The sequence below is a fragment of the Mus musculus genome, chromosome X (assembly GCF_000001635.26).
Source record: "Mus musculus strain C57BL/6J chromosome X, GRCm38.p6 C57BL/6J".
In the NCBI taxonomy this organism is placed as follows: Eukaryota; Metazoa; Chordata; class Mammalia; order Rodentia; family Muridae; genus Mus; species Mus musculus.
In genome coordinates, this window is record NC_000086.7 from 57,075,073 (window position 1) to 57,147,161 (window position 72,089).

A 72,089-nucleotide genomic window follows, 5' to 3' on the forward strand; every position below is an offset into this window, starting at 1 on the left:
AGGGGAGGGGAGGAGAGGGGAGGGAGAGAAGAGGGGAGGAGAGGGGGAGAGAAGAGGAGAGGAGAGGAGAGGAGAGGAGAGGAGAGGAGAGGAGAGGAGAGGAGAGGAGAGGAGAGGAGAGGAGAGGAGAGGAGAGGAGAGGAGAGGAGAAGAGAAGAGAAGAGAAGAGAAGAGAAGAGAAGAGAAGAGAAGAGAAGAGAAGAGAAGAGAAGAGAGGTCAACGATGGACAAATGTGGGAGAACATGAGCTTCAGGAATGCTGGGGCCCAGGGACTTGAGAGTCTTGGAAATTCAGATTTATAATATTATATTATATATATTATATATAATATTATATTCAGAGAGTTGATATTTTTAAACAACTATTGACACTTTGTGATTCATGTTTAAAGGCAATTTTGGAGCCATGTAGTTAGATTTTTTTTCAGAATTATGCTTTAATTAACATACAAAGCAATGAGCTTTATTATGGGATTTTTCACACAAATATCATTGTACCTTGTAGTAATCATCCCCCACCCTATGGTCCTCCATCATGCCTCTTCTCTCTCCTCAAATGCTCCCCTTCTGTTTTCATGTCACTGTCTTCTTTTTTTTTTTTTTAAATTTATTTATTTATTTATTTATTTATTTATTTATTTATTATATGCGAGTACACTGTAGCTGTCTTCAGAAGCTCCAGAAGAGGGCATCAGATCTTGTTACGGATGGTTGTGAGCCACCATGTGGTTGCTGGGATTTGAACTCAGGACCTCTGGAAGAGCAGTCAGTGCTTTTAACCGCTAAGCCATCTCTCCAGCCCCGTCACTGTCTTCTTGTTCCCCACCAAGTGGATTGTTTTTACTTGACTCTGAAGAAAGAACTAGAAGGTTAGAAAAGATGTTGCCTCAGCAGCCCAAGCAAGCTTTGGGTTAGAGTAGAAGCTACAGGTTGGGATTGGATTCAGGAAATATTTTGGTAATAGATAAAAATGAGAGGGGCAATGAGAAATTTGGGTTTTAAAAGTACTGGTGGTCCCATTTTAATGAATCTTAAGACAAACTTCATAGGCTGCTAAAAGTAATCTCTAATGGGAAAAACAGGGTTAGGGCAAAGCACTCAAAATCCATTGAACTTTGCAATTAGAGAATTCAGACAGTACCAGTACCAGTGATTTTTTTTTTTAACCTCCAATGACATGTCTACCCTGTGGCACAGCCAGTTAATCTTTTGGAACTCTTTAAACCCAGAGTCATGAGTCCTCACTCACATCTAACTGAGGCAGTTTTCAATAAACTTGTCAAAAGTGATCTGGAACTGAGACTTTCGGTCTATTTGATGCTAAACGGTGACATTATTTAACACTTATACTTTGGTATTATTTTCACCTGTGCCCTAGCTTTGACAGATGGCTTAACATTGTTGGGGCAGGGGAGGGTGAGTACATAGCAGATATTTAAACCACTCAACTGGCCAAAACAGTGTCTGTGTATAAATTTCTTGATTTTATGCTTGGGGTCTTCATACATTCCTAAAAGCTTCTGGTGTGAACGTTTGTTATTGGTTACTTCAAACTGTTATCCTACAAGACTAGCATGTGAACCAGAAGCATTTGTTTATTATACCAAGCATTCCCCATTGCTTAAGTAATTACCCACAGACAGAAACTATAGCAAACGGGATACATAAAAGGAAGATGTTGGAGTTTTTAAAGTATAGGAGTGACATGGTCTGATTTGTGCTTCAGGGAGATGATTCTGATTGCAGAGAGAAGGACAAACAGAGGAAAGGTTAGTGGGAACAACTGGTCATGAGGGATCACGGGAATCGTTCAAGTAAGAGCTTACAGTGAGCGAACAGTTCAGCTCACACTGAGCTGAGACCGTGTAAAACGACTGGATTCACTTTGGATGCATTTTTGTACGTAGAGATGATAGCATTTCCTGAGGGATTGGATATGGAGATTAGGGGAAAGAGATGGAGGCAAAAGATTAAGAGACAGTGACAGAAAATGACCCTCTAGGATTTTGACCTGAGCGACCAAATGACTCACAAGCATTCACAAGGAAGGAAGATCAATCTCTCTGGATCTTGAGCATTTGAAGGTGAGACAGAGGAGGAAATGGCAATGAAAATTAGTCAGTGATATAGGAGATAAAGGAGAAGACTCTGGGTTTCTGGAAACTAGAGGAAAAAATAGTTTCTGAAGAAAGGAGTAATAAACTGTATCCACCAGTGATTGTCTTACTTAGGATTTCCATTGCTGAGAAGACACATGACCAAAGCAACTCTTATAAAGGACAACATTTAATTGGGGCTGGCTTACAGGTTCAGAGATTTAGTCCATTATCATCAAGGTGGGAGCATGGCAATGTTCAGGCAGGCATGGCCCAGGAGGAGCTGTCAGTACTGCATGTTGTTCTGAAGGCAAACCGGAGAAGATTGGCACCCACTTGGCAAGGAGGAGGGTCTCAAAGCCCACTTCCACAGTGATACACTACCTCCTAAAAGGCCACACCTACTCCAACAAGGCCATACCTCCTAATAGTGTCACTCCCTGCCTGGGCCAAGCATAGTCACACCGTCACAGTGATGGAAGATGAGATAAAGGCAGAAGGTTGGCTGCTGCATGTATCAAGTTGGAAGTTTTTCATGGTCTTTTGCTAGAGTGCTGGAGAAGAAACCCAAAAGAGATGTTGAGAAGAAAGTTTGAGAAAAGAATATGGAGAAAGTAACTATAGGCAACTTCTTTAAGAAGGATTTTGTTGTGGAGGACATGTAGACTGACATCAATTCTTAGAAGAGAATGTGAGATTTTATTAAACTAGGATGTGTAATAATGGGATACAGTAGACTGGAGAAATGGGTATGCACAAGAAGAGAGGACAGTGGTCTAGGGGAGATGACTTAGTTTGTAATGTGCCTGTCGTGAAAGCATGAAGGCTTCAATTAGGATCCCTAGAGAACAAAGGAAAAAGCTAAGTGTGGTAGCATGCACTTAAACCCCATCCCCATCACAGGAAGACAGAGCCTGACAAGTCTAGCCAGTTGGAGAGCCTAAGCTTCAGCGAGACATTGTGCCTCAAAAATGATAAGGTAGAGAGCAACTATAAAAGACACTCAATGCCAACCTCTGGCCTCCACATGTATACACACACACACCAAATACACACCACAAACACATGACACACACACATTAAAAAGGACAACCATATGACAATCTATCTCAATTGGAGAGATGTAACCAAATAGCCTTTGGCTGAGCAATTAAGCTTATCAGGATATCTTGCAGGACAGCTAACATAATTTAGCCTTGCACCGTTCCCAGTGTTTTCAACATCTCTCTCACATCACTGCACATTGTTCTTTTGTTCATTTGGGAGAACCGAACTCAAGTTTTAACTGGTTTCTCAAAGTCAACTGTTGAATAGCCGTAGACATCATGTACAGAAGAAATTAAGACCATCTCTCCTCAATTCTGGGCCTTACAGACTTCTGGAAATACTTTGCGGTAAGAGATATGCATTTGAAAGGATTTGGAGTCCTGCAAATATAGGTGATCAAAGGAGTTAGTGTATCTAGGCACAGATGTAATGATGAACTTATTGGTATACCCAGAAGTTGATGAAGCTTGGGCAAACTGCCCTTAAGTCAGTGATTCTTGTGCTTTATCATTCAAACCTCAAAAGATACCTGCCCTTAGAGGATATTGTGAATTTGGAGAATTCCTCATTTCTCATCCCCTCTGACCACTGATGATACTAGGCCAGAGACCACACTTTGCAAAACACTCACAAAAGGAAGGAACCAATCCTTTTATGATAGGAAAACTTCATAGGAAATGTATGTGACTGCAGGCCATCATTGGGAAGAACCACAAGGGCTTTTTTTCTGTTTCTTTAGATGGCATCTGAAGGGAAATTGATCATATGATGATCTACACTGATTGCTAACAAAATGATAAGGAACACATCAATTCTGTTACCAACCATCCCAAAGAAATGTTGAATTTTAGTAATAATATAGTCTTAACGAATGCCCAAGTTTTGCCAAATAAACATAAGGAAAGTTTAAATGACAGTAGGTTACTTTTGTACTATGAATTTAGAGTCTATGGCTCCTACATCATTTATGAAGGAGAAAAGAGGAGCACAGGTGGTTTTCATTTCCTATCATAGAATATGATAGATTATTAATCAACATTCCAGAAATATAGCCACTCTTTATCCTCTGGGAAAGAAACCATCACTGCATTAATAGCATCAGGCTCTACCCATCTGAGGAAGAGGCTTTTACTGTGCCTCCCTGTTGGCTGACATTCTTTGGTTTAATTTTTAGATTCAGCCAGGCCCAGCGGTGGTATTAGTCTCCCTGGAGGTTTGCACAGATGAACAGTTTTCATGCAGATACTTTGTAGTTGCTTGGAGTTATCTTGTTATAAATCGGAAATGTGTTTTGGTTAAAAGCATATCTCTTTTTAAATGCCTATAATATATTTAGAGAAGTAGAATGTCTAGACTTCAGAGTGCTTTGCTGCATCCTATATCATACATTTTAAACTTTGCTACATTCTGCCAAGTTACCATGGGACATGTTGAGCTGATTTACATCCACAGTCATGAGAATAATCAGGTCCCATCTTTCTCCTAATACTAGCTGTTTCTGTTTGTTCAAACTTAGGTCAAGCTAAATGTTGAAAATATTTTAATTTGTACTACACCAACAACCAGCAAACTTAGGTTAAATGAGATGTTTTGTTGACTCAACATTTATTCCTCTGATTTGCCTTTTCTCATTGCATGCTGTTTTCCATTGTTTTGTTTGCCCGTTCTTCTTGATTTGTAGTTCTTTTTACACAAGTGCATTCGTGCACATGAGCACGCATGCGCGCGCGCACACACACACACACACAGAGACGCATGCATGCACAGCTGCATGCTCACATGTGTACACATTAGCAACCATTATGAACAGGTGATCAAGTACTGCCTTTCAGTTGACATTTTCAGTTGGTATTGAATTCTTTCAGCTGGACATTTATCTTGTGACTTGTGGCTTAGGGCACACATATTCCCTGTGTTTCACTTGGGAAAATGTTTTCTTTATTACTTCTGAGCATCAGGTCAGGCTTAGAGAGATCATTCCCATCTCAATGTACGTATTGAAATATATTTCCCATATACACATCTCTATATAGTCTTTGATTAGTTTAATAGCATATTTTATGATTACATCTTTAGCTTTATATTTCATTTTATTTAAAGTATGACAAATTAGTGTGGGGAAATTAGGAACGTTTTAGACGTTAGCATGTCTGTTACAGGAGAGATGTCTATCTGAACTGAAGATGAAAACTTGTGAGTTGAAGTTATATTAAAAGATTTTTTTAAAACTCTGAGCTAGGATCATAGAAGAAAGAGCCCATAGAACCAAAGGAGAATACCGAACCACTGAGTTTCCAAAGAGATGTAGAGATCTGGAGATTATTGGGAAGAACGAACTAGCAAAGTCATAGAAAACCCAGATGGGTTGGTACTATGGAGGCCAAGAGGAGAATGCTTAAAGAGTTAAATGAAGTGGCCACCTGTACTTTGTGACCCTAAGAGGACAGAGCTATGTCACTGTATTTAGTAGCGCTGAAGAGAAAATACAGGGGAATCAAAGTGGAAACCATTTGCAGTGGATTCAGGGGGGAATCTAAGGTGAAAACAAATGAGATCGTGACTAACCATTGACAAACTCAAGAAACCCTGAAAAAGAGGACTGAAGAATGGGAATGGAGGTTGAGGATGCGATGTTAGACATGGTCATATTTGAATGATAGGAAAGGTATGGTGGGAAGGGAGACGTTAAAGCAGGAGAGAAAGGGGAGAATGGATTCAATGTCTACAAACCTTAAGGTTGATTCTTTTCTCACTGACAGACAATTGTCTCAAAATTATCACTTGATTTATCTACAATTTCCTCTGATTTGAACATGATTTGACAATTCCCAAATAACTTCTATGGCTCCTTATTTGTTTTATTGGTTAATTTTATTTTTAGCAACTATGTTTTTAATTATTTAAGAACTGTATCTTTTTTCTCTTATGATTTCCTTTGCATACCAGCATAATTTTGTCCTACGGATGCAATACTCTCATGGACATCTCTTAAGACACTAATTCGAATTTGAAGCCATGTCTTCTACTTTTGAGGTTAGCTTTCTCCTTAGATGTTCATTGCTTTGGCTCATCATCCTAGTCTGTCCATTTCTCAATTGTTGTTCAAGGAAACGATTGCATACTACTAAAGAGTTCTGCTTATCAAGTATAGACAGGTTGATTGAAGTCTGGATACCCAGTAGCCCAGAATTTGGGAAATAATCTTACTAGATATATTAGAGAATGTAACTACAGCACTAACATGCCCTTTGGTACCATATCTTATATCGACCACCAAGTTACCTGGACATTCACCTTCTTTCTTTCCAACCAGAGGGTCCACTGTGGGTTCCCTTTCTGTGCAAGAGAAAGGCTTTATTTAGAAAGTCGTTGTTGCTGGGTGTAGCCAGAGGTGACCACTATAAGCAAGACTGTACGAAGCTGGAGAGGGGTCAGCCTGGTTTGGCAGACCTTCGGCTTGATTAGCTGCTTTTTGCATCATGACTCACTCTAGCTCCAGGCTGCTGCCAACTTGGAGCCTTTTCTGGGACTCCGTTTAGAAGATTCATGATCATCTTGTCAAACTCTGTCCCCTCATTGCTGGGTTAGCAGAATGGGAGTTCCAGAACTTTAGTCCTGCTTCCGAGAGGTTGCCAGCACAGTGATGTGACATATAGACTAGAAAGCCAGGCTGTCTGGCTTGGGCAAACTGCTTACCTTCACTATGTCTCTGTTTACTCCATTTCTAAAACTTAGGTAATTATAATAGTTGCCTTGTAGAATTATTTGAATGAATTAATACATGTAAATGCATTAATGTAAATACATGTAATACATTAATACGAACTGGCTGTCTATGTTTTTACATTCTACTCATGATATTCTTTCTAGTACTCTCTGGATTGTTTGTTTTCTTTTTCTATTTATTTTGAAAATATTCTTTTAAAAAATATTCTTTTCCAACAACGCCCTCCCCACCTCCTTGAGTTGTGGTTTCTTCCTTTAAATCCCCCCCCCCTTACCCAGCTACTCAGGGCGCCACGGTCCTCTACCCCTGCGTGGTGTATGACTGTGGGCCCAAGAGAGCTCTTGAAATAAAAAGTCCTCTTGCAGTTTGCAGCAAAAAAATAAAAAATAAATAAAATAAAAAAATAAAAATTAACATTCTAAGTTCTTAATATACCAACATTAGGAACTGCATCTTCTATTATTTAACAATTGTTAGAAACTGTAGAATGCAGGTGTGCTGCTACATGGTCACATTTCCAAAATTAATTTGGGAGACTGAGGGGACAGAGAGAGAGAGAGAGAGAGAGAGAGAGAGAGAGAGAGAGAGAGATCTAAGTCTGAAAGCATGACACTATCCTGAAAACTGTGAGAATTTGTCTCACACAAAACAATAAACAAAAGTCTCAGCATTCATCTTAAAGAACATTCTTACTTTCAAACTAGGCAAAGAAAGAGAACTCCTCAGGACAATAGAGGGATGTCTCGCAGTAAGGCTGAATTGAGTAAAGGTCTCTTGTTTCCTAGTTCAATCCTATGAGTTCTGTAAATATAGAAACAACTGTTCCATAGCCTATGCACCCAGGATGTAAGCTCTGTTTTGTCTGTGTACTTCCTAACAGCTTTCTTCCTAAAACAAGACCACGCCTCTTTCTACTGAAATCTAATCTACCTACCCCTCAACCTTACCTCTCATACTGACTGCCTTGCTATATGTTTTATTGTTAATGTCACTTTCATTTTTAAAAAAATTATTTTTCCTTTAAAATGTTTCATACAGGTTTACATTGTATGTTGCACACCTTCTCTTTCCCGTACCCCCTAACCTCTTTTTGCTTTTGCCTCCTTGATGTCTTCTTCATTCCGCTAGACAATTTTACTTCTGTTTTCATTTTATGTATATGAGCATGATTTTATCTAATGATATAAAGCCTAATGAGGGAAACACATGACATTTGTCTGAGACTGCTTTAATTTGCTTGCTCTGATTATCTCACTTGATTAATTTTCCTTCAAGCAACGTAATTTTTCTAGTGTACTCAACCTCATGCTCTCAGCTGGACTCATTCCATTGGCCTTTAATCACACTAAAATCTATTCCTTTAATTAAAAGAAGCAATGATGGAACCCCTACTCCCACATTCTATTCTATTTTCCCCTCTCTGTTCTTCAAACGCCTGCAGAGCTCTTTCTACGTGACCAGTACCTGCTCTTTCTCTCATCTTTCCTCATCCCCCTTTCCTCTTCTTTGGCTTTATTACTCTAGCAAAAACCTCTCGCTAAGGTAATGTCTGACCTCCTAGGCTTCTAAATCTAGCAAATCCTTTCCAGTCATAGGAACCTTCTGTATCTTAGTACTATTGGAAGTCTGGCTCTAGAATATTGACAATCTTTTGCTTTGCATCCTTGCCGTGTGTGTGTGTGTGTGTGTGTGTGTGTGTGTGTGTGTGTGTGTGTATGTGTGTCAAATCCCACAGTGATGTCTATGACTCACACATTTGTCCTGACAGCATTCTCAGCACTTCTTCAAAAGAATATTCTCAAAGAGGATCTTTATCCTTTCTTTTCAAACACACTCCTCCAGTGTTCAGGGAAAAAGACACACAGTCACTCACTGATTGACGCAGTCCTTGAATCCAGGGAGTTAGCCTTGATACCCTTTCTTCCTTATATTCAACTAAGTAGCAAGGCTGCTGATTTCATTGTGTAGAAAGCTATCTTTCAAAGCCATTGACATCTCTCTGTTACCATGTTGTTATCTCATGGACGCACACAGTTAACATTGTCTCTTCCCTAAATCATGAGAACAGCCTTCTGTTTATTTATACTCACCGACACCTTAATCCTTTTGCCTCACTGTGGCTGGACAGATGTTTTTAAAATGCACATCTGTCTGGGTGTGATAATACACATCCTAGCATTCAAGAGAAAGAAGCCACCCTGGCCTACATAGCCTGTTAGGGTCACATATGAGAGATCCTGTCGGAAAAAAAAAATCACACATCTGATGCTCCCTCTTCTACCCTGTAACTCCTTAACATATATTCCTCTACCACTTATCAAGGCTTCCTAGTATTCAATGTAGCCCTAAAACTCTGTTCACTTTGGGTTATGCCTTCATTCCCAGCTTATTATTTTAAAATATTTATTACATCATTCCTTCTCTCTCTTCTCTTTTTGTTTCTCTCTGTCTCCTTCTCTCTGTCTTTGTCTCTGTGTGTGTGCGCGCGCATGCGTGTGTGTGTGTGTGTGTGTGTGTGTGTGCCTCTTTCTACTGAAACCTAATCCTTCCACCTTCAGTCTCATCCTCTCATACTGATTTCCTTGCTATTTTTTTATTGTTAATGACACCGTAGAAAAAGAGAAAAGAGCAGTGTGTGGATGCTCACACGTATGGGAGATGTATGAGATGTATATCCTTTTTATCATGCTATTCAGCTCTGCCAGGCCTCTCCCAACTTAGGGCACAAGCTGTTTCTTCAGCTTAGAGCACAGCTGTCTCCTCTCTGCTTGTCAACTCCCTTTGATGTCCTGGCCCTCCACTATCACACCTCTGCATCAGCATTCTTTCCACTGGGAGAGTCTCTGTGTTCACCAACTAAGTCAGGACTCCTCACCGCAGGTTTTCTTAGTACAGGCCTTTGATTCCTCGCCCTTGCAGCTGTATGCTTACTTACTCATGCAAACACTTCAATAACTCATCCCTCTTCTCATAGCTCACTCATCCACTCAAGAAGTATCCACTGAGTCCTTACTATATACCAGGCATTATCTTATAAGATGTGAGAAACTTAAAATATGCAACGCAACACGGTGAAAGAAAGTGAACTACAATGTGCATGAACAGAACACAGAGTAAGAAGCACTGCTTCTCTGGCTAGGAGAATTAGAGAGAAGTAACTGAGCAAGGGTTTGAGGAAGTGAGGGAGCAAGGCATGGGGATGCCTGGAGGGTGAGGCACAGCAAGCTGGAATACAAAGCAGGTGATGGTAGAGGTGTGGAAGTTTCTCTGAAACCCTGAAGGGAGAATTACCATATGACCCAGCTAGACCACTTCTGGGTATATACCCGAAGGACCCTAAGTCAACATATGATACAAATCCATCACAGTAGCCAAGATACAGAAGCAGCTCAAGTGTTCATCAGTGAATGACTGGATAAAGAAATCCAGTGAACATACACAATGGAATTTTACATAGACATAAAAACATTAAATCATAAATAAAATAAAACAAAATAATAAAATCTTTTGCAAGAAAATAAATGAAACCTGATCATTGCGTTAGGTGAAATAAGCTAGATTTAAAAAGACAAATACTGCATGTTTTCTCTTATATTCAGAACCTAGATTTAAAATTATGTATGTGTGTGAATGTGTATGTCTATGAATGTGTGTTTCTTTCTGTGGCGTGTGTATATAAATATGAGTCTCATTATGTGGTGTGTGTACATATAAATATGTGTGTTACTTTCTGGAGTGAGTGTGTGTGTGTGTGTGTGTGTGTGTGTGTGTGTATGAAAGGGAATCATTAGAGGGTAGGAACTGATCTTAAGGGATGTAGGAAATAGAGAGGGTAATGGGATATATGTTATATGAAAGCAGAGGGAAGGAAAGGGTAAGTATAGTGGAGGCGGGAGACAAATGGTAACAAAATATAATGATGTATATGACTATGTGATAATAAAATTTGTTACTTTACATACTAGCCAAAAACTCATTAACAATTTCTAAAAAGCTGAAAACAGAGAGCAGGGTGGATTATGGTTGTTGCAAGAAAAATTGGTACAAACTTTTACCCAGGAATTCTTGGATTCTGTGAATGTTCCACAATAAGCCTCATGGTAGTCTTGGGATTAACAGGTTAGAAGGGGGAAAGGATAGAAGCAGGAATCTCTTTAAGAAGATGTGCTGATGGTCCTGGGAAGAAATGATGCCAGTCTAGTGACGCTGAGAAAGTATTTGGGAGGCAGAACCTTTAGAATTTGTGAGGCCCCAGGGAGTTTAGAGGTCAGGTAGGGTGGGGGGTGGGGGCATCCACGTGGGGACAGGGTGGGGTAGGGAGGAGTTATGGGATGTGGAGCAGTCCGAGAGTGGATGGGGGTGGGGTGGGAAATGGAATATGGAGTATAAAAGTATTTTTTAAAAAATTAGAAAAAAAAGAGTTTAATCCCAGATTATTCCCACTATTTCCTACATTCAGGAACAGCCAAAGGTCTTGGCTGGTGAGGACTTATGACATATGGTCCCTCCTAAGACTTCCCCTTCTCCCACTCCCCAGCCACACTGCCTCCTTGCTCTACTATGAGCAGATAATCTTCCTTCTTGGAAAATTTTTCTATCAGGAGATCAGTGGTCCAGTGGTCCACATGCTTTTCTCCCTTCAGGGCTCTGCTGAAAGTAAATGTTATTGTAAAACTCCATCTTCATTACCCTGCGTGAATCAGCACCCTAGCTCAGCATTTCTAAGTCCCTTAATGACTGTTTTTGTCTTCACAGTACTTAACCCACCTAGAGTGTGTGTGTGGTATGTGTGTGTGTGTGTGTGTGTGTGTGTGTGTGTGTGATTATATATATATATAATATATTATATATATTATATGACATACTGAGAGATAGCAGAAACTTTAGGAGATGGGGCCTAATGGAAAGAGGTTCAGTCACTGGAGGTGTGTGTGCCCTTGAATGGGACATTGAGACAGACCTTTTGCTTGCTTTCTCCTTCCTATTTTGGTTTTTGGTCACCACAGGGCAAGAAGCTTCCTTTATGATCTGTGTTTCCTATCCATGGTGCTTTGTTCCATCAGACTGAAAACTCTGAAACGTTTTTTATTATTAAGTTATTATTTTATTTATTTAATCCCAAATGTTGCCCCCTCCTGGTCACCCCCTGCCAATTTCTTTCCCCTTCCCCTTCACCTCTGAGAGGGCGCTCCCCCCAGGTATCTCCCCCCTCCCAATCCCAGGACATCAAGTCCTCTGAAACTTTTAATTCCAAGTAAATCATTCTTTGAGGCTCAACCATTCTTTTAAGTTCCCAACCTTCCTAATGCTGTGAATGTTTAATACAGTTCTTCATGCTGTGGTGACACCCAACCATAAAATGATTTTTGTTGCTACTTCATAACTGTAATTTTGCTACTGTTATGAATTGTAATGTAAACATCTGATATGTAAGATATCTGGTATGCAACTCCTCTGAGAGGGTCCTATAATCCCCCAAAGGCTTGCGAGCTACTGCTCTAAGTTGCCCTGTTGAGGTATTTTGTTACACTCATAAAAAGCTGTTTAACACAGGATCAAAGAAGAAATCTGAGGTTTGACACCAAAAAGGTACCACAGTTGAAAGAATTACACTGAAGATTTTTCAAATGAAGACAGGAGCCCCTTGCTCTGATCTTTCATGGTGTCCTTGTTTGAGCTACTGCAGACTCAGGGAAGTCTTCACTGCCTGTGAAGCCCATGGAAGGCTGGGACAAGACCAGAATTTCAAGAGCCTGGCTCCCTTTGCTTCTCAAGGAAAGTGAGGGAGGATAACACATGTGGAACAAAAGTCTTAGGAGGACAGCTCCCCAGATTTGATATGACATCAGTTTGATGGAACCCAACAACAGTGTCTTAGATGTGTCTGATTCTGTGCACAGAGGTTTGGGGCAAACAATCAGCTTCCAGTTGAGGAGACAATACCACAATATAGTTTTTAATGAAAAAAGTAAAGAAATGTAAAATAGCCATCTGTTTTCCTCATTCCTGCAGGTGCCTAACCAGGTTGACTCGCTGGAGTGCATTTTCCGCATTCTTAATAGATAGCTAGAAGGAAACGCCTTGCACAACCCCAGCTAGAGGGGCAGAAAATTTCAAGGGAGGGTACACATCTCCAGCTCTCGCTTCCAGTGGTTGAGCTCCTCCAAAACTGGAGGATTTTGCTGTCTTGGGGAATTGCTGAGAATTAAGGTAGGAGAAGCTGGAGACTTGATAGTAGGAAGAGGGATGGATATTCACATGGGAGTGAATTGGCGGTCTTGATAGACTGTGCTAAGTGAGATTTAATCAGGCCTTGGGAGGGGGAGGAGCTTTGGCTCCAACTGATCATTTTGATAGCCATCACCACTGACTCTGCGCCCCAACTTAGAAATATTGAATGTATTTTGCAGGAGTGTGGTAAAAGTGTCAGTAGACTATCCATGGGGCAGACCAGAGGCTAGACTTCTAGCTTTGAATTACTTCTGAGATGTTCTACTACAGTAGTTTGGAAAATATTTCAGGGTCTACTTGAAACACTCTGGGTCATTATTTTTTGTTCCTGATATCTCCTTAGAGTCAGTGTTGTACAGGCCAGATCCCCCCCCCCTTTTTTTAAATTCAGGAATACTTACACAAAGCTCATTGGAAGATGAGGCACTTGAGTTTTTCATAGGGATTAAGCCAACTGATAATTCTCAGAATGTGTATGCTTTTAGAATCGAGTTACTCCTCTCCCCATCCCCTCCCCCTTCTCTCTCTTGTTTGAGGTTTCACTGTATTACCCAGGCTTGTCTTTAACTCCTAGGCTCAAAAGACCCTCTTACTCTAGCCTTCTCAGCAAGCTAGAACCACGTGGTTAAGTCGCAACATCCAGCTCAACTCTCTGGATTTAAACATCAACTGCAATTTCTCCCCAGTGAGTCAAGTAGAGCCCAGAGAATCCCTTCTAGGTTGGATCCTGATAAATAACACTAGCTGAGTCTGTGTTCCTGTGGGCAGAGAGGGAAAGAGGCACAGGGGTAGAACTTGGGGGTCAATTCAGGGTCTCCACTTTTCTGCTTAGCCCTCCAAGTGAGCTTGGCTAAAAGGTGGCCTCTGGGGTGACCTCTAGCTTTTTCCTGGATTGGTCATTTGCCATGTGCTTTCTTAGTGTATACCCAGTGAAACTAGAAATGCGGTTGTGGCGTGCTATCGCAAGAATCTGGCTAGTTCTTTCTCTGTAGCTTCGGGGGAAATCAACAAAGGGATCGCAAGCTGTGTCAGGCCTTAGCCAATCAGGGTGGCTGCTGGCGAAGTGGCGCCTAAGAGGACGGTCTTGCAAAAGACTAAGCAGCACCTGCTGTACCAGACAGGTGGAGCCTTCAAGGAAAGTCCGGAAGTCGAAAAGCGGGAGCCTTTCCATTTCTTGAGAGAATTCATAAGGCTGCCTCAGTGTCCTGGCTCACGGCCCTGTGAGGATTACAGGTCTGTCCCATCCCCACATTTGATAGGTGGGGAGACCGAGGCGAGAAGAGGAACAGAGATTTTTCCACTCACCAGGTAAGGAGGAAGGGATAATTGGATGTAGACGGAGGCTGGAGCCCAAGGGCCTGGAATCTGACCGGCAGCTTTGCCGCTACCTAGTTTTATTTCACCCTCTCTAACATCTACTTTGCTTCTTTTAAAATGGGGGTGTAATGCCTACTTTGAGGGTCAGAGAACTGGAGAGGATATATGTGCAGCTTCTGGCATAACTAGGTGTTCTATAGACTGTAGCTTTAAAACGCTACTGTCTCCACATACTCATTCCTTTATCCTTCCCAACACATTTTTTTTGTATTGTCATCTCCACAAATCTGAACATACGTCATACTTTTATCGAGGAATAATTCAGCTACTGTGAAATAGATCTTGAGTGTAGAACTTGATGAGTTTTGACTAGTGTAACCACCACCCTGATCAAGACAAAAGAAAGACGCGGCCACCACGTGGTCCCTGTAATCCTAGCTCTCAGGAGTCTGAGGCAAGAAAAATATGCATTTGAGACAAACCTGGGCTACACAGAGAGACCTTCATGCACTGAGGAGGGTGATTGGGTGGGTGGGTGGGTGGGTGAGTGGGTGGTGGTGGTGGTGGTGGTGGTGTAATCTCTGGGACATTGGCAATGCTGGTGAGGGCTCCCTCTCACTCCTTCCTCTTCAGTTTCCATGCCACAAGCACCCACGATTTCTGACTTCTAGCACCATAGATTATTTGTGCTTGTTTCATATAAGTGAAACCTTATGATGTGTAATCTATTTTATTTGTTCTTTTCACACAATATAATGAGATTTACCTGAGTTGTGTGTATACAGAAAATGTATTTTCCAGGTAAGACTCATTTAAGCCATTTCATTTTGGGGTCTATGATGAACACAACTGTCACGAGTGCTTTTGTAGAAATATTCATGTATACATGGCTTGGCTAGAGTGATTCCCAAAGGAGAGCCATTTAGAAAGCACCCCTGAATCTGGCTGCAGTGGCCCACTCCTTTAATCCCAGCACTCAAGAGGTAGAGGTAGAGACAGGCAGAATCCTGAGTTTGAGACCAGCCTGGTTACAAAGCAAGTTCCAGGACAGCCTGGGATACATTAGAAACTTTCCCAGCTTGTTGCCAGATTCCTTCCTATTGTCTCCAGCATCATCTCACCATAAAAGAACCATAAAAGACTAGGCTGAAGAACTCACGCTTCACATCGTTCTAAGAACAATAGAAGGGAGAGGAATTTATTGTCCTCCACTTCAAGGTTATGCGCTGGGGAAAACCTCAGGCTTTCTGACTCCTAATCTATGACTTCCATGCATTTTACTTCCACCACAAGAAATGGCGTTCATCATTTATTGAGCACTTATATGTGCTCAGACATGGAAAAAATTTGTAAGAAAGACTCCATGATGTATAGGATCTCATAGATGAGGCAGAGAGACAATCTATTAATCCTTAATCTTTTTTTTAATATTCACAAGATTAGCTAGATTATATAGATCTGTAGCCTGGGCACGTAACAAGTCAGCTTGTGTTTGAAGGTAAACAAGCAGTCCTGGGGCACTACTTCCCTGTAAAAGGAGCCAGGCTCTGGCCTTGATGCAAATAGAGACTCTTAGTTGAAGGATCTGCCAAGGTTGGGCATGCTGCTGTGGATGATACAGTTCAACTCCAAGGCAGTTCCGCAAACAGGTGGTGAGCCGTGAACAGAATGTAGCCTTTAGCTTTCCACTACTGTGGATATAACTTCTTCCATAGGGGCTTGAGAGGATGGCCTAGTCCGCCATCAATGGGAGGAGAAGCGCTTGGTCTTGCAAAGATTATATGCCCTAGTACAGGGGAATGCCAGGGCCAGGAAATGGGAGTGGGTGGGTTGGGGAGCAGGGCGGGGGGGGGGGGAGGGTATAGGGGGCTTTGGGGATAGCATTTGAAATGTAAATGAAGAAAATATCTAATAAAAATTTAACTAAAAGAAAGAAATAGGACTTGGAAATTTTTTGTTGTTGTTATGAATATGTGTGTCTGAAGACCTCTGAGCTGGTGCTGCAGTCACCGCTAGTTTCTAGGATGGAGTGAATGGCTGCTGTGCAGGACAGTCTCATGCAGAATAGGACACTAGGAGGCCCTTGAAGCTTTCATGTGATTTATTATCTTGCATGGAAGATATTTAATCTAGCTAATCTTGTGAATATTAAAAAAGAGAGATTAAGGATTAATAGATTGTCTTTCTGCCCATCTATGAGATCCTATACATCATGGAGTCTTTCTTACACATTTCTTCATGTCAGACTGGAAAGCAGTGCTGAGGGGTAGTATCTAGCCCACCCTTGATTGCTTGGCCAAGTCCTCTGGGAATCTGCCTGAGGTAGCTCTAGGAGGGACTTACTTTTATTATTTGGTCTCAACATTCTACCACCTCCACTCTCCTGGTTCTCTTATAGTAGAGCTGCTTAGCAATCCCTCTTTTGTAATAGAAGGCCATTATCAGTGCATGGCTGAGCTTTGAAATGTTGTTTTCTGAACCCTGATTGTATTGGGCTTGCTTGTTTTTTAAGAACCCTGTGGCTCCTTGTGGTGTCCAGTGAGGCCCTGTAGCAAACTGTTTATCCTTAAGAATGGGGACAACATAGTCAAAGTATGTTATGCATCGTATGAAAATGTCCTTCTGAAACTCATTTGTAAGTGACAATTTAAAAAAATATATAATAATAAGAAGAAAAGAATGCCATTTACCCAGACTGTAACTGAGCTACTTAGTAAAAATAAGATCAAGGACATTTTTTTTTCACTTGGTTGACAGCTATCACCTTTGTCACTCACTGAAAATGGAGGAAATGAAGAAGAATGGTGTCTGGATACCTGAAAGCAGTCAAAAACCGGTAAAGACAGAGTGGAACGCCGGTTCTGTCATTTTCACCTACTTCGAAGGGGACATCAACAGTATGGTGGATGAACATTTCTCCAGAGCTCTGCGTAACCTCAAGAGGCCCCACAAATGCAGTTCCTCAAGTCACAGTGACAATTTGACCCTCAAGAACGGTAAGCATGTTGGGAAGGAGGAAGCTTTCACTGAAAGTCTAGGTCTTTGAGGTATTCCAGGTTCTTGTGTGTGTGTGTGTGTGTGTGTGTGGTAAAGGCAAGTCACACTGCCTACTGAGAAATGACAGCACTTCTTAGACAAGATAAAATGGGCAGTTCTTAGTCAAATAAGCCGACCTATGTCAGTGTTTCCATGATTGTCTCAAAGGCTGAGTTTGCTGCTCTGCACACAATAAGAGCTCTACCATTGTCCACTTTGAGCTGCTTATCAGTGGTATTATTCTTATGATTGGCCTGAGGGAAAGAACACCAAAGTTTCCTCGATAAGATAAAAGACGTCCCAGCCTCCTGCCAGCCAATAGTGGATGGTCTGGCAAGCAAGGTCAAAGCCCGACAGAGGCCAATGGAGGAGTCTTGCCACATGCCTCTTCCACCCCTCACAAAGATGGGGATATCTGTTGCTCAAGAGAGCTATCACAATGCGTAATTAAAACATTCAGGTTTCAGGGGGAAGCCATGGACATGGAGCAGAGGCCATGGTATGTATGCCTTTCACAGACTTTAGACACTTTTACCCTCATCGATTCCTTCCTCTGCAATAATTATAATTTATAATGGCATTTGTACAAAAATGAGTTTGACCCAGACCGTGTTCACGTTTTTTCATCTGTAAGAGTATCAGTTTCATAGTCTTTTGGTTTTAAAGTAAAAATGTCTGGACTTGTAAAAAGTATTCATGAACTCTAGACACTGTGGCCTCTGTGTCTGATGGCATTAGGCAGTCTGGGTCCTTTTTACATTCTTGACATGTATTGCAGACTGGGGCCTAAATGTTTCTAGGTGTTCACTATTTCTGTGGCCACATGCACATGGCTTGTTTCTTAAGAGGACGTATGGACCACTAAGTGGGGGAGATTTATGCAAAGTAGACACGTGAAGCCCCCGTCTGTAGGCAAGGGCATCTATTTGCAGACTCCATCATCCTTGCCTTTATTCCTCTGGAGTAGATAAGGCATCTGTGTATACCTGGTGTGCTGACCTTAGCAGAACTTGCCTCTTTCCTAGAAGTTCATTTTCTGCGTAACCGATGTGAGTTTCAGAATCTTGTGGAGTAGGATGATGTGGAAGAACATATGATAGCGGATACTCAATCTTTCCCAACTACTTCCCACAATTCCTGACTCATAGAAGTAACTTAGTAAATGCTGCTTGGGTGAATGGAACTAATTTGGAGCACAGCATAATAACACACACTGGGCAGGTTGCAAAGAAAACAAATGTGTTGGGAGTGTTGCTCGGTTGGTAGAGTACTTGTTTAGCATGCCTGGAGCCTTGGATTTGAGCTTTAGCACCCACATGAACTGGGTGTTGTGTCACACGCTGATAATCTTAGCATATGAGGCCGGAACATGGAGGCCGGAAGATCAGGAGTTCAAAGTCATCCTCAGCTATAAGGAGTTCAAAGCCAGCCCTCGAGTGCATGAGACCCTGTCTCAAAAAGAAGAAAAGACTTATTTTGGTACAGGGTTCTGAGCCAAGGGCCTACTTCTGCTAGTGTCTTATTATTGACAGAGTCCTGAGACCATGTAATGCAGTGTATCACATAGCAAGGGACCAGTTGAGTATGTATAGTATCTGGCTTCTCTCCTTCTTGTCATAAAGCCGCATGCAATACCAATTTTGATGTCATTATCAAATCCCTAATCATCCTCCAACGAACCCTCCTGAGTGGCAAGAGACTAAGGGTCCATTCTGACCCTCTTAATACCTCACAAGAGAGATTAAGATCCAATGGAAGGTTCAGAGGAGACACATCACATTGACTCCTTAGATAAGGCTACCACAGAAAAGAGCTACTTCTGGATGCGCAGCCTTAGAAGCAGTTAGCCTGGTGACTACTCCCTCTCTCAGTGGGTGCCACTTCATCAGCCTGCACCTGTTTCCTCAATGGAGAACTGCCAATTATCTAAGACATTTTTGAGCAGTCAATGGGATAATGGATAGTGACAATGTGGCACAGTGCCATATTTGTAGGGGTGGTGCCACACAAGTCTAGCGCCGTGTTCTGAATGGATATTATGGACATGAAGGCCTGCATTTAAAACACTAGGGTCAGAGAACATCAAGCCCCTTCCCATGAGCTTTTATGATGTATGAAAGCTTTGCTGTGTGACTATTCTAGTCTTTTCTGGGCCTTGCGGCCTCACCTTGATTTTGTCTGGGGAGCTGCTGCCTACTGGGGAGCTTGGGCATAACCTTCTTTCTTGAGGAAACAGCTTCCACAGGCCAAAGAGTGGTGAGAGGGCTTTCTTCTCCACTTAGATTCCTGAATATTGCACTTTCCTCATGACAATCTCACAGATGCCCTACACGTTGTCTCACTAGGTTTGAGGCTAAGCAAATATTTCATCAGCTGACTGAGCAACTGAAGGAAAAACTGTCTCTCTCAAGGCCTTCCTTATCATAGGAGTCTGGCTTCTACCAAGCTTGGTTGCCTCAAGGGAGGGCCCCATGAAAGAAGTCCAGGCTAGTAGATATTCTCATTGGTGGTATTATATGACACACAGCCAGCCTCAGACATAGTGGGGATCTATGAAGCGACCTTTCATTACTGACTGCTGTTTAGCATTCTCTTAACCCCTTCAGGCCAACCTCAGGCAGCCCAGCCTCAGCTCAGCCAAGCAGAAGAGAACAGGCCTTCATTCACAGGCACCCAGATGAGATTTGCCCACATTCTAAAGGCACTCTGTCAAGCCAACGATGCAAGGCCCAAACACAGAGACCTATATGGAAATGCCACCAAATATCCTGGCTTTTTTCCCCAAGTCAGAGCTATTATTTTTTAAATCATATGTGTATTATATACAATGACTACACTTTGCAAAGAAAATAGCTGAAGAGACCTTCAAGTTATCTCCTCTTTTAGAGGATACTGGGGACTTCGGAGTCAGTACCTGCTGAAGCTTCAATAGCTGTGATGTCTTGAGGCAGGGTATGGTCCTGGTGCCTCTAGGGCTTATCTTAACCCTTGTTTTTCTGTTCTCGTCCTCTTAGCACAAATCCCACGTGCACTACTGTATACCTGGTAAACATGCCCAAGGGCTGCTAGGAGAAGATTAGGGGTGCTGACCTGACCCTGCACAGATTCCCCACAGACATTTTCAAAGGCTTCCTATCTGCTACTGTTAGTGGGATAGGAAAGAAGCACCAGGCTTTTCATCTTGTGGAGGATATCTATGTGAAATACAGTCCTGCTACAGCTTATGGTCCCTTGAGTACTGCCAAGGTGGTGCCTTCCTTTCCAGTAAGAGAAAGGGTCTTGTGCCTATGTATGTCCCTAGCCTCTGTAAGGTACCAGATACCATGCCAAAATAATTGCTTTCCTATATTCCTCAAATAGACCACCATTTAGATAGGCTTCAAAGATAAGCAGGTTGAGTGTAGTGCACACACCTGAAATCCTTAGGAGACTGAGGTACATTAGACACCTGTCAATCTTACCACAAAGGTAAGAGTCCCTGTACAGTGCTGTCAGCCATTCAACTGAAGACACCAACACACGTTTTGCACGTTTTGCATGCCTCTTTCAGTTAGGAAAATGAACCGGGGCATCTAGCAAACAGACTAGGTGCCTTGGAGCAGTGACTATGAAGGAGAAGATAGATCTGAGCAGACCTCCTCGCTGTCCCAGAATAGAAGTGTCTCTCTCTAAGTGAATCCTCCTAATTGTATGATTTTTCAGTAGTTAGTTCAAACAGCATGCCTTTTTGTTTCAGGGGTGAATAAAACACGGACGGACACCAGCCACACGGATAGAGAGCGCAAAGTCGGTATGTATAGACCGTGGTGGCCAAAAGTAGTTGGACTTTCTTGCTGTAGAGTGTACATGCGTGAGCATGTTTATGTGCATCTATGTATCTGTGGGGTGTGTGTGTGTGTGTGTGTGTGTGTGTGTGTGTGTGTGCTTCAAAGGAAGTGCCTTGCTGTATGGGGTGATAATGCTCTAGTACTAAAGACATGGAAAAGAAAAAAGAAGGAAGGAGGGGAAGAGTGATGGGGAAGGAAGGAGGAGGAGGTAGAAAAGGAAATCAGAGAAAAGGCAACCAATCAGTTATATATTCCTCTTCACAGCTGTGAAGCATATTTAGGATATCTAAAGCCAAGTCACTTTTAAAATGTTTTTGGATTTAGATTACTTAGCTGGATATAGTGAGGTTTGCTTGTAGTCCCAGCAACAAAAGAAGCTGAGACAGGAGGATTGTTTGAGACTAGTTCAGGGCCAATCTGGGAAGAATAGTGAGACTGTCTAAAAACAAAAACAAAAACAAAAACTGGTTTTATTTGCCTTGAAAATAATCTGTTCATTTTGAAAATTTAGAAATTACAAGTACACATGCTTCAATTTTTTTTACATAGAACCACTTTGCATTAATAGTTTTAATCTATATTTTATTTGACAATAAGCAGAATGATGCATCTTCATGTCACTGTTACATATTTTTTGACATTATTTTATAGTTCAAGAGCATCACATTTTAGATAGATGACATTTATTAATTTTATAACATCTAGATTATTGCTAACCTTTAGACATAGTATTCACATCACTTTATAAAAGCATCCTTAGGAGAGGCCCTTGGTCTTGTGAAGATCATATGCCCCAGTATAAGGGAATGCCAGGGTCAGGAAGCAGGAGTGGGTGGGTTGGGGACCAGGGCAGGGAAAGGGTATAGGGGATTTTCAGACAGGAAACTAGTAAAGGGGATAGCATTTCAAATGTAAATGAAGAAAATATCTCATAAAAAATAAAAGCATCCTTACAGCTAAATTTTTGCTTGTATCTTTGATTTTGTCTTTAAACTGTTGGTGATGAAATAACCAAGGCTGTAGTTTGACTACACACTGAATGTGTCCCCAAAGAAGTTCCCTGCTAACCCTAGAATAGTTCAGTGAGGAGGTGTGTGTGTGTGTGGGGGGGGTTGTATATGCATGAATACATTTATGAGTGTATGTACATGTTTGCAATTATCTATCTATCTATATCTATATCTATTGTTTGTGCATATTTATATGTTCTAATAATTGTAACTGAATATGTGTATGCATTCATTTGAATATATAGCTAGGACCTGCTATGTGCCAGGCATGGTGAGAATTCCCATGGTGATATCATGGTGGAGAGGAGAAATAAGCTAGCCCCATGCATACTGGGTAGTAGGAAGGGACATTAGGGCGTGAATAAATGAATGAATTATGTAGCTACTTCTGTGAAGGAAACGAGCAGGTTATAGCCATAGAAAGGAACAGGATAAACTCTAGATTGAACATTTATATTTCTGAGAGGATGCTATTAGAGTTTGTGTGTCTAGAAAGTAGTCCAGATTAGGAGGTCTGGGCTTACATCCCAAGCAGTGAGGCAGGATCATTCCCTGATGGGAATGGAAAGTTTACAGTACAAGAAAGGCCTTCTAGTAGGTTCTAGGGATTGCAAAAGTGTGCATGGGTGGAAATACTGGTGTCTCTGGATGTTCTTAGAAGGAGGGAACAGTGGCTACCACTTAAATAGTGAGAAGTGAAGAACAGCATTTCTGACTTCCTGGACACTCCTGATCTTAGGACTAACGAGCTGCAAAATTTCTAGAGGCAGAGTCTAGATGCTTACAGTTGGAGTGGAAGCCACCTACCTTCTTACTGAAATAGAAATCCCTGAATCCAACTGTTCAAATGTTCTCCAGCCATTCATGTCATTTTGGATTTGAGAAAGCACCTCTTAGGCCCTCTTGCACATGCACCAATAGGGAATTAAAAGGGTAAGACTGTTGCTGCAACAGCAACCTTGAGACTGTCTAAGGCATGGTTTAAGGTTCCACCCTATGCCCAAAGATATACATTGCTGCAGGTGTAGTTACCCAAGAAGCCTGAGAAAGAGTAGCCCACACAATGCACAGTTTCCACTCTATGGGCTACAGCATCCAAGCCTGATTTAGAAAAAGTGGACTCTCAGGCCATACACAACCACTGGGGTGGTAAGATTTCAGGGTTGAATCTTCATGTACACTCCCTCACTCTTGCATCCAAACTGTACCACGGCACACCAAGTGACTATGTAGGACATTGGCCAGTGGTATACTACATAACTCCCCTTAACTGGAACAAAGCAGTTAATATTCAGAACCCCTGTGGCTGTGCTTTCCACCTCTCAGATGTCCAGTGTGTACCTGAGGCATATATGTATGAGATCTGTAAAGCCAGTCCAGACAAAAGCTGCCCAGTTGTCAGAGGCTAAGCTATGTTTATAATTTGTGCTTAGGACATGCAGTACTCCCATTAAATATGAAGCATGGTCACTGATTATATGAAATCAGCTTAACCATTCTGTTCCAGGGCACACAGTGCCCTGAGCTGCTAGTAGCTAGAAATATCAACTTTCGAAAGTAACATTTACCCCTAGGAATATATCCCAATATGTCTCCCTGTCTTCAATTTCATTAAAAGAGACTACTATGGCCATTGTTCATTATGAGGGATGTGAGATGCTGAGCAGGATGCCTGTGCCACATGTGATCTGGCTTCTTTTACGTTGAGTATCTGCATTACAGGCAACACTAACATGGTTAGGGACACTCTAGCAACACTGCATCAGCCTGTAAGAAGGTTTTTTTTATTTTATACAGAATCCAGTCAAACTGAAAATTCAGGAGAACTGAAAGACGTGCCTGTGGAGGAGAAGGGAACCAGTAAGTATCTCAGGCACACTCCCATGCTAACCAGTTCTTTGTCATCACAGTCATGGTCCTCTTCCTTGCCCACTTCTCCATTATCTTAGAAAGGAAAGAGGCTCCAGGCTTTAAGCAGCATCTTTCTCTCCCACCTGGCAGAATTTTTTCCCTGCAGCCTCTTTCTTGGGTGGATGCTGAGATCAGGGAAAATGTCCATTCATGTTCTGAGCTATGGTAGACATTTGAGATATCGGTCAGCTGATATCCCAGATGGAATTAGAATCGGGACTCAAGGAGATTCTGTCTCCATTAGTCGGTCCACATGAACTTGATAAGTAGAAATGGTACCACCTGTTGGCCCAAACCATTCTGCTGTTGTAGAATGAGGACCAAGCAACTACTTTCCTACTGAGCATTCATTGCTCCTGCTCAGTTTCCTACCAGCCCAATATAGTTAGTTACTATGGTCCAGTCTCTTATGATTTTCATGTGTAGGATTAACTTTCAGTTCCTAGAGTTATGGGAAAGATCAATACAGGTAAGCATTAGTTTCTTTCTTTTTTTAAAATTAGATATTTTCTTTATTTACATTTCAAATGTTATCCCCTTTCCTAGTTTCCCCTCTGAAAATCCCCTATCCTCTCCCCTCTCCCCCTGCTCCCCAACCCTCCCACTCCCATTCCTGGTCCTGGCATTCCCCTATACTGGGGCATAGAGCCTTCACAGGACCAAGGGTCTCTCCTCCCATTGATGACCGACTATGCCATCCTCTGCTACATATGTGGCTGGAGCCATGAGTCCCACCATGTGTTTTCTTTGATTGGTGGTTTACTTCCAAGGAGCTCTGGGGGTACTGGTTAGTTCATATTGTTGTTCCTCCTATGGGGCTGCAAACCCCTTCAGCACCTTCAGTACATTCTCTAGTTCCTCCATTGGGGGCCCTGTGCTCTGTCCAATGGATGTCTGTGAGCACCCACTTCTGTATTTGCCAGGGACTGGCAGAGCCTCTCAGGAGACAGCTATATCAGGCTCCTGTCAGCAAGTACTTCTTGACATCCACAATAGGGTCTGGGTATGGTGGTTATTTATGGGATGGATCCCAGGTGGGGCAGTCATTCCTTTAGTCTCTGCTCCGAACTTTGTTTCTGTAAGCATTAGTTTCTTTGTACCATTCTGTAGAGTTCTCCTATTTGTTGTATTTAAAATATCAGCTGTAAAATAGAGGTAAACATTAGCAGCAACTGAACAAAACCAAACGCTTAACTACTTAAGGGCCCATTGTTTCATGTGGCAGCAAAGACGCATGTGCAGAGCTGTTTACTGAGATGTCAGTAACATAATTAAAGTGTAAACACTTGAGGTGCCCACAAGTGGAATATTTGTTACTCCATTACTGCTGTGTCAGAGAACAGTATATAGTCATTGAAAAGCTACTGTCTGCATTAGTTGTGTGCTGGTTTCCTCTCAAATAACTTGATACTATTAAAGACTTCTTTAGTAAAAAGAACTAAAATCCAACTTATTCCTGAAGCAAAAGGGAATGATCCTGACCAAAATAAAATGATGTGCATTCTGTATCTCACCCAGAAATGGGATGGCCTTCCATTTTGTCTTGTTCTAAATCATGTCATAACTTTCTGTAGCCATTCTGGATTCAGTCAAAATAACGAATGCTTATATTTTTACCTTATTTTTTTTAATTTAAGCTTGTGCATAAAGCTTTTGAAAGGAAGTGATGACATTCAAATTAGTAACTTGGAAAAATGCTTGTGTTTGGCTCTATTCATTGCTGTGGCAGGATGTTTGTTTTCTTTGTTTCTTGAGACAGTGCTTACACTGTAGCCCAGAATTCTCTTAGACTCCCTATGTAGCTCAGGCTTGCCTTGAACTTAAGCCAACCCTCCTGCCTCAGTTTCCCTAGCATGAAAGTTAGGCATGTGCCACTATGCTCAATGATATTCATTATGTTTTAATTAAGCAAAATCAGTCTGAAGAATTATATAAACAAATATAGAGGAAAAGTAGCTATTTATGGACACTGTGGTTAGTGTGGGTTTAAAAAATTTTTTTCTGTTTACTTCAAGTCAAAAAAATATACCATGGGGCTGGTGGGATTGTTCAGTGGGTAAAACCACTTGCTGAGCAGGTCTGATGAGTTCAGCTCAATCCCTGGAACCCATCAGGGAAGGAAAGAATTGACTCCTGAAAGCTAGTTTTCTGACCTTTGCTATGGCCATTCTACTGCACTTATATACCCACTTCTTTCTTGTACCCAAATAATAAAAATAAATTATGTATATTCATATATATATATATATATATAAATAAATAAATAAAATTTACATTATACATTAATCAGAAATAATCAATTCCAAATTTGACATTTGGAAAAATCCTTAATGTAATGTTTAAATCTTTTCCAGATAAGAGCATGCCCCCGAATCAGAGGCATCTCTCTTCTTGGACAATTGCACAGCCAGCAGCATCTCCTGAAAATGGTGCCAGAAGCAGCAGCTTGGATGAATATGGTCTTAAGGCTATGGATCAGCACTCACTGTCCATGCCCAAGACCCCCTCTGCACTTCCTCTGGAGCCGTGGCACTTCTCCTCCCTAGCGAGGCCAGGCTTCATAGCGCCTGCCTACTTCCCTGTCTTTCCCGACAGGCATCTGACTCCAGAGGTCTACCGTGTCTTTCCCGACAGGCATCTGACTCCAGAGGTCTACCATGTCTTTCCTGACAGGCATCTGACTCCAGAGGTCTACCCTGATGGGAGATGTGGGCCCCTTCAACATTTAGTCCAGCAAGATAGATACCAAAACCATCCTCTGGAACCTGCTGCCAGGGAGAACTGCAGCCCTGCCAAGATAGCTGGAAGCACAGGATCGCTCATGAACCTGCCTCCCTACCCTGTCCACTGTAAGGAAATGCTTATAGACACTTTCAAGGTTATTGTGGTTGACAGTGACTTGGCATGACATTAGGGGCTAAGATTAATTGCTGCCACTCTGGACATAGATAAGGCTGCTGCCAAGGGGCATTATTTTATTTAAAACTTACATATATTTTCATTAGGCCACACTCACATACACAGTTTAATGGCTAAAGTAATACATTGAGAGAGCTAGACAGGTAGAGTTGGCCTGAAATAATCTCCCCAGTCTGTTGACTTGGCTTCGTCCTAGAAAAAGTGATGGGCTTATGCCTAAAATCATAGAGCTCATTTACCTCCATTCCACTAAATAATCTATTCGCAAAACAGAGCTCTATGACGTACCTACAGGCTCAAACTCTGTTCTCCAAACAGGTTGACAACTTGCAATGATGCCAGAATTCTGGGCAAAACCAAGGGCAATCTATACCAACCATCTGCTCCACACATTAAAATTCAAGACAATCAGAGAGGCAGCCCCATAGCTGACTGCACATACAACAGTGTCTAGCTGTCCGTGGCACCCTCCTGGACATTGGGCTTGTCCTGCTTGCTTGCCTCTGGGTTTCTATACCCTGATCACTTTTTCTCCCCCCACACAAAAAAGTTCTCTAGGCTTCTTCACATTTTCTTCATTCATTCACCCAATATTTTTCCACTCAATAGTTGCTAGATTCAAAATACTCTTCATAGAACAAGAGTCCCTTCTTTGTTGTTGTTTGTTTCTTTTAAAGAAGAGATGGAAGAGAATTGAATGCATTATACTTTCACCAAAATAGCAATGTATTCTTGCACTCTGTGATAAGATGTTTCTTTCTTGTGAAGTGATATATATATATATATATATATATATATATATATATATATACATACATATATATGCACACACATATATATTTGTATGTATTACATATATGTGTATGCATATGCATATTACATATGCACATACACACACACATATATATGTGTATATATATATATATATATGTAATGCAAACAAGTCTGCATCCTCTAGCATTCTGTACCCTGGGTGAATTATGTTCTTTCACAGTCTTATAATCAGGCATGTGGTCTTATGCCTAAAGGAAATCACTGGATGTTCTGTTTGCTGTGATTAAGCATACAGCCCACAAAGGACCAATTCAACAGAGCCCACAAAGTCTGACACTATGGCCCACATTGAAAACAAATTTCCCATTAAAATAGGACTTTACTGTTTCCATAGTTTGATTAGCAATATATAGAGAGAAGAAATCATGCAAATGGCACACTTAGGAAACTGCTAAAAATTTGTACTCCTATCTTTTTAAAAAAAATCTGGATTTGGGAGGAAAATAAGACCAACTGTGTGTGTGTGTGTATGTATGTATACATGTATATTTATCTATCTATATGTATGTATATATATATATACATACATACACACATACGCATGCATATGCAAAGCAGAATCCTGCTTCAACAGTTGCTTAGAAAACAGATGGCTCAAATTAGCATTTTCCAAACATAACAGCTCTATACAGTTCCAATTCAATTCAGTAACCCTTTAGTGAGCATCTACTAGAAGCACATCAGGGAAGAAGGGTGCTGCAGGCATTGTGTATTCCCAAGACCATGACATGCATTCACATACTAATGTTTATTATCAAGGTCTCATCTGGAGAACTCTTCACATACCCCTCCCAGTGCTGATGCCCCTTGCATTCACTAGTGCCTGATTGTCCAAAATTCACTGAGCAAGCTAGAGACCCTTCATTAGCTCTTCCTGGGAGATGGGAGAAGTTTCCAAAGGTTGTTTGATGTCCAGACTTCTGTTTCTCAGAATATGATAAGAGAAATCACATTTTGCGTCCATAAAGTAAGGGGCAGGCACGCTGGGATCCCTGGGGTGCTACAGGCTTCTAGCCTAGTCTGAGGACTCATTGCCATTCATGTTTTTCATCTTCTTTTCTAGACAAGAAGAAAATCTGTGCTCGTGGAGCTGCCAGTGCCAGTCTTGATGATGAAAGTAGGTATAAGGTTCAGACCTTCACAGTGTAGCTCTGTGCCTTGCAAACAAATGTGAAGAGTGTGCGCTGTAGCAGGAAGCGTCTCCAGCTTTGTTTATAGTCTTAGCTTTTCATGGGTAGCATTGGTCTGTTCTCAGTTTCAAAGAGTCTACATTTGCACTGTATATTTTGCAAAAATTTGTAGAACATTCTCTCGTTTTGCCAGAGAAGCAACTCTACTGACTTCTTTCATCTGAGCCTGACTCAGTCAAGGTGACTTGGTAAGATGAATGAATCCATGAGGATTAGCTGTTCCAGATGTTCAGCTTTCCACCACCCACTGAGGGGACTGATTCTGCAGTCAGGGAAAATGTGTCTGAGGCCCAAGGGCAGGACCCTGGGCTCTACACTGAATTTGAAATTAGGAGCTTCAAAATGAGGACAGGCTGGGTAGAAATGCAAGCGCTTCACAACCAAAGCTCAGGGTTCCAATTTCAGCTCTGATATTTACTAGTCTCAGATACTCGCTTACAGTTTTTGAACTTCCCAGTTCCTTAGTTGCTTCGTTTTTAAGACAAGCATAAAACAGTAACCACACATAGGGGTTCTGTGGGACTTTAATGAAATAATATGTGTAAATGCTTAGAATAATACTTAGCTATAGTTGGCCATTGAAACAGTACTAAGTGACTCTGGAGTACAGCTCAGTGGTAGATTGTGTGTGTGTGTGTGTGTGTGTGTGTTTTCATGGTATTTTAAGTTACATCGATCACAGGGTATAATTTCAATAAGTTTGAAGATTAAACACAGGCCAAAATTAAGTCAAGTTTAAAATGAAATAAAAAGCATAAATAATTGATAGAATCATGTCTCTTATCTTAAAGAATTTTCTTTTGCAAGTGTTATCATAAGGTGGTTTATGAAGTGCCTCCCTTAGATTTAAGGATGCAGTTCAAATCAAGGCTATGGACAATCTGGCTCTAAGTAAGCATAGTGGGGTTTTGTTTCTTGTTTGTTTTTGGAGGTTCCCCACATTGCATTTAACCAGGCAAAAGAACTGTGAAAAAAGTATGATAAAAAATACAATGGACATTACTTGCCAGTGATACGTATGATCCTGTACTAGAACCTTAGGAAGTACTTCTTTTTAATACATCCATTCAATATGAGTGAGGTAGAGCTCAGACAGGCTAAGGTACTGGTGAGCCAGGACTCCAACTTGGGCTCACTCGATTTGAAAACCAGCTTCCTCACCATCACGCTTACCCTGTTTTTCAGGAAGCCCATCTCCAAAGCGAAGAAGAGATGCCTACTATTATTAGCCTCAGTTGGATGAAGAGAATTTGTGTGTGTGCGCACGCGCGCAGCCTGATACTGCTTTTTCTCCCGTGGATCCAGAATTCCTAGAGGCATCACCGTCTCTTTCTGTCCCTGCTGCTAAGAAATACCAAATCAGGCGAATTTGCTGCTCTCTTTTACATTGCACTGTGCTTTTTCTTTGCAACTGTGACTGATGGCAGGGGTTTTAAAACATAAACAATTCCTAGCTTATAAAATGTAGGAAAGAGCTCTTGTGTGGTGGATGCACAGAAACCGGCCTGCTGTTCATTGTTCCACCTCATCTTGTCTACTGTCCTGTTCCTCGGATGCCATGGGCCCTCAGCATTGTCCTTTGAACCAAGATGGAGCCCATGGGATTTTATGAGGCTGCTCTGCTTCTCTGACTGAATTGTGGGACCAAAATCAGCCCAAAGTGTTACAGCTTAAATCAGCCTGCAGTCAACCTCACTCCTTCCTTAGAGAAAGGCCAAATAAAAACGGTGTGCAAAAGGTTGCTAGTCATCTCCCATGACTAGACTCTAGAGAGGAACTGGAAAGTCTCTATAGGGATATGTCCAGTGAAATATTTCGCTTAGAAAATTCAGTTCTAGAGAACTGATTCAAAGGACTATTGTCGGGAAATCTGAGATGGAAATTGAACAAGTGCCTTGTTCCAGCACGGAGCAGAACCTACTCTAGAAGATTCAGGGCATTTCTTGGTTGCACTTTCATGAGTTTCTGTTACCCCTTGCTTTGATGAATAGGAGCCTAACTAGCGCCCACAATTATGCATGTCCATCTTATAGTTCAGAGCTAGTAGTAACTGTGTGGTGGCCACTTTCTTTTTTAGCACTAAACTGTTGGGCTCATCCATGTAGATACCACAATAGTTATTGCTAAGTTGGAGGAACAAGGTTCAGTTGGCTTCATCTCTCTAGTCTTGTAGACGGCATCATTTCTGTATGGTCTGGGCACTTGCCACATGACAACCCTGGAATCCCCTGGCATCAGTGTTCCCCATTTATGTCATACCTGCTGTTACCTAATAGCCTGGAGGGGGATGAATAATAAACCTATGCTTTTTTAGACACTGCTGATCTGATTCTAAAGATTTTTTTAATTTGTCTTTGGTTGATTTTTGGCATCTACAATCTCATCTAAGCTTCCTATAAACCCAGAAACTGGCATGATCACTCAGCTGCAAAGCCCGGAAACTTACACTTGAAGAAAAATGCCAATTTCCTATTTCAGTGAAGGGGTTGGGGAGAACTCCTGCTATCAGGAGACCCTATGATCCTCTGACACACACAGGCAAACCCCTTGTCCAGATTGATTGGTGTTGAATCTCTAATGTACACTTCTAGGTCTGTCCTGTTCTTCTCACCTGACTCTAGTAAGTTCCAATCCAAAGCCTTCTCATATTCACTTTGCCATTTTACTTTTGCAATTAGAGGATGTGCCATCCTGCCCCCTCACAAAATGTAGAGCACTCTTTACACACAAGGGGGTAGCTAGGCCTCTTGTACTAAGTGTGGCTTCGCTTATGCTCTAGTTGATAGTCCAGTGGTGTGGTAGTTGAGTAGGGGGTAGGAGGCAAGAAGTGCCACTTTCTCACTGGATTGATCAGTCTTGATGCTGTGGGAACTCCTGCATGGCTGGAGATTAGAAAACCTGCTCATTTCTCTCCAGTTGACAGCAGCCTGGTGGGCTCTGACTCATCACCAATCTTGGCTCTCACGCCACAACACACACTCATTTCTGACCTTTACAGACTTAAAGAACCAAAAGTGCTTCACGAGAGCTGGAAATTCTCATGTATTTGAGTGATGCCTAGCTCTACAGAAGCAAAAATTAAACACAAGGCAAAGAAGAGACTGTAAAGCTTCCAAATAGAAGGTTTCATGAGCCTGACCCTCCCCCCCCCAAAGGACATGAAAGTAGGATGGACTGCTTGGGAAGTAAGGATTTCAGCAGAAGAGTGAGGGCAATGGAAGAGGGGTCAGAAATAAAATTCATTATATACATGTATGAAACCTGTCAAGAAAATAAATAAGTTCCAAGTATGGGGCTGGGGAAATAGCTCAGCAATTAAGAACACTGATCTTTCAAAGGTTTCCCATCAGTACCGGGGATGGGAGCCGATACCTCATGGCTTCCATGGGCACTGCATATGCATGCGTGGTGCAGAGTTAGACATACAAGCAAAACACCTATTCACATAAAATAAAAAGTAAATTGAAAAAGAAAAGTTCCAAGTAGGGATGTTGTTTTCAGGTGCAGCTGAAGTTCATGCTTAAAACAGTTTTTCAGTTTAAAACACGGTATCATGAATAACTCTGGAAGTGACCTCCACAAACTTATTACAATGGTTTTCTCTCCCATATAAACCATAATTAAAGATCTTTTCCTGGCAAAATGTCCCCAGGTTAAGGTTATTGATTGGAGATCATTGTATAGTCTGTTTTGCGTCTCTGCCTGACCCCTCCCAGTAATCTGTGCTATCATTCCCAGCTTTTACAGGAGTACTGGGGATCTGAGCCTTCAGATCTTTATGCTTGGATGGCAAGAATTTTATCCAACCTTTTATCCAACTTTAATGGTAATATATTGAAATTGCATTTCACTGTAGTTTTGTGTAAAGATTGATGGTGATTCTAGAAACAGACAGAGATATTCCCTTTTCATAGCATTATTTCTTCATACGTGTATACATGAAATCTTAAGAATCTGTGAAGGTAATCATATAGAAGATACCAACTAATGAGCCTGAACCAGCCATCTTCTGTAACCAGGCAAGGCTTCCAGTAGTGGGACTGGGACATCAACCCAGCCATAAAACCTTTGACCTACAATTTGTCCTGTCTGCAAGATGTGCTGGGGTAAAGGTGGCACAGAACTTGTGGGAGTGGCCAAGCCAATGACTGGTCCAACTTGGAGTGCACACCACAGGAGGAAGCACCCACTTGACACTGCCTGGCTGGGCTGGAACTAGAGACTATTGAATAGCCCAGAGATTTAGGATAGAACCAAATGTAAAAAAAAAAAAAAAATCGATGAAGTGATTCCTAATGGTATTGTGCTGTACTCATAGATCTGTGCCTAGCCCAATGGTCATCAGAGGTGTGTCATCCAGCAACTGATGAAAGTGATGAAGAGACCCATAGCTAAACACTAGGCAGAACTCAGGAAATCTTGCAGAAGAGGAGGAGGAAGGATTGTAGGAACCAGAGGGGTCAAGGACACCATAAGAACACGGCCCACAGAATCAACTAACCAGGGCTCATAGGAGCTCACAGAGACTGAAGCAACAGTCAGGGAGCCTGTATGGGTCTGACCTAGGTTCTCTCTTCTTATGTTATGGTTGCATAGCTTGGTGGACTCCCAGTGTAAAAGTGTAAGGTATCTCTGATGCTTTTGCCTGCACTTGGGACCGTTTTCCTCCTACTGGGTTGCCTCCTCCAGCCAGCTTTGATATGAGAATTTGTGTCTAGTCTTATTATAACTTGTTATGCCATGTTTTATATTCCTGGGAGGTCTGCTCTTTGCTGAAGGGAAGTGGAGGAGGAGTGGATCTGGGAGAGAGGGGAGGTGGGGAGCTGGGAGAAGTGGTAGGAGCGGAAACTGCTATCAGGATGCAATGTTTGTAAGATGATAAATGAAATGAAAACAAATAAGAATTTTCTCAAAAGTAAGTTGCTTTAATCAGTTTGCGTGTGATGCTTCATTGACCCTTCCTTCCTTCCTTCCTTCCTTCCTTCCTTCCTTCCTTCCTTCCTTCCTTCCTTCCTTCCTTCCTTCCTTCCTTTTTCTTCTTTCTTTCTCTCCTTTCTCTCTCTGTCTTTCTCTCTCTCTTTCTTTCTCTCTCTCTCTTTCTTTCTTTCTTTCTTTCTTTCTTTCTTTCTTTCTTTCTTTCTTTCTTTCTTTCTTTCTTTCTTTCTTTCTTTCTTTCTGTTGTTTATTTTGTCTCTTTAGTATCTGACTATCCTGGAATTCTCTCTGTAGTCCAGGCTGGCCTTGAACTCAGAGAGATTCTCCTGCCTCTGCCTTCTGTATGCTGATATTAAAGTCATATGCTACCATTGCTTGGTTCCATTAATATGCCAAATTTGGAGACCCGGGTGATTCCCTGAAGAAATCAAACCCCATTTTTGAGTTTGTATATCTGATTCTATCTTAAGTCATCCTCTTTGTGGCTATCTACTTCCCTTCCCCAATCCTCTATCCTTCCCTCTCTCTCTTCCTCTGTCTCTTCTTTCTATGCTGAAATTCATATTAATAGTTAATCTTGCCAGGTGTGGTGACACATATTCTTAATCTGGCACTCAGGAGGCTGTAAAATACCAAACAGAGAAACAAACAAACAAATAACAACAACAACAAAAAAGACAAAACAAACAAACAAAACCCAGTCTTTTCAGCTTTTGAGACAAGGTCGCTTGTAGCCCAAGCAGAATGAAACTGCTTCAAACAGTATGACCTTGAATGTCCGATCCTCTTGTCTGCAAGTCCCAAATTTAATACTTATTCTTAATAAACTCCAACTTTCTCCAAAAGAAAATAAAACTGTAAGGCTTTCATAATGTTACTGCGTGCTTTCCCTAAGGGTTAGGTCACCTGAGCTCTGCTCACCTCTTTCTAGCCAGCTGTGCCATCTTGAATCATTCACTCTCGCCCCAACCTCAGTAGTCTTAGTTTCCCCATGTGTAAAATAAGGTGATCTCTAAGGTCATTTCCAGCTACAAAAGTCTGTTTGTTTAAATAAATGTGGCAGTTACAAGGTGTATCAACAATTGTTTCCTGGAGAAGAGACTGAAGGAAAGGCAGTTCAATGTCCAGCCCAACTTGGAATCCATCTCATGGTAGACACCAAGGCCTGATACTATTACTGATGCTATGGTGTGCTTTCAGACAGGAGCCTAGCACTACTGAGCTCTGAGAGGCCTAACCAGCAGCTGACTGAGATTTACTGCAGTAACTTATACACAACCATTGGACTGAAGTCAGGGACCCCTATGGTTGAATTAGAGGAAGAATTGAAGAAGCTGAAAGGGAGGGTGACCCTCTAGAAAGACCAGGAGTCTCAACTAACCCAGACCCCTAGGGAGATCCCAGAGATGGAGTCACCGATCGGGTAGCACACACAACTCCCAAGGTTCCTGGCACATATATAGCAGAGAACTGCCTGGTCTGGCCATAGTGGCAGAAGATGCATTTAATCCTGTAGAAACTTGAGACCCCGGGGAAGGGAGGGTGTGGGAAGCCGCAAATGCCATTACAAGATGGTGCTGGTTTCTTTAAGCCGACGCCCATGAATATGGGTAAACAACCAATGTGCTCATGTGCATAAGAGTTTTTTGCCGAGTCACTGCCTGGCCCGACGCATATTAATGAGGTACTGGTAGCATAACCAATCAGGTATGGACACGTCACTCCTAGGCCTATATAAGCAGCACCATTTCTGGGCTCTGGGTCTTCCTCTTCATGCTGAAGCTAGCGTAATAAAGCATTGTTGCAGAAGGATCCGGTTGTCCGTGTGTGTTCTTGCTGGCGAGACGATAGTGCCTGGTGTGGGTGAGCACCCTTTCAGAAAAGAAAAGGGGAAATAAATAATTTTTTTAAAAAAAGGAAGTGGTAAGGTCTGGATGGCAGAAGAGCAGAGAAGAGAAAGGTGACCGAAAGAGAGAGATGCAGCCAGAATCAACCTTCAAGAAAGGATTTTCTGGGCTGGGTGTAGTGGTGCCCTCAGGCCTATATTTGCAACACTCAGAAGGCAGAGGCAGTCGGATCTCTGAGTCTAGCCTGCTCTCCATACTGAATTCCAGGCTCCTCAGGGCTATACAGTGAGACCCTGTCTCAAAAAGGAAGGGGTCAGTGATTCTGGAGGCTGACACAGGAGGATCACCCTGAGTTTGTTGCTGTTCCGGGCTACATGGCTAATTTATTCCAGGCCAGTTTGAGTTCTGAGATGCCATCTTAAGAAACAAAACAAAAAAAATTTTAAAAAACAAAAATTTCCACTGAGTTTCAGAGATTGTAGTCATTTCGGTCACCCATCTATTAGAACCTTAGGACCCTCTACACCCTTGCTGTTTGAGGGCATGCCCTAGCCAAGAACTGTAGGACTACTGCTCCTACACAACTGGGGCTTCTCCACCAAGCATTTGCTCCAAAATTCCTATTGAAATGGTCTAGACTTTGTCAGTTGTGTATCATGGTCAAAGTCCCTGGTCAATCCTGCCTCTTCAGCTGCTTTTTTCCACGGGTGTGATTTGCTGAACCCTCATAAGCTTCTCACACTCCTGCATTGTGGAGCCTCCAACTAACACAAATACTTGAGGAGATCCCACAGACAGAAATCCCAAGACTCACTGAAGAGATGCTCATTGCGTTTGAGTTGATAAGGAGTTGCAACTCAAGCTGGAAACATAGTTAGAGTATTATTGCTGAAGCAGAACAATATCACTCAAGATGTAGAGTTAAGTTTGATGTCAAAGTGGTACCCCAACTCAGCTCCCAGCCAACTTCAACAACCATCTTAGACTACCTTTCGAGCTAGGAAGTGACTGTGTACAAAACGTGAGACAGTTCTTCCACAGACTCATGTTATCCACATCAAGGTCCCCACTGGAGGCAGCAGTTTCACCAGGGGACTTGCTGAATATACATACTCCTTAGCTAGACTCTGTAGACTACTGAATTGGAGGCTGTAGGGGTAAGAACCACCCTCACCCAATGCCTTCCTCCAGTGGTATCAGTTTCCTATTGCCACAGTAACAGCTTAACACTAACTTAATGGCTTTAAACAACTCAACTGTGTTATCATAGAACTCTGGAGTGAAGACATCCTCCTCATTGAGCTATGATCAGGGAGCATGGAGGCCTGGTTTCTTTGGAGGCTCCCAGGAAGAATCTGATTTCTCCTTGCCCTTTCCACTTTCTATACTAGTGGTTCTCAACTTTCTTAAATACAGTTCCTCATGCTCTGGCAACCCCCACCCATAATTTTTTTTTCTACTTCATACTTTTGCTACTGTTATAAATTGTAATGTAAATATCTGCTATGAAGGATATCTAATATGTGGGTCACAACCCACAGGTTGAGAACCACTGCTCTAACAGCTTTGTAGGTTCCCTGTCTCACAGACACTTGCTTCCATCTTCAAAGTCAGCATCATTACAGCTGGCTATTCTTCCTTTGTCTTATCTCTTCTGGCTCTCTTTTGCCTTTCTCTCCAATTTTAAGGACTCTTATGATTACCTCCGACTGCAGATAGCCCCCCTTATTAAGGTCATCTGATAAGTCCATGTGTTCTCTAGCTGATTTGTCTGTTACAATGTAAGATTAACAGGTTTGAACCCTTTGGATACCAATACAGTTGGGGCTACTAGTCTGCTTAACACTCCAGACACACAATTTGGAAAACATCTACCTATGTGGTATAAATGTATCTCTCCAGCTTATCACATCTGAAAATGTTTGTTCAGCAAAATTGGCAGTTCGTTACTTTCTTTAAAAGAAGTGTTGTTCTTAATAATACAGACAAAAATAAATTTGACCTGTGCAAATATTTAAGTTGACAGGTGTTCAACTTCATTATTTATTATAAAGAAAAAAATGAAGCACAACACAAATGGTCAACAGTTGGGTATTAGTTAAACAAATTAGTTCTTTCAATGTAATAAATAAATAATAGTCACTAAAGTGATGCTATAGGTCTATAGTTATTCATAAAAATGAATATTAAGTAATACATACATGTAATGTTCTTGTGCATATTAAACTCATGGTAAAAATCTATATGTATAATTTAAGTAGTTACAATTGTTTATCATAGCAGTGCTTGTCATAGCAAAATTTCAGAAGTGACCAAAATCTCTTGTAAAAAAAACAACTGGGCAAAGTAAATAATGAACATTTATATACAATTGAAAACTATGGAGCATTTAAAACCGATCAGGTAGATTTTTATACAGCTATGGAAAGCTATCTAAAGTGTACCATTGATTGACAAAGACAGGTTATCAAAATTAGTTCAACTATTTACTACCTTCTTATTCATGGTCTTACAGTGTGTATGTGTGTGTGTGTGTGTGTGTGTGTGTGGTGTGTGTGTGTGAGAGAGAGAGCTATTGGTGTGCACACTGCTATACTACTCCAGACGGGACCATTCACAACCTATCTCATGCTATTCTATGTGTTTCAGGTTCTCTGAAGTCTTGACATTCTCTTGGTACCTCCTTGTCATTTTCAAATGTTTACATTTTCATTTTTGCCAGTGACAGAATCATGCAGTTAATTGTCTCACATTTTCAGTTTTGGGCCTTTGTGAGCAATTGTGGTTGTAAATGTGAGCAGAGTAGCTCTGAGCATTAACTAATAAAAATAAGATATTTATTTCAGAGTTCCTCTTAGATTCTTGAGAATAATGGGAAGGAAATGGGTACTATAAGTGGCCATTAGAGGTTCTGTGAAAACACTGACCCTAGAGAAATGCCTATTGGTGATCCCATGATACAACCTATAGGAAGATGGAGAAGATGAACAACTGTTCAATAGGCCGGGAGTTTCAGATACTGAATGCATAACATTGGGAACATACTTAACATTACTGAGCTCTGATTCTCAATGTGATCAAGAAGGCAGATTTTACTGTTGTACTGTAAAACATATTTAATTGTTTGTGTCATGTGTATGGAGACTTTGCCTGCATGTGTATGTGTGTACGCCACATGTGTGTACATGACTCAGTGAAGCCAGGATCTTACTGTAGTCCTGAACTTGCTGTCCCCATGACAGAGTGAAGAATCTAACATGAGAGTTCACAATAAAAACAGGAAATGAAAGGAGGACCACTTCCTTGTATCTACATAGGTATGAGACAACCCACACGATCTAAACCTATACTTATAATTTTAAAGAACAGTTAGCTTCTAACACTCACTGACATGCTGGTGATATTTGGACACATCACTATGTGGTACAAAAACCTAGACTTCTGGCAATAGTTGTTTCATCTTTTCAAGGCTGTGACCACATGTTTAATTTGAAGTACTTTGAATATGTGTGAAATTAGAAAATTAAACATGATGGAATAACATCTGGAACAATGTAGCATTTGATTTTCTTGTTCTGCTAATTTACTTCCAGCTTGCTAATTACAGAAAAGGCATGATTTCAAACTTTCCCAGTGACATGGCAGAAATTTTGCATCCCTAAATCTAGCTAGCCACAATGGTAACATATCCCCCAGAACTGGCTTAACCACAGTAACATCTAGAGTTGTTGAAATGACAATAGAAAAAAAATCTGCATTTGAGCTGGGGTTTGATAGTTTGAGAGTATCTTCTTTTCTGAAAAGGATGTTTTAGAGTTCCAAGAATGTGTGTAGAATTCAAAACCAAACTAAATATACCTGAAAATTTAAATGTTCTAAATGGAATTAAACCAGAATTTTAAAATAAACATCAAATCCCTGCAAAATGAGCCCTTTTACCTGTAAATCTTAAAAAAAAAAAAAAAAAAACAACACATTTCTACTAAACAAATCTTTGTCAGTTACGGAAACAATCAGAAATTACAGATTTCCTGAAAAAAATAATTCCAATGAAAAGATTATACAATAGAATTTATTGGATACAGTTAAAGCCATGGCTAGAGGGAAATTCATAGCCCTATTCACCTATGATAAAAATGATAAAAGTCAACTCACAAATCAAACTTGAAATAGCACAAAGTAAACAAAAGAGAGCAGCATGCACGGGGGTGGGGTGGGGTGGGGGTGGGGGTGGGGCAGATGGGGGTTTCCTTTGGCCCAGTGGGGCATTGAGAAGTTGCTTAAAGGGAGCCTAGAGGTTCCTAAGAGATAGAAGTGATTTCTATATCCTGATTTGGACACTGATCACATCTGTGTTGGGAGCCTTTTGCTACTTCTCTGAAGCAGAGAACAAAACAAAACAAATAAACAAAGAGAGAAAATCCTGCCTGTCAGGCAGAGTCAAAGCAGATCAGGGTCTGTTGGTAGTTTTCCTGGCCGGCTGAGGCAAGGAACAATAAGAGGAGGTGTACTTGAGGCTCAAGGCCAGGAGCTGGCGATTATATTGACCTTGGTGGAAGGAACAATAAGAGGAGGTGTACTTGAGGCTCAAGTCGAGGAGTTGGAGATTATATTGACCTTGGTGGAAGGAACAGGGAGGTTTTTGGGTGAGAACAAATGTCTTGTGACTATTTTGGTAAAATTGTTTCGATTAGCTTGTGGCTGGCCTTCCCATAGCTGTGAGAAATACACTCGCTGCTGGCGTGGGATAGACCTGCAACCCTCTCATTATCTAGCTCTTGCATATTTTTTCTATCTTTTCTATAATCATCCTCTCTCCCTCTCAGAGGACTGCTCGATTTGTACCGGCTGGACTGGTACACAGCCTTCTCTTTCTGATAATTCATTGAGCCAGGCAATTGGCACTATGTCCTTTCCTGTATTACGTTAAATTTTATTAAGATGTTTTCCAAAAGGCTGGACATGTAGCTGAGTGGTACAGTATTGCCTAGCATATATGAAGCCCTAGATTCAACAAACTAGCATTCAAAAAATATATTTCCCTAAATTATAATGTTGTCATTTAACAATCTCTTGCAGAAGAGGTACATGATAAATATTGGCTTTCTCTTAAGGGTATTGGATAATTTACCGTTAAACCTGTCATTATTAGGAGCATATATGTGATAAAAGTCACAGTGGTGATTTAAATATGTACCATACTTTAGAATTTGAAGCCCTGCATCACCATTTCTCAGGTACATGTAACATGTCACCTGAGCCAGACAAAGCCTTGAAGACCAGATGTGTATATGGAGGGCTTCCTTATGTGGGAATGTTAGCTATGAAAGTCATAATAATGAGTAAAATACCTTACACCCAAGAGTGACCAACTACCCAGGATTACCCAGGGCTTCCTTGGTCTTAGCATTGAAAGTGTTGTATCCAAGGAGCATCTTCATTCCCAAGTCAGTCAGGATAATCAATCACTCTGTATCACTTTACACTTGCATCAGTCTTATCAAAGAGGTATGGTTACAGCTCATGGAAGTTAAGTCACCAGTGTAAGGTCACAACTCAACATGTAGGTGACATCTCATCTCTACCCTTAGCTGATTAAGCCAACATTCTCTTTTTAAAAAAATTTTTTAAAGATATTTTCTTTATTTACATTTCAAATGTTATCCCCTTTCCTAACTTCCCCTCTGAAAATCCCCTATCTCCTCCCACGTCCCTCTGCTCCCCAACCCACACACTCCCATTCCTGGTCCTGGCATTCCCCTATACAGGGGTATAGAGCCTTCACAGAACCAAGGGCCTCTCCTCCCATTGTTGACCAACTAGGCCCTCCTCTGCTACATATATAGCTAGATCCAGAAGTTCCCACCATGTGTTTTCTTTGGTGGTATAGTTCCAAGGAGCTCTGGGAGATACTGGTTAGTTCATATTGTTGTTTCTCCTATGGGGCTGTAAACCCCTTCAGCACCTTGGGTCCTTTCTCTAGCTCCTTCATTGGGGACCCTGGGCTCTGTCCAATGGATGACTGTGAGCATCCACTTCTGTATTTGTCAGGCACTGGCAGAGCCTCTCAGGAGACAGCTATATAAGGCTCCTGTCAGCAGATAAGCCAACATTCTTTCCACTCACACAGCTTAAGAGAACAAAATACAGAGATTGCCTCAGTTATGGCAGACTGAATTGTCAAAATTCAAGACAGCTGGGAGAAGTCAAATTGAGATGGTTCCCTTAGTCCCAAACTGAAAGCTAAGATTTAGTGGAGCTGCCATGGAACTGGCTCTCTAGACCAGGCTGGCCTTGAAGTCACAGAAATCCTCCTGCCTCTGCTTCTGGAGTCCTGGGATTAAATGTGTGCTGGATAAGATGTTTCTTAAAGCCTCCTGCTATAGTCTCATCTTGAGTGTCTTAGCTCCATCCACTGCATCCACCTATATGCTGAAGGATGCTTGTCAGCCTGTACTACTTCTGTTGGGAGGTAGTAGAACCATAGGCATTTGGCCAACAGGAGGAAGCTAAAATGTTAGGAACATTCCTTAAAGGAGATATTGGAAATCAGTCCCTGTCCCCATCTCTTTTGCCATGAAACAAAGCAGCTCTCCTCCACCTTATGCTGTTCTATCTCACTAAGCCCCCCAAAGAAAGCCAACTGGCTGTGAACTAAACCACCTAAAGCTAAGCAACATTAATCAGACCTGGGCCAGCCATTCCATGGCAGTGAGCAATGGAAAGGAAACACACCTTCAAATATGCATGTGCTTTACAGACTTCTCCCTAGGAGGTGGAGCAAATGCATATGGTCCACTAAACTCATTATCAAAGAGCTAAATTTCTAGAAGACTCGGAGGGTTTCCGCTGAGCACTTGGTAAATAATCTACCAAGCAAGGAGGGCCAGTCTCCGCCCAGAGTGGGAAATTCAGAATCATAGACATAGTGTGAGCTAAATATTGTTGTTTCTTCCAACACATCCACAAAAAATCTGCCAGGGGGTATTGTTATAGTTCACTGCAGAATAAGAATCTGATCTTAAAGATCTGGAAGCTCAGGTTTCTGTGATTGGTGCAGAGACTCAGGAAGAAAGGCAGGGTTGAAAGCTCCAGGATAGAACGTTCAAGCACTATCAGGTGAAAGATGAAGGCGAGGAAAAGTGAACAAGGGCTGCAGAGAGAAGGATCAGTCCCTGCACTAACCAACGGAAGAGGGTAGGCATCTGTACTCAAGTGGTCTTAGCATGGACTATTCTGCCATGGATAATAAGCGCAGCATAGGTCGGAACACTTCCTCATTAGTTCTCAAGAAGCACAGGTCTCAAAGCTCCGGAACAATGATTTAGCATGTCTTTAGTGCTCCACACTGTGGCAGGTTGAGGAAATATCGTACTGGCATGTTTGTTAATGTCGATGATGTCGAGGTTGATTCCACCTTGGGAAGCAGAGGAACCCTCAGTGTTCAAGATCACATTAGTGTATTTCAGAGTAAATGACCACGTAGGGGGTTGAATTCAGGAACAGTGTGATGCTCCCAACCAACACATCTTGTGACACAGAAATAACAAAGATATTCGACGTTCATTTAACCAGACAGAAATTCAATAACTCAGTTATTTAGTCGTGTTGTTATCTGTTACTTAAGTTAAGAGAGTTGGTAATTCTGAATAAATTTCTGAGCACCATTCATCCGCTTGCTAAAACTTCTATGGCTTTTGTCTTTAAAAAAATCACACCTAGTCTCAGCAAATTAGTCAGACATTTCCCTTTAATATATAGATGAATAAAAATAGACCTTTGCCACTGACCAATTGGAAATGTGCTTGACCAACAAAGAAAACAGGTAACCTTTGTAGATTCTTCTAGAACCCTTCCCCACTCCTGCCATCAGTGCTGGATTTGTTACTGCCCTCTAAACTGACAGCTCTCAAACTACCCCAGTATTCTCCTGACCTAAGTTCCCATGCCAATCATATCAGTACCATCCACCCCAGTTGACTGTTTCGTGGTCTGTCTTCCCTATCACATTGTGCATTGGGTTTCTCCTGACCTTCACTGCATGACCCCTAATGGCATTCATGTTTACTAATGGCTCCCTGTATGACCTATTAATTCTACTCTTAAGTTCCAGAAGTTTGAGCTTGAGGCTAAGGAATAGCATATGCACAGGCTTTTGCCCATCTCCTTTCAGAAACTGTGAGATTGTAGGTGAATAGCTCAGCTTCCTGGAAACCAGACTCCATTAGAGCAGTGAGCTGAGGACACAGGACAATAACTCCCTCATACCAGGGCTCTAAGCTACGTTGAAGGCCGCAGAGAGTAGATGATTGCTCTTTCAGAACAAAGAGGACAGGTAGATGCTGAGTCTTCTTGTAGTTATTATGGAGCCTTGAACTTGAAACAAGTGACATCACAAGGCACATCTCCAATACATTTTTGACTGACTTTAAGCAATTACATAATTTGTCTGAGCCTAATTTCTTTATGGGGGCTCGTGTTCAGCCTTTTATTATTACCATTAAACATCCTTAAGGTGAACTAGTAATTGTGTGGCTCCAATGTTTACAGTGTTCGAGTAAAGGAGGCTCTCATTTACTGAGCACACTACACAGGCCGTGCTCTGGGATAAGTGCTTCAGATGCATCATCTCATTGAAAATCAACAATAACCCTTTGAAGCAGGAATAGGAAAATGGCAAATTAGAGTGGTTTGGTAAGTGGTCCAGCCCATGCAGCCAATAAGTTGTAAAGCCAGGATTCAATCTGGTTTTGTCTGGATCCAAAGCCTAGACTCTTAACCCCTACCCACCGACCCACCCATGACTCAGCTGTGGCGTAATTAAGAGCTATTCATTGAATCAGGTGAGAGCCAAAGGATATAGCAAACAAATGAAATAGCTTTGCCCTTCTCTTGAAAGGCTAAAAATTCCAGCTGCATATTAGTGTCAAATGGAAAAAAATAATAGACTTGGCCCATCAGTGGAGGGAAAGAGACCATTTTATCAGCATTCTGGGACCTTCTTCCAATTGGAAGCTAACATTATAGCCATGCATTCAAACATTTCAATGATTCTTGACCCACAAATATGGAGCTTTTATTTAGCCCTTTAGATGTAGATCAGCAAAATACGTAGCTAGATAGCTTTCCTGAAGGGACCTTTTGCAAATACTATTTTGTTCTGCTTTTAAAGCTGAAATGATCTGTCTCTTGTGAGACTATGCCGGGGCCTAGCAAACACATAAGTGGATGCTCACAGTCAGCTAATGGATGGATCACAGGGCCCCCAATGGAGGAGCTAGAGAAAGTACCCAAGGAGCTAATGGGAACTGCAACCCTATAGGTGGAACAACATTATGAACTAACCAGTACCCCGGAGCTCTTGACTCTAGCTGCATATGTATCAAAAGATGGCCTAGTCGGCCATCACTGGAAAGAGAGGCCCATTGGACACACAAACTTTATATGCCCCAGTACAGGGGAACGCCAGGGCCAAAAAGGGGGAGTGGGCGGGTAGGGGAGTGGGGGTGGGTGGGTATGGGGGACTTTTGGTATAGCATTGGAAATGTAAATGAGCTAAATACCTAATAAAAATGGAAAAAAAAAGCTGAAATGGTCACCTCTCAATCATCTGAAGCTAGGAATTCTTTCAGAATTCAGTTATCCCTTTGAATGAATTTAGGTTTGGATAGACGAAGTGGTACTCACCTTTGCTACTGTCTTTTTCAGACAGTTTCTGGTTTCACAGACATCCAGTGCTCTGTTGGGGATGCTCTTGGTGACTTAAATATCTGCTGCCCTGCTTTTCATGTCTAAGTGTGAGAATTGCTTAGGTGTTAGGGAAGCACACTTACGTCAAGGGAAGCATAATTTCCATTCTTTCAGAAGCAGGTTAATTGTTGTACATACTTGAGAGGAGATGTCCTGTTTGCTAGCTGGCCTAGACACAGGCTTATACTTCAGGGGTCTCTGCTGCTCTCTGCTGGCCATAAGCCTTTGTTGTAGTTGTTGAGAAAGTGTCAGTCCTAAATGGGATGTCTTCTTCAAACACCTCCCCTCAAGGCTCAGGGATCAGTGGAGAAGAGAAGGTGGGAGAATTTTAAGAGGCAGGGGAGGTGGATGACTCCAAGGAAACAGTGACTTCCATACACAACAGGACTGATGCATGTGTGAACTCACAGAGACTATGACAGGACCCACAAGACCTGTGCGATTCAAGTCAGAAGGGGCACGGCACTGAGAGGCATTGAGAAGGAGAACTGGACAGGCTCCCATCCCTAACCAAGAAGCTGACTCCAATTGTTCCCTTCTGATAAAGGGAAAATCAGTTTTCTCCAGAGGAGTGACCCTAGGTATATCAACCACCACACTCTAGGGCAGGCCAACATTAAACAAAGTCAAGGGTATTTTTGTAGTACTTTTATTTGGTTTGGTTTGGATTTTTTTTTTTTGTCTTACTGGCATTTGCCTGTTTGTTTTGATTTTTGTGTTTTTGTGGGGTGTTTTGTTTCTTGCTTTTTTGTATTTATTTTGAGAAAAAGACATAAATCGTGTGGATAGGGAGGTGGGTGGATCTGGAAAGAGTTAGGGGAGGACATAAAATCTGATCAAAATATATTGTATGAAAGAAATTTTTATTTTATTTTATTTTATTTTATTTTATTTTATATTTTGGTTTTCGAGACAGGGTTTCTCTGTATAGCCCTGGCTGTCCTGGAGCTCACTTTGTAGACCAGGCTGGCCTCGAACTTAGAAATCTGCCTGCCTCTGCCTCCTGAGTGCTGGGATTAAAGGCATGTGCCACCACCACCCGGCTGAAAGAAATTTTTAATAAAGAAAAGAAAGTGGTTCCAAGTGTTGCTGCTGGAACTTCCACTGTTGCAATTTCCTCTGCCCCTACCACTAAATTGTACTAGTATCTGTTTATTTTAGCAACATTGAAGCTTATTAAGAAAAGGCCTTTAGAGACTGGAGAGATGGCTCAGTGGTTAAGAACACTGACTGGTCTTCCAGAGGTCCTGAGTTCAAATCCCAGCAACCACATGGTGGCTCACAACCATCTGTAGTGGAATCTGATGCCCTCTTCTAGTGTGTCTGAAGACAGCAACAGTGTACTTACATAGAAGAAATAAATCTTTAAAAAAATGAAGTGGCTTTTAACAAGGATCTAAGATGAGTAGTAAGAAAGAAGCCAGTAAAGGATTAGAGTGGGCTCTGACTTATAGGCGTGAGTCCTATCTAAATGACATAGCAAGAGTTGTATATTATTTTGGTGGCTTTTAAAGTTACATTTTCAAAGGGTTTAAAAAATAAAAATGTTTGGGTATACCAATTTTACCCAAAGAACTTTTCTTTAGTAAATGAGATTCGACAGTGGCTTTGAGGGGCATTAAACATTGCAGGTTGAAGAAGAGAAAAAAAACCAAATAGATCATAAAGGTAAAAAAAATCTCTACTATATGTTAGTCACATAGAAGTCAAGACAAGGCCAGCTGTGGTGGCACACGGCTTTAATCCTAGCAATTGGGAGGCAGGCAGATCTGCAGGAATTCAATGCCAGCTTCATTTACATAAAAAGTTGCAGGTAGGCAGAGCTACATAATAAGACCCCATGGGGGGAGGGAGAGGGAGAGAGAGAGAGAGAGAGAGAGAGAGAGAGAGAGAGAGAGAGAGAGAGATCCAATACCTTAATTTTAAGAGTTCATTGTTAAAACTATTTTCTGAAGCCTCATCAGGCTAATAGGGACAGAGACCTTTGCCTAACCAGGAACCAAAAACCTCAACTTTCTCAACACAGACACAAGACATCAGAAGGTTTGAGCTTGAAGATTAGAGGACCATTATTTGATGGGAATCTAGCAAAATAGATGTTATTACTCAAGACACTAAACTGAATAGGCAATAAAGCACACTTGAAACTTGTATATCTAATATTAAGTTTCGCTCCCCCCTCCCCAACTAGTAGCACCTTTTTCATCATTAGGTGCCCAGAAATCATGAGGGTGGTACATCATTAAAACTGAAGGCAGAGGACACTGAGATGTGGAGCCTGCTGAGTTCAAACCTTGGGACCGACATGATGGAAGAAGAGAACCAACTCCCGCAAGTTGTCCTCTGACCTCCGCAGGTAGGTTGTGGCACTTAAAACACACAAACACACACACACACACACACACACACACACACATACAGAGAGAGAGAGAGAGTTAGAGAGGGCAAATAAATATAACTAATTAAAAAGAAAAATTCAAGGCAGAATGTAATATAAGCTTAATCTTGGAGGACCATACTGCCCGAACTCTCACATATCTTTAAAATGTTATAGATTCCCCTGTGCTACTCTCAAAAATATCAAGGGTCATCTGGCTTTGTAAGATGACTGTCATCAGTTGAACTTTTGAGTTTAAAATGGTTATTTCCTTGGATTGTAAAAAGTATATAGTGATAGTTTTATACTGAGGATATGGCAAAACACCAAAGAAAAATTCCAGCAGGTGATTGATTGACCAGTAGAATAGATTAAAGGAAAATTGAGCATAATTGTAGGCTTTGAATATATAAAATTATACTGAATACCTAAAAGAAAAAAATGAAGCAATTCAAGACATAAAGATTACAACTACAGATAGATGCACACATTTCTTATTTTCATTAATTAATTAAGTTACTTACATACATCCCAATAGCAGCTTCCCCTCCATTCTCTCCTCTCAGCCCCTTCCTCTTACCTCCCTTCTCCCATCTCTGTCCTTATCTCCTCAGAGAAGGGGACCTGCTCCATTGATAGCAACCTGCTTTGGTCTATCAAGTTGTGGTAGGACTAGACAGCTCCCCTATTGAGGCTAGGCAAGGCAGCCCAGTTAGGGGAAAGGAATCCAAAGGCAGGCAGCAGAGTCAGAGAGAGTCTCTGCTTTCAAGTCTCAACAGTTCACACTTAAGTGACCTTATTCTCGGGACATTCTCAAGGCTTAGGAAACTCAGAACAGCTTTTGTTGGAGAGAATAAACCTTTTATCACTTCTTGAGTTCTTCTGGCCTCTATCCACCCAGAGAAGATGTCATTAAATGCCATGAAATATTAATATCCTGGAAAGGAGTCATCTGAGTAAAATGTAGTTGCCAGTCTTTTCTTGGGAATGTACCTGTTATGACTTAAATGTGAACCAGCCCCCACCCCCCACACACACTGCTCTTAGACTTTTGGTTTGGTTTCTGGTCCATGGGAATATTTTAGAAGATTGTGTGGGATAGGCCTTGAGATTTATATTCCAACCCACTTTCTGGCCCTCTTTGCTTCATGGTCTCTTGGGAAGAGATCGTGTCCAAAGGCATGCAGGATTAGAACCACGTTAATGGCTCTTTCCAGGTTTGATTAATAAAGAAGTTCCTTAATACTTTACTGTTGCGCGCGCTCAACAGGCCAGGAAGAACGACGCTGCTACAGGATCCTTCTGCACACATTTATTCAGTCCTGTTTCTTCTTTCTCCATATATCTCCCTTGTTTATATCTCCCTTGTTTATATCTCCCTTGTTTTTATCTCCCTTGTTTTTATATCTCCCTTGTTTTTATATCTCCCTTGTTTTTATATCTCCCCCGAACCCTGGGCCTCTCACTCTTTTATACTCTCAGTTCCCATCCACGCACAGCAGGCCATGCCACCTCACCAGGCACGCAGCTTCAGCTAATCAGGGCAGCAGGGGCAAATCTCCATCAAAATGGATTCACCTGTATCCTGGTACACCTGCGCAGCACTCAAGATGTTTGTGTCTTATATGAGGAAGTCAGGTGCAAGTCATACGACTTAGCTACAGTCCCTGGCGCCTTTAGGACTGCCGCCACACCTGCTCCTAACAGGGTTTCGGCACCAACTCTTACACACGTTCACGCGACCGGCCAGGAAGAACGCAGCAAACCGGAATCTTCTGCGGCAAAGCTTTATTGCTTACATCTTCAGGAGCCAGAGAGCAAGAGAGCAAGAGCTCTATTGCTTACATCTTTGGGAGCCAGAGCGCAAGAGCGCTAGAGTGCAAGAGCCAGAGCAAGAGTGCAAGAGAGAGCAAGAAAGCAAGAAAAAGAACAAGAACAAGAAAGCAAGAGAGAGAACAAGAGCAAGAGAGAGCAAGAAAGCAAGAAAAAGAACAAGAACAAGAAAGCAAGAGAGAGAACAAGAGCAAGAGAGAGAATGGCAAAACCCCATCCCTTTTAAGGAGAATTATCCTCCGCCTAGGACGTATTACTCCCTGATTGGCTGCAGCCCATCGGCCCAGTTGTCATCACGAGAAAGGCAGAACACATGGCGGGAAAACTGCCCCTGCACGTGTGCAGATTATGTTTACTACTTAGAACACAGCTGTCAGCGCCATCTTATAATGGCAAATGTGAGGGCGGCTCCCAACACTTTACATTGATTCCCTTGGATCTACAGGATCTTTTGTTCTCCTGGGACCCACTAATACTTTTCAGTCCTTTCCCCCTCTGCTTATGAATAAGACGCACTGACATTTAATTGTGGAGTGAGACAGGTCAAACCATTTTGCATAGCCTCATTCCATTAGCACATCTGCAGCAGTGTGTTTGTAAACATCCTGGCAAAGCACATCTGCTACTGGAGAAGAATTATCTGGATCGGGAAATGTCTTATGACTTTACATGAGGACCCCTACACCTTGTTTCTCAGCCAATATATATTTCTGTGAGATATATATATATATATATATATATATATATATATAAAACAAAAGTATCACAAAAGTATAAATCTGAGATTCCCAGGGCTGGGACTGATGATGACAACCCCTTCAGTATTTAAAAAGCTTGTTAGTAAAAGTTTTGTGTGTCTCTTGATTTTGGAGTCCCCGTCAACACCAGTTACTACACAAGTTCATTTAGAAAGAGGCCTGCATTATTAGTTAAGGCAGCAGACAGAACCTTGATCTCAGAAATCTAATTTTAAAATGCTCTGCCATATCATAATTTACCTATGGTGCCTGGGTGATTGTCTGCAGCTTTCACTAGGAAATATGGGGCAGCTTCATTCTTCAGAGGCAGCTGTCATTAGAGCTGAAGGCCTGGCTTTCTCTTTGGAGAGCAGGACATCTTCCCTTACAGAGAAGGCAAAGCCTGGATCTCTTGCAATCTCACCAAGAGTAACTCTTTTCCACAGCTGTGACAACCATTGGCCCCTTTAGCATCCTCTTTATTTTGCCTGTGGGTTGTGGGATGGAGAAGGTATTTATTTCCTGGGTAAATGAACTTGATTTTTGTGCCTATTACCACTTCATCTGAGTTTTGTGGACCTTCACTATTTTATCTTGGTTATTGCATACATCAAAAGCTAAGTTGAAATGCTGAGTTAGGGGCATCTGGGAGTGGGAGCTCTATTACCACTCCTTTTTTGAGACAAGGTTTCATTTTTGTTCTCTTGGTTGTCCTGGACCTCACTATGTAGATGAGCCTGGTTGCAAACTCATGAAGATCCTGTCTCCCAAGTGCTAAGATTAAAGACATTTGCTAGCACACTCAGCTTGTCATCCCCGCCCCCCCCCCTTTTTAAAGCTTCTTCCTATAGTCACTTAATAATATGTATAATTTTATTCATTTAGGTATTTGTGTGCCTTCTTGAGTGTATATATGTGCAGCACGTGTGTATATAAGGGCCCTTGGAGGTCAGAAGAAGATATCAGATCCCTGGGAACTGGAGTTAGAGGCCACTGTAAGCTGTCCTCTGGGTGCTGGGGACTGAACCTCAATCCTCTGCAAGAACAGTAAGTGCTCTTAACTGCTGAATCATCTCTCTCTCTCTCTCTCTCTCTCACACACACACACACACACACACACACACACTTACACACACTTTCACCCTCCAAAAGCCTTTGCGACATACTTTAACTGGGTTTATTCCTTTTTTCTGTCTTTTTTCTGTTTTGTAATAATCCTTGTAGACAAAATCTTCTGCCATATAAAATCTCTTTTAATCTCTCTACCTTTCATGGTGGTGCCTTCCTGTAATCCCAGTATTTGGGTGGTGGATCAGGAGAATCAGTAGTTCAAGTTTACTCCCAACTAGATAGTGACTTTGACACCATCCTGTGCAATACAAAATTCAGTCTCAGTACACACATAAACACCGTTTCTGCATGAGTTAAGTTTTAATGCCTCTTTCCCATACTTTATGGTTCCTTTCTGCCTTGTTTTTCTTTATAAAAGTCTTAAATGTAGAAAAAATATTGTTGCTTGGGACAAAATAAAATAATTATATCTTAACGAACACCCAGGAAGTCATATCTAAAACAGAAAATATGGACATAGTATCTTGAATATCTAGGAGCTATAAATACAGTCCAAACATATGTTTCCACTACTTTTATCAGCAATTTTAGATCAGCTAATTTTTTAAGGATGTAAGTTCCATTGTAACACACATTTAGCTTCTGATACAAAGGATTGACCCCTCACTAAATCTTTGGGTGGAAGCCTTGAATCCTCGCTTTCATTTTGTCTGTCCACTTTACTTTGTGTCTGCCTCCTTTTTGATTCTGCATAGGCATGATGATCACTAAGGAATGTCACCTGAAAGCCCTACCCTACTTCTTCTCCCCTTAAAGCCCAAAGACAAAGAGTTTTTGTCCCACATCTTCAGCCATCTTATATTATAGGAACAGCAGTCTAGCAGGACCAATATCCCTCCCAGATAAAGGGTAACTGTCATGGCTGAAGATACAGCTAATGCAGCAACAGTCATCTTGAAGGAACCAGATTGGGCTGGCCTGTGTTGCTTGTAGGCTTCCCTGGGTGGGCTTTCACAAATCATACTGCATCTCACAACACAATCATTTTAAAAGACATTATTATATATGAATAACAGCTGGGTTTTTAACCTTTCATGAAATGAGAGGTCCCAAGGACTAAATTCGTCTATTTTGGACATGGAAAGTTTTAGAGGCAACTTCCTTGAACCATCATTTTATGAGGCTCCAGAGGTAGAGATAGGAATCAGTCTCTGCAGGAGAGAGCTTGAGGCTGTAAAAGCAACGTAGCAAACAGTTATCAGGGGAAAAGGTCAGCCTAAGGCAGGAGTGTCAGAGAAAATAGAGCAAAGGGTGCTGATAGGAAAATTTTCAGGACCAAGACAAGAAGGGCTGGAGCAGGCTGTGTTTAGAAGCAGCCATTTCTAATGTGTTTGGGATCTAGCTTGTCCTGTTTAATGAGGTTAGCCCCTCATTCCACTAAACATGAGGTTTACGTTTAAGCCAAGAACTAGAGTTATGGACAGCGAAGCAGTTCTGTTCAAGATGTGGTCCTGTCTATCATGGTCTCAGCTCCAGTCTCTCCTGTAATTTGACAAGTTGTCAGAAATGTGAGAAATTCCTTTCTGGGACACAACCATTCCACTTTAACAAGGTCTCAGGTATGCCTTTGGTAGTCAAGAGAGTGGTTTAGGGTGTTAATGGATCTTACAATGATGTTTCTCCAGAGAGTTTCAATAGTTACTGTCCTGATAGTAATTCCAATATTCTGGAAAGAAACATTTCAACACTATTGAAACAAGGCATCGTAAGGAATTGTCATTTCTTCCAGGTATTGTGTACTGGGAGAAGGAAAAAGTCCAGCGAAACTTCATGCCAGTCCCAAGGGGAACTTGTCTCTCTGAAAGGAACTTCTCACATTTCTGACAATTTGTCACATCACTTTACAGGAGAGACTGGAGCTGAGACCATGATAGACAGGACCACACCTTGACCAGGACTGCTTACTTCTACATAACTCTGACACTTTGGTTAAACCTAAACCACGTGTTAGGATCCTGGAAGATAAACAAGATAGCTGTGGAGGCAGGGGCTGGGGAACAGAGGTCAATGGATCTCTTTATCCCTCTTCCCGATGTGGCCACAGTGAATAAGTTTAATTTTTCTGCTTTTCACTATTACTTGTTTGTTTAACTGATGTGTTAAGGATGAGTGGCTGAGCCTGGTTTTCTAGGGTTTCCAGGATCCAGGCTCTGATCTTTAGTAACTCTAGTAACAGCATGACTATTCCATCGGACCTAGAAATTCGGTAGGGATGGCTCATGGGATTCCTAACTTTAGAGCTAGTCCTGCTCATTAAAAATTAGGTGAACGCTGGCAAGGATGTGGAGAAAGAGGAATACTCCTCCATTGTTGGTGGGATTGCAAGCTGGTACAAGCACTCTGGAAATCAGTTTGGCGGTTCCTCAGAAAATTAGACATAGTACTACCTGATGACCAAGCAATACCACTCCTGGACATATGCCTAGAAGATGCTCCAACTTGTAATAAGGACACATGCTCCACTATGTTCATAGCAGCCTTATTTATAATAACTAAAAGCTGGAAAGAAGCCAGATGTCCCTCAACAGAGGAATGAATACAGAAAATGTGGTACATTTACACAATGGAGCACTACTCAGCTATTAAAAACAATAAATTTATGAAATTCTTAGACAAATGGATGGATCTGGAGGATATCATCCTGAGTGAGGTAACCCAATCACAAAAGAACACACATGCTATGCACTCACTGATAAGTGGATATTAGGAAAAAAGCTAGGAATACCCACAATAAAACTTACAGACCATATGAAGCTCAAGAAGAAGCAAGACTAAAGTGTGGATGCTTTGGTTCTTCTTAGAAGGGGGAACAAAATAATCATGGGCAGTAGAGGGAGGGAGGGAGGGAGGGACCTTGGAGGGAAAGGGGAGGAGGAGGGGAAAAGAGCAGGCAGGATTAGGTGTGGAAGGAGACAGAGGAGGGAGAAGTAGGGAGGGTCAGAAAATTAAACAGAGGTGTGTAGAGTGGTGGATGGCTCCCAGGACCCAAGGGGTTGATATTAGCTGAAATACCAAACAAAGGGGGGGAAAGAATCTATAGAGACCATATCCAGAGGTTAGGCATGACCTGTGGTTGAGGGGTGGGGCCACCCACCCATCTCAAAAATATTAATACAGAATTGTTCCTGTCTAAAGGAAATGAAGGGACAAAGAGTGGAGCAGAGACTGAAGGAAAGGCCATCCAGAGACTGTCCCACCCAGGGATCCATCCATCCCATATGCAGACACAAAACCCAGACACTATTGTGGATGCAAAGAAGTACTTACTGACAGGAACCTGACATAACTGTCTCCTGAGAAGCTCTGTGAGATGCTGACCAATACAGATGCAGACACTCACAGATAACCATCGGACTGAGCACAGGGACCCCAATGGAGGAGTTAGGGGAAGAACTGAAGGAGTTGAAGGGGTTTGCAACCCCATAGGAAGAACAACAATATCAACCAACCAGACCCTAAGAGCTCCCAGGAACTAAACCACCAACCAGAGAGTATACAATGTAGGGACCCGTGGCTCTAGCTGCATATGTAGCAGAGGATGACCTTGTCATGCATCAATGGGAGGAGAGGTCCTTGGTCCTATGAAGGCTCGATAGATGCCCCAGTGTAGGGGAATTGAGGGCAGGGAGGCAGAAGTGGGTGGGTGGGTGAAGGAACACCGTCATAGAAGCAGGAGGAGAGGGAATGGGATAGGGGGCTTGCAGAGGGGAAACTGGGAAACTGGAAAGGGGAATAACATTTGAAATGTAAATAAATAAAATAATCAATGAAACAAAACAAAACAAAAAAAAAACCCTAACACACAAACAAACAAACAAACTAACTAATAAAAAATCTGGTGGATCTCTGAGAAAAAGTCCCCAACCACAATGACAAAGAAATGAAGGTAGCATGCAGACTGAAAGAAGATAGGTGCACAACTAAGCAGTAGTAAAGAAAGCTCAACAACACTTCAATGTCCCCATATTGAGCAACAATGAAGAAAGTTTTCCATGGGAGGCAGTCTATGCTGCCACCTGCTGCCTGATTTGTTTTTGTATCCACCCCCTACACACAGAGTAGAGATTGGTACTCAATGGAAGGTAAACTTAGGCATAGAAAAAAATGTCAAGAGGAGTTTGTAGGAAACAGTTGGTGTTTCTTAAGAAAACGTTTTAAGATTGGCAAGATGGCTCAGCAGGCAAAAGCACCCCATCCCAAGTTGGATGACCTGTGTTTGATCCTCAGGGCCTGTGCTGGAAGGAGAGAGCCATCTCCCACAAATTGTCTTCCTCTACCAGCCCCACCCATACACAAATAAGTACATGCAATCAATGTGTTAATAACTTATAAGAAAAGAAAAACATTAAAAAAAGAAAGGTTTTAACATAGGTTTCATCTCAGGCATGAAGAGAGGCAGAGACAGACATGTGAGAGAAAGAGACATGCTCTAGAGTGGGTACAGGCTTTACATATAAAATTCATACATTCACTTAGTATTAATATGTAAAAGTTCCATACACGTCATCGCATGTCAGTCCTTCATCCCTTCGCTTATGAAATTTGAAATGACGAAAATCCCATGCACATACTCACCGTCCATTTCTCACTCGAAGGAAATTGTGGTCGTTTACGATTTAGGGCGATCACGAATAACGCTGCTACCATCACACACAAGTGTTGCATAGACACAGATGTAGCCTCTTGAAGATGTTTTTGGTGTTGAAATTGCTGGGTCATAGGGGATGTTGACATGGCAAGTGCTGCCAAGCCTGGAAATCTAACTTTTATCTTTGGAGATCCACGTGGAAGAAGGAGAAAACCGACTCCCATAAATTTTCCTCTGACTGCTCTGTTCATGCGCATGCGCATAAGTAAATAAATAAATGAATAAGAAATTTCTGGATTATATAATGACTTCCATGTTTTGAAGATCTGCTAGATTGTTTCCCAAAGTTAATGGACAATTTTGCAACTACAGGTGATAGTCAATGGTATAAATTTCTCTGGGAATCACTCTTGATTCTCCCTCTCCCTCAGTCCACATAGATCTTCAGTCACCCAAGGCTTCTATGTAAGCTTTCTAAAATAGGAACACAGTAGCATCACTGGCCTGCTTGAAATGTTTCAGTGCAGTGCTTCTCAACTCTAGCTGTATACTGAACATATCGGACAGACTTCAGATACCCAGGCTCTACCCCAAAGCAATGGAACCCGAATCTCGAAATCAGTATTCTAAAAGCTCTTCAAGTGATTCTAATATGTAGCTAAAACTAGAAACACTGGCCAGTAGATCTATGTTTTGTGCCAATAGGGTTAAGTTCTAGCTCTCTAGCATGGCACAAGGGTTTTTTATTACTTTGCCCTTCCGTGCCTCTTCATGTGCATTTTGGACCTCACACTTAGTGCCCCTGCCTCTCTGATCTGTATGTTCATCCAACAGAAACATCTTTTTCTTCCCAGTCTCCACTGCCTAGTAAGTTCCCGCTAGTTCTCCACCTAGAAAGCTCCTTTTCTTTTTTGACAATTTGGTTTTTTGGCTTGGTATTTATTTATTTTTATATTCATCTATCTGTTTATTCACCAAGTATTATCTGAGTGTACCTTGCAAATTACAGTGGTGATTCTAAAACCAGATTTCTAGCTCTCTGAGGGTAGGAATAGTTTCTTTTTTAAAAAAATTAATTTTATTTGTAATTCTTTTTTATGGTCTCAACAAGTTATATTTAAGAATATATGTGTATATATAAATACATATATTCATGTAATAACAATGAAAAAAGTCATGAATTTGAAGGGGAGTGGGAAAGTACATAGGCAATTTTGGAGAGAGAAAAAGGAAGGAAGGAATCTCACATAGCTAAATTATAACCTCAAACAAACAAAAAATACATGCGGGTGTAATTCTTTTTTTACAGTCGATATTCCATTCTCCACCCCTCCCCATCCACCCGACTGTTCCACATCCCATACCTCCTCCCTACCCACCTGTCTCCACGTGGGTGGCCCCACCCCCCCACCCCACCTGACTTCTAAACTCCCTGGGGTCTCCAGTCTCTTGAGGGTTAGGTGCATCATCTCTGAATGAACACACACCCGGCAGTCCTCTGCTGTATGTGTGTCAGGGGCCTCGTGTCAGCTGGTGTATGCTGTCTGTTTAGTGGTTCAGTGTTTGAGAGATCTCAGGGGTCCAGATTAATTGAGACTGCTGGTCCTCCTACAGGATCACCCTTCTCCTCAGCTTCTTTCAGCCTTCCCTAATTCAACAACAGAGGTCAGCTGCTTCTGTCTATTGGTTGGGTGCAAATATCTGCCTCTGAGTCTTTTAGCTGCTTGTTGGGTCTTCCAGAATGCAATCATGATAGGTCCCTTTGTGTGAGTGCTCCATAGCCTCAGTAATAGTGTCAGGCCTTGGGGCCTCCCCTTGAGCTGGATCCCACTTTGGGCCTGTCACTGGGCCTTCTTTTCCTCAGGCTCCTCTCCATTTCCAACCTTTTAAAAACAATTTAGCAAGTCAAGGAACCCTTCCTTTAACAGGTGTTCTGTAATCTCATTCAACTCTATTGGAACTGCTTGTCCCCTCCAAAAAGAATGAGAAAATTCTCCAATTTAATGAAATTTTTCATATTTTTTTAAAGCACCCTTACTGAAAATGTATCATGTGTTGTATGAGAGCTGTTAGGTGAACTCCAAAGAGTCAGTCTTTCATTGTATACTATTCTTTTTTTTTTTTTTTAGTTTTTTATTAGGTATTTTCCTCGTTTACATTTCCAATGCTATCCCAAAAGTCCCCCATACCCACCCCTCCCACACTCCTACCCACCCGCTCCCCCTTTTTGGCCCTGGCGTTCCCCTGTACTGGGGCATATAAAGTTTGCAAGTCCAATGGTCCTCTCTTTCCAGTGATGGCTGACTAGGCCATCGAGGCAACTGCCAGATTAGCCAAGGCCTTCAGCTATAGAATGATGCACTGTATCCAGCTATACCACATCAGCACACAGTTCTCTACTGAAGAAAATCCAAAGGTTCTACCAGACTTTGACCTCAACAAGAAAAAGTGGCTCTTGTCTACAGTAGTGAGGACCTAATATGACTTATGCATGTGACTTAGCAGATTCTCCTAAAACTTTAAATTCCTGCCAAAGGGAAGAGGACACCACTTTTGCAGTTGAAGATTTTAGCGTGGAGTTGATGGACGCATGCTCCCTCTTCTGAACCAGTGCCAGTGCTCCATCCATTCTCTGGTCTCCAGGTTAATTGTCTTTCCACCTTACCTCATCTTTGAATTACAGATATACTGTGTGGTAGGGAACTCTACCCACCTTCTTGACTTTTATACATGAACTCCAGCTTGGTCACCTAATGGTAAATGATGGGCAAATTGTACCAAGTGTCAAGTCCATGGGTATTCAGGATCCCATCTCTAAGCAAGGGGCATCAGCTTAGCCATCCTACTGCCTGGCCAATGTCAGAGCACAGACTTGACTCCTTGGTTAAGTCTGCATATACTTCAATACTAAAATGACCTACCATTACTGCTACAGGCTGAATATCCGTGTCTTCCAAGGTTTGTATGCTGAATTCAAATCTTCATGGTAATACATTAAGACAGACGTGAGGCAATTGGAAGATGATTGTGCTATGGCAACAGAGTCTCGTGAAAAGAATCTGTATCCTTGCAAATGAGTCACTAAAAAGCTTTTGTCCCTTCTATCAGAGGAGGCCACAGAAAAAACAGAACAGTGGCTATCTATGAAGCAGGTACCTAGCCTATGGTAGTATGTTTTATCCAACTTAATGGACTAGGATAAATGCTAATATTGATTACCAGCTAATATTGCATGCCAGCTACTAGAGAAAGCACTATTTGAAATAGCATATGCCTATATACATATTAGACTCCTTTAATTTCATCTGTGTGTCATTCCTTCTTAGTTTGTGGTTCTTGATGTTTGACATGCATTGAAATCACCTAGCAGTGAGTCAAAATAATAATACCTAGAAATTAAATCAATCAATCAAGGACAAAACTCCTGATTCCTGAATGTTATTACCCCAGCAGCAAATTGTTATTACAATTTCTGATTGTATTTGATTGAGAAGTTGCTCAGATGTCAAGAATTTTGAAAACTTCAAGGTGAGGCTGGGGATATAGATGGGTGAGTGGGCAAGGTGCCGGAAATATTAAAAAATCAAGCCAGCAGGTAGGCCATGCACTGGCGGACAATGGCTGGTCTGATTTTATCTCACGGAGACTCTGACTCGGAACTCCACAATCTCTCCACCCAGCTTGCTAGGTTCCCACTGGTGGGTTGCTACCACACCAATCCTGTGATTCAAATCCCTCATGGCCTTTGTGGTGCATATCTGGCAAACTCACACTTGGCCACTGTACGTTTCTCTCTTGAACCCAGTCGAACCACCACTTGACGGAAAATACCACACAGACTTAGTTCGGAAACAATAGTAACTCAAGCTCTGGGTGCAACAACTAAAACGTTATCTTTTAAGCTTTATTAAATCTGATTCCTTACGTAGCAAATCCTGACAGGTCCACCATGATACTGGGAAACTCTAGTAGCTACATCTTGCCTTTATGCTATCCCAGTTCCAAAAGACCTAACTCTCTCCTGCTTTCTCTCTTCCTCCGTCCAACCTGGAAGTCCCTCCTACTCGCCCAGTGATTGGCTCCTTTATCCATTAGAAGATTGGTTCACAAGAACAGTATCAGGTCCACCTATAACACTTGCCAATAAAATAGGATCTGAATTCAAATCCCCAGAACCCACATAAAACCAGGCATAGTAGTATACATGTATAAGCCCAGTGTCCCCATGGTGATAGAGAAGGGAGGTGGACATCTGGGTGACTCTAATGTGCTGGGAGGACTGAGCTTATTAGAGGCAACATATTTGCCCTGATTTGGTTATAGAGTTGACACTGGCAATGCCATGACTTGATCTTAAGGTAGCATTAGTAGCTCAAGAACTAAGGGGACTTTACTTGGACACAAGGGCATTACTTGTGTCCAATAGCTGACCATGTAGCTGTATTTTCTTCTTAGGCTTTCAGAGTTAGTTGTCATCATTCAATCTCTACTTACAAAGGAGCCAAAAAGTCCTTCTTACTTTCAGCTCTGCTGATTTAGATAACTCTTTCTGCCTGTAATTTTTTACTTCTTTCTGTGTCTAAACTGAAAGCCAAAAGACAAAGAAACCCATACTCCAGAGTGAGGTGCTGGGGTTTGTTAGTAAATCTTACAACACCAACTTGACAATTACAGTGACTCAACTATGAAGTACCCCTGCCCAAATCCCCTCTGAATCAGTTCTTCTTAATGCCCACTATCATCGATTTATAGATGATAGTTTGATAGTTTGATGATGGGTTGATTCGCATGAAAATGATCTTCCTTTCTGAATTGGACTCAGGCTGTATTTTTTGGCCTTGTATGTAAATTTCTTGGGTGTTGTTTCTTTGCTTGCTTCCCCTTCCCTCTGCTTTGAGCATATTCAAATGCTCAATTCATAAAGAGATTCAGGATGTTCCTGCACACACATAGAGGAGTACCAGAGGTATGGTTTTAAACAGTGGTCTTTTCTAGGAAAAGACTTCAGTCAATAGGTATAGGAGACCTAGGTTCAAGTTACATGGAAAAGAAACTGGATAGGCCTCTTTAAAAATAGAGGGCTTTGTTTTAGGGACTGGAGAGATGGATCAGTAATTAAAAGCACACACTCATCTTGTAGATGATCTGAGTTCAGTCCCGAGAACCCTCATTTGGGTGCCTCATATGGATTCTGTAACTCCAGATGCTGCCTTCTGGCCTCTAAGGGCATCTGCACTCATGTACACATAGCCCCCTCCCACCCCCTAATTAAAAATAAAACAAAACTTTTTAAATGTTATTTTTTTAAAAAAATAAGTTATTTATTCTCATTTTATGTACATTGTTCTTTTGCTTGCATAAATGTCTATGTGAGGGTTTTGGATCTCTTGAAACTGGAGTTACAGACAGTTGTGAGCTACCATGTGGGTACAGGGAATTGAACTCTGGTCCTCTGGACAAGCAGTCAATGTTCCCAACTTCTGAGCCATCTCACCAGCTTGAATGTTATCTCTGTAACATTTATTTATTTAATGAGAGGACACAGGCCATAGCACACATGTATAAGTCAGAGGACAACTTACTGGAGTTGGTTTCCTCCTTCTACCATGTGGATCCACAGGGACCAAACTCAAGTTGTCAGGTTTGGTGGCAAGTGCCTTTCCTTTGCTTTTGAGATATCTTGCAGACCCTGGATTCACTTCTTTAAGTGACTGTAAGAATTTGCAGTGCAGGTTAGAACTTACTGGATTTTCAGGGAAAAGGTGAATTTTACACATCAGGTGGTATCTTGGTTTTGTTGCCTTATTGTTTTGTTCTGTTTTTATGGATTTATGTTTTTATTTTATACGTATGTGTATGGGCCTGAATGCATGTGTATGCACATGACATATGCACAGGCCTGCTGAAGCTAGAAGAGGGTGTCAAATCTCTTGGAACTAGAGTTGCAAATAGTTATCAACCACTTAATGTGGGCGCTGGGCACAGAGCCCCAGTTTTCTGCAAAAGCTGCAAGTGCTCTTAACTGCTGAGTCATCTCTTCACTCCTCAGTTGGTTTGAGACAGGGTCGCGAGTTATCCAGCTTAACCTTGAACTTGCTATGTAGCCATGGATGACCTTGAACATTTCATCTCCCCTCTTTCACCAAGTACTGCAATTATATGCATGTACCACCACAAATTTATACAGTATGGGAATCGAAGCCAACCTCTGGATTTCACACAATCTATGCCAGTACCCTACCAACTGAGCTGCATCCCCAGATCCTCAGATTAGGTTTTTAAAAGTGTCCATTTTGTATAGTTTGGAAACAGTTCTGGACCAGGTTTTTACTCCCAAAGACAGAGGCACTACTGTAACCCTGTCTCTGAACAGGTTCTTGCCACAAAGTGCCCCACTTCCTTTCCAAACTTACTCATCTTGCTCATCAGCAACAAAATGAAAATGTCTTTCTCACTCTCTATGAGCATCTCCCCAGCTCAGCAACTTCAGGTGCCTCTGTCACTTTGATTTATTCAAATGATTTGAAATGTCAAGCTATTGAAGATTGTAGTAGGGGACTGTGGGCATTGTCACCCACTGCACTAAAAAGCCAACAGATTTCAGTTCTCTGAACAGATGCCAGAGAAGGAGAAAGCTGAGCCTGTGGGATCTCTTCCTGCCATGTTTCTCAGTGGAGGGCTTCAAGGTCACTTAGACACACTCACAAGAAAGCCACAGCTTCTGCCAGTTTAAACGACACTATGTGGGAATAAAAGGTGTCATTAAGGAGAGACTTTGCATCAACTGTGATTTCTTAGAGAGTCTTAACAATTGGTTTTTAATGTTTTATGAAGTAAAAACTTTTGATTCCAACCACAGTGTGGTCTTACTAGATTGGCAATAGTCCCAGAAAACTGCTGATTTCAGTGAAGTGGGGGGCTTTCTGTGAGGCTTCATTAGACTCTAAGGAGAGTGTCATATTGTGCTGGGCACAAAGGTAGGAAGCACTCATTGCATGTTAGCTATTGCTATGATTACTGAAAGTTCACTTCTAGAGAGTTCTATGAGTCACCCTTGGGATTGGGCTTCAAATATACCTTTTCTGGCATTCTCTCCTGCTGAGAGCAGGCCTGTTGCTTCAGAGTAGTTAGTCTCATTACAGGAAACATTGGTGAGGGGTGGGGGTGAGGGATAGGCTTTAAAGCCCCTTTGGCTGGTACTCAGGCTATTCTAATTGTCATTTCCCAAAGCTTAGAAAATACTTGTCTTGCTGCATGGCATTAGGTGGCATCAATTGCAGATCTGGCCAGGACTGCTGGTACAAGCAGACTTGTAGCCTCAGGTACTCAAGAGACAGAGGCAGAAGAATTCAAGTTCAAGGTCTACCCAGCCTGAAGAGTGAGGCCAAGGGAACTTAGTAAGATCCTGCTTTTTAAAACAAATATGCTTAAAACAGCATGTGGTTGTCTAGTCCAACGGAGAATGCTTGCCTGGAACGCACAAAGCTCTGGGCTCTGTACTCAACACTGCAATAAATAAATATATAGATTAAATTATCATGTCTATAATATCTTGTCTGTTTTTTTAGGAGGAAAGTTGAAGATAGCTCCTCAATAGAAAGCTCATATTTGAAGAGGATCATATTAGCTCAACACAGAGGAAGTTGGTAGGAAGTGCTGGACATGTATAATGATGTTCTGACCTCTGATGCTCTGATGTTCTGAGGGTGATATAGCTTCCTCTATTGGATTTGCCAAGGGGTTCTTTTAGTTAAACAGTATACTAAACTCCTCTCTCTCTCTCTCTCTCTCTCTCTCTCTCTCTCTCTCTCTCTCTCTCTCTCTCTCTCTCTCTCTCTCTCTCCTATCTCTCAATTCTTCAGAATAAAGACAAAAGAATTGCTGTGCCTGGCTGCCCCCAGTGAACATTAGTAACGCCTCATCTGCAGTGAGAACCAAGCTGGCCCAGACTCAGTTTTCAAGCTCCCAGCATAGTCAGGGAGACAGACAGCAGCATGCTGAAGCAAACTCCTTCTGACTTCAGAGACGAGTAGAAGTCTTACAGACCATCTGTGAAACACACAGTTAAGACCATGGAGTTATATAGCCAGCCCCATACCTGTGGGTTCTACATTAAAAATTATCTCCTTTCTACATCTATCTACATGAATTTTGCTTTGCATTATTCCTTAAATAGTGCAGTATAAACAGCTATTCACATAGCATTTACATTGTGTTGGGCATTAACAAGTCATCTGGGGTCTAGAGGTGTACATCACTAACATTTGAAGAGCTAAAGTATATAGGATGATTTGCATAAGTTGCATGTAAATACAATACCATTTTATATAAAGAATTTGAGCATCTTCATGTTTTGACATCCAGGGGAATAGTTAGGTCTACACCCGCCTGGATTCTGAGGAATGATTATAAAACCTTATAACTGAACATAATATACTCAAAACAGAGGTCATAGATACTCAAAACAGGGGCACTGCCTAGTTAAAGTGCATTTCATCATCTTTGCCTTTGAAGTTGTGTGTATCTTCCGGAGCAAAAGCATGGAATTTGTACAAGGGATAATGGAGGACTTCTTGGCTACCTCATTCCAACTTGGGTGTTATATTACTTCGTGTGGAGAAAGTGAAATTAGCAGTGGAGGAGCTATGAAAATCTATGATCCTTTCAGACTAGGAATTTGGTTTTTCCTTTCAGAAGATGAGTTGCTGAGCATATATTAACATACCACTGGAAACTGACTAGCAAATAGATGACTGCAGTAAATCTAATAAACTATATGACAGGAGGAATTCAGCCCATGGTAGGGGAGCATGTAGAAGTGTTTTGAGAAGTGTTACCTAGGAGGTGTGGGGTGGCTTGATTAGGAAAGTGTTTGCTGTGAAGGCATGCAAACCTGAGTTCAGATCCCCACCACCCACATTACAGAAGTGTAGATATGTGTTCCCCAGTGCTGGGACAGGGCAGAGTGCTGTGGGAGCTCAGAGAAGTATATCCTTGAAGCTCAATGGCCAACCTGTCTGGCTGAACCAGCGAACTCCAAGATCAAGGAGAGACATCATCTCAAAAAAAAAAAAAAAATAAGAGGCTGTTGTCAACCTCTGGTCTCCACATATTCATGCACAGGCATGCATGTATGCACACATGCATGTGCGTGCATTCGAGTGCATGCGTGCGTGCACACACACAGACACACACACACACAGACACACACACACACACACACACACACACACACACACACACAAAACCACAAAGCTTATATAGAATGCTGGTTGCAGTTGGTTATATTCAGGGGCACTAAATCTGGTGATAAATATATAGAAGGAAGTACAGAGTCAAGTCCTCCAAGGATCCTATTGTAGAGATACAGGAGTTAACTGTGCACTATGCTGATGGCAGTACAGGAAGGTTTCCCAGAAGAGGTGTTGTGGCATCTTAGGCTGATTTAAAAAGAACTGGAAGGATAGGGTACAGAATCAATTGTACAGTGTTTGTCTAGCATGCACAAAGCCTTGAGTTCAGTCTCTATGGTAAGTTTAAGACCTGCTCAGAATATATGAAAATATATGAAACCTTGTTGGAGAGGGGGCATGAGAGGAAGAGGAGGAGGAGAAGGAGGGAGAAGTGGCAAGAATTTTTCTTGGAAACAGGTTAGAAAGCAATATCTTCTTACATATTAAAGCATATTACCTACAGATTCAACATAAAGAGTAATTGAGTAATTGGCACTTTCCAAGTTATTTTTGTCCATGTGGTGGCTCATGCCTATAATTCAGCACTTAGGAACCTAAAGCAAGATTGCCAAGAGTTTGAAGCAAGCTGGAGACATGTTCTAGGACAGCTTGGAATACAGGGTGAGGCTCTGTCTCAAAAATAAATAAGCAAGCAAGTAAATAAATAAATAAAATAATATTTTCAAGGTATGCTTCATTTTGTGAGTTTATATAATCCTTGAAAGATATTGAGTGCATTTGTTCAATTTTGTACTAAATGAGCAAAGACTTCATTTAGGATCTAATTAATAAATCTTCTATTCAAAAGTCTGGTATTTGCTAAACCAGTAGGTTTAAATCACAGGTATAAATCACATTGATCTCTTCTCACTTAAAAGAAATGTCACTTGAATTTTCCAAGAAAACTTGGCCCTGAAATAAGGATAGAATCTATTGTGGTGTATGGGTGAGGGGCTCATAGGTCCCATGTGCCAAGAATCTATGAAACAAAATGGTATCACTTCGGTAATAGCAGTTGGGGGAAATACCTACTTTCTCTTTGCATTTAACACCTTTTTGGAGAAAAGAACAAGACTTAAAGGTCAGATTAGCAACCTAAAAATGAAACTAGAATGGAGGGAAGGATAGAAGGAGTGGTATGCTGTCTTTCTTTAGTCCAAGCCTGAGGAGAAGTACCACTTAGTCTTCTACGTTCCTAAGGCAGAAATCTAGGCCTTTAGTGTTACACACAGACTCATTCCATTTGGGAGGAAACTCTTCGAAGGGAAAAATCCTGGACTGATGGCTAGTCCAGAACTAGCTAGCAAAATCCTTTACTGGAGACAACGTACATAATTTGGATACAAGACACAGAGAAATTCAGCAGGAACTGAACTGGAAGTTTCTTCCCTGTTAACTAGTATTCATAGTGCCAGAAGGGTCTGTGCAAGCTATTGGGGGAGAAAAGCCATCAAGGATGTAGTTTGGCCTTTAGTCTCTCACGGCTTGTCAGTTGAGGTAGTCCTGGGAGTGCAATAGTGCTGTGGCTGTTTTGGACACAGTTGGTTGCTTCCTGATTGGATCTGAGACCTGCTCCATGGGAGGAAATAAATGTGAACCTTGTCAATACTCTACAGCTAAGGAGGACACAGTCTCCGTGGGAGGATCCACTACCTAGGTTTTGCTAAATGGACATGTTAAATTGCCTTCTAAGGAATTATGCTCATACATATAGACTGATGCAACTCTTTAGCCTTAGTCAGCAAAGCCTCCTTTGGCACGAGTTACAGTCCAAGCAGAGATACCTAACTCATTAAAGTGCTGAGAATAATGGATCGCTGAGTGCTCACCCTACATAGGACATCCAGCTATTTCGCCCACTCTAAGGTCCAGGGGACGTCATGCAAGGGGGGGGGTGGAAAGACTGAAAGACCCATATGATGGGGAAGAGGACTTTCAAATACTGTCTTCTGGGCTACGGCATGGCTGTTGCAATCATGAATGTGATGGAATTGTGACTCCCTGCACAAGACCTTCACATGGAAGGAGATGCTTGAGGGAGGGAGGGCAACTAGTCAGGAAAAAGAGAAGGTAATGGGACAACAATATATAGTATACAAGCTAGACAAAAGAGAAAGAAACATGAAAAGGGGAACAAGAAAGAAAGAAGAAAAGAAAAGAAAAGAAAAGAAAGGGAAAGAAAAGAAAGGGAAAGAAAAAAAGAGAAAAGAAGGCAGGCAGGCAGGCAGGCAGGCAGGCAGGCAGGCAGGCAGGAAGGAAGGAAGGAAGGAAGGAAGGAAGGAAGGAAGGAAGGAAAAGAAAAGAGGACAGGAAGGAATGTGGACTGAGCTTTTCTGAGACTTTGACTTTTCATTGATATCTTTATATTCCTGCTTGCAAAGAACAGAAACCCACTGCGTGAATTCAGATGAAGTGAGAATGAGGAAGCTGACTTAATTAAAAAATATTCATTTAATATCCACTGCATGTCAGGTGTGAGCTAGGAGTATGGTGAGCAGTGACTAAGAATACTCCCTGTTAGCAGGACAGTGGCAGTGCACACCATTAATCCCAGGGCTGCAGAGGCAGAGGCAGAGGCAGAGGCAGAGGCAGAGGCAGAGGCAGAGGCAGAGGCAGAGGCAGAGGCAGAGGCAGAGGCAGAGGCAGAGGCAGAGGCAGAGGCAGAGGCAGAGGCAGAGGCAGAGGCAGAGGCAGAGGCAGAGGCAGAGGCAGAGGCAGAGGCAGAGGCAGGTGGATTTTTGTGATTTGAAGTCCAGGTTCCCTGGTCTACAGAACGAGTTCCAGAATAGCCAAGGTTGCACAGAGAAACTGAGAAACCCTTTCTAGAAAGATGAGAAAAAATGACTCAGTGGTTAAGAGCACCAGTTGCTCTTCCAGAAGACCCGTATTCAATTCCCAGCACCCACATGGCAGCTCACACCTGTCTGTAACTCCAGTTCACAGTTTTTGATACTCTCACACAGACATACATGCAGGTAAAACACCAATGAATATGAATTAAAAAATAAATTATATATTAAAAAGGAAGAACAGTGTGTGTGCCATCTAGCAGGAAAAAAAAATCAAATCACTGAAGTAAGAAGCATGCAATTTGCTTAAGTCTGTGAGCTTTGCGCTCTGAATGCTGGAAGATTCCCCATAACCTTGTCTTAATTGTGCAGGAAGAAAGGTGAGGAAAGGCTTCCCTGGAAAAGAGAGAAAGTTCTGAAGGTGACTTGCTGCAACCAGAAGACACAGCAGCTCGGCAGGACCTGATTTTTGCCTTGCTTGCCTGTGAGTGCCCTTCCCTCCCAGGGCAGCTGCTGGATACAGAAAGGTGCCTCTTTCCTTTCCACACCCACTGCTCTCCTCTGAACTTAGGGCTCCAGCTTTGTGAGCACAGTTGTCTGGCCTCAGGAAGCAAACTGACCAAAGATTTGTGCAAAACTCAGCAGTTTCCATTTTGCAAACTTTGTTCTGAGGGAGTTGCTGATCACAGCCCTTCCCTCTTTAAAGTTCCCTTTGAACTCTGCCTTTGACTGAACCCAAGCATCACCATGGAACTTAGTCAAAACCACAGTGTGGACCCTAAGTAAGTAGAGGTGTATTTGAAACTTGAGGATTCTCTCAAAAGGTTTTGAGATGATGCAGTTGGAAAGACCAACATCACTTGCATTTATAATGAGTGAGATCTTCAGGCATGTGTTTTAGAACTGGGTGAGAAAATGATGCTCTTACGACTAATAACAGTTAACACTTACATTCGGCAGTTACTACATTCCAGGAGGTTGTCTGCTAAGCACTTGTTTCATCTCATTGGCTCACTCTGGGGATGTAGGTGCTATACAAAATCCACTTTACACGTGAGAAAATGAAGCTTATTCAAATACTGTCGATATTGAATATTCAGATGAATGTCTATGTAATCTTGCCACATGTGAATATTTGTGTCACTGACCACTCCCACAGTCAAGAAGGTCAGTTGCAGCATTACTACAAAAATTTCCTGTGCTGTGTCCCTTTTATAGTAACACCTAGCCCCCTTCCCCTGTTGCTGGCAACCATCATTCCACTCTCTGTTATCTATAGGTTTGCCATTCTGAGAATCTTACGCCAATACACTCATATAAAATACCCCTTCTTGAGACTGCCTTTTTCTTCTTCTCTTCTTCCTCCTCCTCTTCCTCTTCCTCCTCGACATAATTCCCTTGGAATATACCTGCATTGCTGCAAATAGCAATAGTTCATTTCTTTATATTTATTGAGTACTATCCCATGATAAATAAATCTGTTTAACCATCTAACCTCTAAAGACCACAGATATTTTCCAGTTTGGGGCTGTTAAAACTGAAAATGTTTTGAACATTTGTGTACACATTCTTACATGCAAAATTATGAGCATAATTTTTGGAATGTGTCTTTATTATTACTTTAGTCACTATGGGATCTGCTGTACCTCTTTTATTCTATGGCTAACATTAGTAATTTGTATCTTCTTACTTTCTTTTTGCCTTTACAATATTTGCTAGAGACTTGCTAGTTGTATCAATAATTTTCAGAGGCAACACCTTGTCTGATTTTTTTTCTATTCTCCATTTTCAATGTCATTAATTTCTGCTGCTCTTTTAGTATCTCTTTCTTTATGCGTTTATTTTTATTTTTTATTTTTGAAACAGGGGCCCATGTGTTCTAGGTGTTTTCCAACTCCCTACAAAGTCAAAGATAGCTTTGAATCCCTGATCCTCCTGCCTCCTCCGCTGAGTGCACCACGACACAGAGCTCTGTTTTCTTTCCGGCCTCTTAAGGTGTGAGCTTAGATTCTAGAGCTACAGTTTTCCCCTTTCTTGGGTGTAAGCAATTCTTACTGTCAATTTCTCTCTCTGTACTGCTATCATCTGCTCCTGTGTACTTCTGTATTGCTCCATTTTCATTTCCACTCAGCCCTACAGATTTTTAAATCTCTTTGGAAACTATCTCTTTAACTTATAGGTTATCAGTTGTTCTGCCTAATTTCCAAGTGTTTGGAGGATCTAAGCCTTCCATTTTAATACTCACTTTATTCCATATTTCTTGTTTCTTTTTTCTTTTACTTTTATAGGTTATCTGAATTAATTTTTTAATTTCACTTTACTTATGTATAATTATTTTGACTACATTCCTTTGTATAGTTTTCTTAGTAGGTTTTGTAATAATAATAAATATAATAAATAGTAATACAAATTAAATCATCACAGTATTAATTATTAGTATTGATATTATATCACTCTGACTAAAGGATGACTCTTGATTTTTTTGGTCACCTTACCATTCACATATTTAAATTTTTCATGGTACTTTATAATCACTGTGCTCCATATCAGCCAAGTCTTAAGATATTTGCCTTAATCTCAGTATATAATTACAGATATAATATGTCACCAAGTGAAATATTTGATTCTGTTTTTACCTGTTCTCTTGTTTTTTCACTTATCGAAGTTCCATGTTAATTCTGTAAAATTGCTTCTGTCTTCAGAGAACTTCCTTCAGCCATTATATCAAGGTTGGTTTGCTAGTGACAGTGTTACTAATTGTCCTTCTTCTGAGAATGTCTTGGTTTACCTTTATATTTCTAAAGGATGGATAAGGTTATTCCTTTGATGGATAAGAAAGTTGTGATTGGCACTTGGCATTAGCTACTTTTCTTGTTGCTGTGACAAAATCCCAGGCAAAAGCAACTTATAGAAGGAAGCCTTTGTTTTGGCTCATAGTTTGAGGGGATGCAGTTCAAGGGTAGAAGACAGAACAAGGAATGCAAATTTAGTGGTGGTAATGGAAGCATGAGACAGCTAGTCACATAGTATCCAGAGTAAAAAAGCATGGAAAGATGAGTGCTAGCACTCTTAACCCCACCTCATCCCCCACTGTCCCATCAACTTTATGTTCCTTTTTAAAACCCACCAAATCCACCTAGTACTGCAATGATATGCACAAGCATAGGACCATCTAGTAAAATATGGCTATCTTCTCAGGGGCTATATTTGTGAAAATGGACTACACCTCCCCCACCATTTACCAATTCCTTCTCAACTAGAGGTAGAACTTCAGGAGCTGCTCCATGCTGAGATTTGTTTCTGGCTTGATGTTGTGTGGGTCGTGCACGTGAAGTCACAGATGCTGTGGGTTCATGAGTCTAGCAAATACTGCCTCACTGCAGATGTCCCATATCACTAGCTTCTACAATCTTCCAGCCCACTCTTGAAAATAATTCCTGAGCCTGAAAGGGAGAAGCGTGGGAGATGCACCATTTGAGGCTGAGCATTCCATAGTCTCGATTCTCTGTAGTTGACCACTTTCTGTATTGTCACTTTTTGCAAAAGGAAGCAGCTTTGATGTGGGTTGCAGTAATTTGGTGGTTATAAAACTGAGTTTAAATAGAAATATCTTACAAAATAAAGACATGCCTCTCTCAGACACCATAGGCTATCAGATAAAAATCTCAGCACCAGGTATGGGTTGTCTCCTTTTAAGTTATTAGTTAGTAGGGTCCCATATATC

General features: G+C 41.6%; 1 protein-coding gene across 2 annotated transcripts; it reads left to right on the forward strand.

Moving 5' to 3' along the window:
• The first annotated feature begins 13,033 nt into the window (after nt 1-13,033).
• Nucleotides 13,034-31,468, forward strand: Vgll1 (vestigial like family member 1). 2 transcript variants are annotated; one of them, NM_001313763.1, is made up of 9 exons: nt 13,034-13,080; nt 14,219-14,409; nt 15,204-15,219; nt 17,176-17,414; nt 21,191-21,244; nt 24,089-24,151; nt 26,557-27,051; nt 29,019-29,072; nt 30,331-31,468. In NM_001313763.1, exons 4-9 carry the CDS (start codon nt 17,201-17,203, stop codon nt 30,372-30,374), a joined length of 924 nt encoding a protein of 307 aa, NP_001300692.1. In that variant the 5' UTR covers nt 13,034-13,080; nt 14,219-14,409; nt 15,204-15,219; nt 17,176-17,200; the 3' UTR covers nt 30,375-31,468. The 2 variants fall into 2 exon arrangements, with proteins under 2 accessions (NP_001300692.1, NP_573514.1); NM_133251.2 differs by lacking the exon at nt 15,204-15,219.
• The last annotated feature ends 40,621 nt before the right edge of the window (nt 31,469-72,089 follow it).

Coding starts and splice junctions, on each gene's coding strand:
- Vgll1 (NM_001313763.1), top strand. CDS start 17,201: ATGGAGGAAATGAAGAAGAATGGTGTCTGGATACCTGAAAGCAGTCAA. Junction 21,245..24,088: donor GGATAGAGAGCGCAAAGTCG/GTATGTATAGAC, acceptor TATTTTATACAG/AATCCAGTCAAACTGAAAAT. Junction 24,152..26,556: donor TGTGGAGGAGAAGGGAACCA/GTAAGTATCTCA, acceptor AATCTTTTCCAG/ATAAGAGCATGCCCCCGAAT.